Below are 72,089 nucleotides of genomic sequence, written 5' to 3'. Positions count from 1 at the left end.
CAGTGCGGAAAGGGAGGGGGGGGGGGGGGTGAATTAGATGGCTTCCTCTCTGAAAGAGACCTGACCGTGGCCAGCAGCGTTTTCCTGCCACTGTACGCAATTAAAGCCAGACACTGCCTGGACAAAGTGGGGGCTGAGGGGGACCGGCAATTTTGAAGAGAGGAAAAAGAAATCTTTCTTTCCGTCTGTGGTGATAGTCCTCTCACGAGCCTCCATTCTGGTAGATTGGCCTGTGAAAACAGTCACCATGTGAGGTTTCACTTCAAAAAGATCTGTATTTTTGCAGATAGAGAAATAATTACACGTCCATTTAAAAAGGCACAGTTTTTCCCAGTGTGTGCTTAAAATAAACACCAATGACAGTATCATTGTGTTTATATTTCTCTGAATTCGTGGTTGATTCTTCAAATTCATAAAATGGCTCTATATTCTGATTAGATGAGACACTGTAAATAGCCAAAATTATGTTGTGTTCATGTCACTGTTGGAATTACCGTAATTACTGGAAAATTAGAACTTAGAGGGCAAATTCCAAATGGCTTTTTTGAACACTTCAAGGCACTTCGGCCTTCCAGAAGTCTGTTAGTGATGGGATGGGGTTGATTTTGACTTCACATACAAATGTTTGTAGAATATGCTTATTAAATTTGTCTTTATTTTGATGTGATAAAATATTTTTGGTCAGTGATACAAACAAGATTTAAGATGATAAGAAGTTTAAGCATGTTTAGTTTGAAAAAGTTTAATATTAAATAAGACACAGTGAGACAATATTTAAATAAAATAACAATAATTAGAAGAAATATTTATTTATAACAACTGATGGAGTAAAGAATTCTGCACACATGCACATTATTGTCAAGTTAATGTTTGGTCAGTCATTCCCTTCGCCAAGTGAGTTTTGCAATGTCCTACACCCTTCAAAGAACACACTTCAAGGGGTGCTCACTTCCATTTGGAATTCGCCCAGAGATTTTTCTGGGTGCTGTTTATGTCCTTAGACTCTAAATTATTTGTTACCACAGCAACTAACACCAGCATGCTAAAATAGGTTCCTTTAGGGAAACCTAGTTGGAAATAATAATCATTCCAAGGTTGGTGCAACTAGTTCTTCTGAAAGTTTATTTCTAAATAAAACAGGATATTTGACAAGAAAGAACAAAGCCAGACCAAATGCATGTTTGAAAAAACAATGCATTAAAAAACTTATACTCACATAGTTATTTTAATTTAATTGTTCACAATAAGATCAGTTAAATAAAAAATTTTTCTTATTCTCATGTTAACTAAAACTATATTACTTTGCAGAATAATTGTTTATTGTATGCTGTAAGACCTAACAAATGTCTTAACACTTTTAATTTTGTCTTAAAGTGTTAGCTGGCCCAAAAATGAAATTTAGGCTGCATTTTACCCACCCCTGAGGCATCCTATGTGTATTTGACTTTTAGACGAAGTTTTTTTTTTATATATATATCAAAAATGGTTCTTAATGTCCAAATATGTTTTTTTTTCTTTTGAACTGAATTCCATTAATATCCAGATGCATAACAGTTAAAAAAAATAATAATAAATTGAAGAATTCTATACATAGCCTTTACTGCACTTAAATTAGAGTACCCCCCCCCCCAAAAAAAAAGGTTTAGTGTAAATACCTATGTAAGTACATTAAATGTTTCAAATGGAATGAACATTTCAAATAAAAATAAAAATATTACTTATAAACATTATAATAATAATAATAATACTATTTTAAAAATGTTCCACTAAAATAAAGAGGACAGGGCAATATAGTGGAGTAGGAGGAGGAGGATAGAGGAGATGAGAACCGGACACGTTGTGCTTTTCCGCCGTCTCCCAGCGGGAGTGTAATATCGTGGCTCCTGCGCGCTGACACGCACCTGGAAGTGCCGCTATGCTGCTCGCAGCACTGCACCAATTATAGCGCAACATCTCGCCCCGCCGTTACCATAGTAGCGCCGTGCTCCTGTTCCCCTGGAACGAATGAACCGTGGGGGAGCGAATATCTTATCAACCATCGCCCTGGTTACCGCGCTCTCTCTCTCTCTACGCGCGCCCCATCGCTTGAGTGAGAGGCCAGAGCAGGCGCCCTAGCTGCAAATGTGTGTGTATGTGTGTGTGTGTGTTTTGGACAGAGCTGCAGACGTGAGCACAGAAGGGTCTGGGTGATGTTGATAAGACTGAAGGAGCCTTTGCAGCGTCCCTCAGCCACTCTGTGATCATGGGCCATCATTTAATACATGCACACGCACCCTAAATTGCATGCTAACGAATCTGATTTGCTCGGATATACAGATTCGATGTCGCATGTGGGGCAGGGCGGCGTTCAAATCGTTTCTGATGGCCGTGCACCTGGATGAGAACAAAACACGCTCGGCCCCCTCTCTACGCATCCCCCACACACTGCGTTTGCTCTCTCTCCACGCGGCCCTCCGGCTCGCTCTCTCTCTCTCTCTCTCTCTCTCTCTCTCTCTCTCTCTCTCTCTCATCGGATTGATGGCCACGAGGAGTGAGACAGACTGACGCGGCCTGCAGAGAGAAAAAAAAAGCTTTCACACTCTCATTCACTCCTACACTCCGGACAAAAATATCACGCTCAGTTCACTGGTTTAACCCACCCACAACACACGCACACACACACACACACACAATCAACACGCATTCATTCTCACACTCGCGCACGGTTCAGTCAGAGGAAAATTATGAGTGCTCATTGATTTCACCTCACATGACTTATTCTGTCCATGACTTCTTTGTGAACACAACACAAAAATGAAAACAAAATGTCAAATAAGCATGTTTTAAAGAGCTTAACAAATGTTTGGTTTGCACCTTGGTTTATTAAATTGAGGACTGCCAAGACCTCAGAATGGTTGGCTTTGGACACAAATACATGCATTCATTTACGCAGAATGATAAATTTGGCCCCATACGGCACGAGAATGGTGTGCTGTTGGATTTTGACTTGAAATCATTTTGGTACTGTGCATTTGACTTAAACTAGATCAGTATTTAAACTGGGGTGAACCTGTTCAGTAGGATTTCAGCATAAAAAGAAAAAAAAAGAAAAGACAATTACAGCCAAAAAAAGTCACTTATCCAACATGGTGTCTGTGTTATGTGGATGGCCTTAAGCCCCTTTCACATGATTAGCATCAAGGATTCGATCCAAGTCTCAACAAAAGCATCTTATGTTTTGACGCTTACATGAAAAGATACCATTACAGAAGGGTGATTTTATACCGTTGCTGGGAAGAAAGAAACCAGAGAACCATACACAATGAAAATGAAAGAGCTCATGTTTGTAAGCTCAAAACAGAAAGAAAATCGCTTGTCGAATAAGAGTTCTTGAAACTTTTCTCATAATAAAGTTGTGTCATACAACTCAATGTGTCGCAATAGTGAATTGTCTGGTAATCCTTGTCTATAACGATCGCTTGCCACAACTAGAGATCAATGGAGTTAACCATGTGAAAAGGACTTAAAGGAGTACTGAAATTCAGGTCTTGGTGTAAATCAGCAATAAAACATCCTAATTATAGAAATATTATCATAAAACATCAATAATGTCCTGAATTTTGGAGGCCAAGATCTGCTAAGGACCATGTCTTCCATCTGACCAATCCCATAAGTCTATAAGAAAAAGGAGGTGAGTCCTACACATAGCTGGTACACAAATACACCATCATCTGGTCTACATTGTGTAGTTCCATCAGCTTCACCCTCCAATCCCAGCAGACCTACAGTATTTAAAAACAAACAACCAGAACGACAAACCCAAAAGGACCTTTCAAGCATGTTTGAAGTAAAGGATGCTACATTGGAGCGTTTTTCAGGGTATCTTCGTATCAAATATTGAGCAACTTGAAAACTGAATAACAAATAAAAAACAAAAACAAATAAACAAACAAAACTTGACATAAAAAGGCAATCGTAACATTGAGGCAGTCAGTAAGAACCACTGTGCTAAATTACAATAGTGCTCCTTAATTATCACAAGCTTTAAAACAGAGCCTTGGGATTACATTCTCTAAACAAAATTACGGCATTTCTCCACACATGGACAAACAAAACCACTAAACACACAAATAAAAATGATTGTCCGTTTACCATTTGGCGGCAAATAGTTCCAAAGCATCCAATAAAGGGCAAGATTCCGAAGTAGAACTCAGATGGTTCCAAAATGGAACACGGGAAAAAAGAAAAACAGAATGACATTCCGCCATTCACTGTTTATTTTTGGTTCAGGACATGTTCATTCTCAAATAGTGCTTTAATTCTGCTCTTCGGTTGTTTTATTTGTTTGTTTGCACCTAGTGTTTACAAGCCCCACAGCTTTCCGAGGGGGAGGGCGTCACCGTCCATCGGGAGTCCTTCATTATGGGATGGAAGTCATGGGGGGAGGGTCAAGCTGCCCTACGGAAACCATCGGAAAGGAGCTCCGGTTGGCAGCATCACCTTCTTGGAAAGACAGAGGAATGAAACAAGGAAAGAAAACAATGTGAGTCATTGATAATTTGACATAAACACCAACAGTAGAGCAACAAGGAAATGGGAACAGTCTCATTAAACTGGCCTCTCGACCCTCATCTCCAGACCTTTTCCCTTTTCTGTTTCAAATCCCTCTCTTTCTGTGGAGCCAGACTTGCTAAGACCGTAAAGGGCTGAAATACCGCAGTGGTGCAAATGGCAGATTTTTTCCCAGCCTGCTTTGGGACTGGGCAGGGGTAGTCTTTGGCGTGGGACTTTGGGAGAGTGGAGACAACGGCAGCATTTCCTGGGAAGACGTCCAGAACGAAAGAACGAAGGACCGAGGGAGAAAAAGAGGGAGGGGAGCATTCCCTTCATCATGAAGTAACATGCACAGGCAATGATTTCACCTTACATGACCTAGTCCCTCTCTCTGTTTCCCAAACACACTCTCCCACAGTCCCGCACTCTCATTACTCTCTGACAGGGTTTGGCGTTTGTATGCACGCACACATGCATCCAGACCCCCTTTTCCCTCACCGACCCCATAGACAAGCCAACACAGATGGGCTGTCGGCCCATGCACATGGCCAATCAGACAGAGCGTGAGTGCACGGACAGACACACACACACACACAACCGATTAATTTCGAAGGTTATTTTTTAACCCATCATCTCCTCTGTCTCTAAATCACACACAAACACATACAAATACACAAGAATGAAAGTAAGAATAGAGTATCAAGGGCACCACAAACATTGCACAGACAAATATGGTTGTTTTTTATGGTAGAGACTGAGACAGTTGATTCTATAAAGCATTTCCTCTATTTGACACACTATCTAAATGATCATTATACTAAATGAATAAAATATTAATAACTATTCTGATATTTTATTATTATTGATAATAATAATAATAGTTAATAATGAGAAATAATTGTGTTTTGTTGCTGTTTTTGCAGTTATATTTATTGTTTCAGATTTTTGACGATAATAATTGAATGATCATTATAACACAAAATAAATACATAATAATAATAATTATTATTATTAACCATTACTATTTTAATGCAATTCTTTTTATTTCTATTTTTGACAAAACTTAATGATTGTGCAACAAAATACAAACATGTATTTTGAATATGCTAATAATGCACAATTATTATTATTATTAAAATACAAATTATATTCTAATTATGCTTTTATTACTAATGGTGATTGTTATTTTTATTAATACTACTTTTTGTTATTTATGTAATTATATTGTTATTGTAATCATTGTTTATTTTATTGCCATTTATTGTGTGTATATATGTATATATAAATATATACAAATTATTTGTGTTTGGGACGCTGTGAGCACGGAGACTGTAGTGTATACCGTAAGTTTGAAAGCATTTATCTTAAATTATTAATATGAATAAACAGTGCTCATAAACGGCTGCTGAGGTCGTATTCTCAAGTGAAGCGAGTTGAGGCTTGGACCCGGAAACAGCGCTTCTTATGTCATCACTTAAAAAACCGAATAGTAACAGTGGTATTTGCTTTAGCAAACACCACAAAATAAATGTCCAACGAGTATATGTAGTAAAGGTAAGCAGGTACAGATATATGTTGATATATTGTGTGTCGACCTGTCTTTGGCTCTTTCACACAGACACTGACACACACGCTGTACCTAAAATACTTCAGTCGCCTGGCTGTGAGACTGAGATTCCTCTACAAGAGGAAGGGGGTGGCATCTAGAGGGCAATGTCTGAGGCCCCACCCACTTAATCTCTTTCTGCTTCCAGCTACATCAGGGACTTTCCGAGATACCACCCGCCACACGGACGCAGTGAGATGTGTCATCATGCAGTACACGCACATCAACAAAAGTTGCAAGCAATGACATGCAAGGTAAGATCAATGGCCAGAAATCGAATGGGATTTGCACAAAACACACACACCTAACCTGGCTCAAAACACATGAAAGGTCCTACAAATGAAAACACATCTATCTATCCCAAACACACACACACACACACACACACACACACACACACACACATCAAAAAGTCAATAGACCCCTACACCACTGACTGTGACCTGTCAATAATGGCTCTTTAAACTTCATAAGTCCTCTATGCCTTATTCAACAACTAGATCAACCATTCTGTCAATAAAGGCAAACAATACACACACACACAGATATATGCAAACTCACCATAAATATATGCCTAAAACATTTTTAAAACAATGATGGACTGGTTCAGCCTGGATTGGTGCAACAAAATATTAATTTTTAGAACATAAAAAAGATTCAATGTCATTGTTCACTGTCATCCTAGCAGTAGTGATGTTCATATGTGTTATTAGGGCTAAAACTAAATTTACATTTATGATTTACTTATGATTAAGTGATTTACATTGCATTTAAGGCACGCATGATATCAGTTCATGCTTTCCCTGGAAATCAAACCCATGGCCTTGTCATTTCTATTGATATGCTTTATTGTTAGATCTACAAGAACTAAACACCAGCTATTGACCAACCAGTACAGGACCCAGCAACACACAGGGAAAGTCACTGAGTGTGTGAACAGGATTTTAAGCAATACTTTACACAAGTAGGCAAATGCACCACAAGTACACTGTCCCAAAGTGCTTGCATCTTTTGAAGCATCTTGGCGATGACACATCATTCTAAAAATGTGGCACTGAAATTAAAGCTACACTGTGTAACTTTTGACCCTTGACCATTTGAAGCATAAAACGACTAACCAGAAGAACTTTGTGTTGGTCATTATGTTAGTGCTGCTTTGGTTCTGCTATTCTGCTTAAATGAATGTGATGGCTTTAGGCAGACCACTGTGCTCATGGTTACAAATGATTTTAGATGTCTTTTCTGTATGAAATTATAGGCCTATATTTTTATTTACAGGTTAAAAATATAGAAATATAGGCACACAGACCAAAGTGTAACTGGTTAAGAGACTTGCATTGTTACCAACAAACACTGGTTTGTGAACCAAGTGCACAGTAAATGCTATAAATATATGTTGATTCATGTTTTATTACGGATACTGTCGCTTTCCTTTTCAGCTTACAAACTTATTTCAGTCTGTGATTCAAGTTGTTGTGGCTTCAAACTACTTCCACTGTATACAGTAGTAGCCTGAACTTCTTTTCTTTATTTACAGATATGATGTATAAAAAAATAAAAAAAACACAGAAGAATGAAAAATGTATGGGGAATCTGTCCCGATGGGTCTAAAATACAAATTAATATAGGTATCAAAGTGATTTAAGGCAAGGCAAAACTGATGTATTCAGTAATTAATTAAATTATATAATTTTTTTGTAAATTCTATTAATTTATTAATGAACAGCAACAAAAAATTACAGTGTAGCTTTAAAAATGATTTTTTTTAATTCCACTGCCCTGATTCTCAAAAATTCTGTGTGAATCACCTCTTAAGAATTACCTATCGATAAATACATTTCCAGTTTAACTTACTTTAAATTTCTAAGTGAGGTTATCTTGAAACTTTGACTTCCATGACAGTAGTTGACCTAAAAGCTGAAACTCTCTACAGTTTTATGCTAATGCTCTATAGCGCCCCTTGCGGCAACATATTTGTTTTACATTATAGATTATGAATGCTACAAAATGTGAGCATGTAGCTCCAAGCATTGGAATTCACAAAATTGCATGAGTTTTGAGCCTTAGACTTTATAGAGACACAAAACACAAACTGAGCCATCTAAGCTCTGGCACATACTGTACCAACACCTCAATCTTTACCTCACAGCTGTGATTCTCAAAGAAATCAAGCCGGTCAGTGGTCAATACACACACATAAACACAACCCCTCACACACACACACAGAGAGAGAAAGAGAGAGAGTTCATAATGACTTTCACTGGGTCTGCCTTTTCCTGCAATGCTATACACATAAACAGACACACAAATGCAGTATGCAGTTCAGGGCCTCTGGAGGACGAGAAAGAGAGGGGTTCTGGGACACATTGACACCTGGCTCTCCAGATGACAGACGCAAAGGCCAGATGGACCATATGAGGCTGCCACACGCACACAGAGACTCACACATGCGTGTATGTGAACATACATGAAAACAAACTCAAATGCTGTTGAAAAAAAAAGGTCGCACATCATGTATGAAAGGCCCCATCTGCAGATTTACAAATTATTTTTATTACCTGTCAAACATTTATAATAAGTTTGCAGCATCAAGTAAAAACATGGACTCATTTACCGTTATTAATTTTTTTTAGAGACTTCTTATTTTTGCAGCAAAATCCAGTAATTTCGATGGGAATACTTGAAGATTTTGCAGTGTTGGCCAACAGAAAGCTGCTTGGTTTGAAAGTGACTATTGACATTAGACAACAAATCTTTTTGCCTGCAAAAATACCTAACATTATTGCACTCTTACGCAACAGAATCAGAACCCATTTGATATTTAGCATTCAGATATACTGAGCAGGATTTTTGGAGCCAATGAGATTTCAGTAACACTTTAGAATAAGGTTCCATTAGTTAATGTTAGTTAACTACTTTCGTTAACATGAACTAAGCAAGAACAATCCTTCTACAGCATTTATAAGTCTTAGTTCATGTTAATTTCAACATTTACTAATGCATTATTTAAATCAAAAGTTGTGCTTGTTAACATTAGTTAATGCACTGTGAATTACCATGAACTAACAATGAATAACTGTATTTTCATTAACTAACATTAACGAAGATGAATAAATACAGTAATAAATGTATTATTCATTGTTTGTTCATGTTAATTAATACATGAACTAACATTAACTAATGGAACCTTATTCTAAAGTGTTACCGAGATTTCTCTTGTTGAAGTAAATGGTATGTATACTATAAATTAAATCTAAATGTACTTACAGTACTACATTTACCAAACCTATTACAGTAAGGAGGAGTACTGTATCCCACAGTGCAATTTAATTGACCTTCCATTTCAAGTATGATGGATGATTTTTATATCTTTTTTTTTTTTTACATATATTTAATTAAAAAGGCAAAATTACCATTTTATTTAGAGTCATTTGCAATGTGATGAGGTCATGTGACAACTTACTACTGTTTGAATCATTCATTGTAGAATAATATCTACAGTTTTACTTACTATTTTTTAAAGACAAGTAGGCAGTTTGCTTTCTACAGTGTACGTTTACAAAATGAAGAATGCGCACTGGGATTTTTCAGCAAACTGAACCTTAATTGTAAAATAATGTAGGATTTTGAATAGGCAACCTATAACAAATAATAATTTAATTAATTGTAACAAATTTACCATTAATAAAGATGCTGCATCCATTGTGTCACACATGTTTTCTTGCCTACATTCCCCAGCTTAAAAACTCTGGGTTTCCCACTTGTAGTTACGACTTTGTGGTGACGTTCGTTCATGTTCACTGAGCTTGTAAATACGATCTTTCTCACATCACTTGAAAGCACCATATGCTATTGTATTAGTGTGTTGGGTAGCCCCTCCCACAGTGAAATCTCATTGGTCCAAAGTCCCACATTCAGTACTTTTAGTAAAGACAGTAAACTTGATGCTGGAAACTTGTGCGTTGTGGCTGGTTGGAAACTGGTGTTATTTCAACATTTTATATTCATCCCATTCATTCAAATTCATTAAACGTGATAGCTGAAACTCTGAATCATCTCATCATAGCAGACAGTGAAGGGGAATGTTACCTGTGGAACATCATGATGCCTTAACATTTTCCTTGCAAGAAAAAAATATGCAACCAACTAGACCAATCTTACCATGACACCAGTCTCGCAAAGTTAGATCCTAACTAGCTTACATCAGCACAGACCCAGAGCTAATTTTCCCCACACCTGAACCTGCCTGTAAACAAGGCAGAAACGCCTCAAATTACGGGGATGGGAAACCACATTCAGCTTGCCATTTGTCAGGATGAGTAATGCCCATATACTGATTTATGAAACACAAGCAGCATTAATTTATATGTAAACTGATGTAATAACTAGGGCTTTTCAAATGATCAAACATTATAGTTGAATTAATAATAATAATTTTAAAAAATCTGATTAACTGATTTAATCACAATAAAGGCATTATAATCACTGTTCCAAACAATACAAATTAGGAGTAATGTACAGAGTTATGTGATATTATGTAAATGTTTTCTATATGCATAAGCGTGAGATGGGCTAATTTGGTTGCCAGTTGGGGTCACAATGCTTTTTTAAAAAGTGTCTTATTCTCAACAAATCTGCATTTGTTTGAATAAAAACTCAGTAAAATAGCAATATTGCAAAATAGTATTACAAATGAAAATAACTGTTTCTACCATGTAATTGATTTCTGTGATGAAAGAACTGAATTTTCGGCATCATTACTCCAGTCTTCGGTGTCACATGATCCTTCAGAAACCATTCTAATATGTTGATTTGCTGCTCAAGAAGCATTTCTTATTATTACTGTATTATTATCAATGTTGAAAACATTTGTGCTGCTAAATGTTTTTGTGGAAATAACTGAATTGATTCGAAAGGGAAAATTATAAAAGCCTTTACTGTGACATTTGAACAATTTAATGCATTTGTGCAAAATAAAACTATTATTATTTTTTTTTTAAAGAGCCCAAAATTTTGAACAGTAGTGTAAATTGCTGAGATGGTAGAAAATACTTCATGATTTTACTACATTAATAGTTTCATTTTTGACGTCTTAACTTTTTAAGTGCACTAAAATAACACATTAAACTAACAAATCTACTGAAATCCATTTTTAAACAAAATCCATAGTAAAGTCCATAAATCATTTGCAATGAACTGAAATCGGTCATACAAAACTGATTCCACAAATTATTTACACAGAAATTTGTTCTGCTTGTGTCAAAAACTTTTATTTTTGACTTTTAGCTGCTTTTATCCACAGGGATAGTAGATCGAACAGGAAACAATAAGGAGATGAGGGGAGAGAATCAAGACAATACACAAACTTGCAGCACCTGCATGAGCATCACAGCTCAATGTGTCAGAAGTGTGGCCTATTATGCCATGGTTCCCATGCAGATGTTGCTAGCTTGCAATCAGGCAGAATTCAGTGAGAATGTTTATGAATTTACTGTGCATTGCTCACCATCTTACCTCCAGCCCGCCAGCAGGTTTCTTTTTGAGCTCTTCGCACTTGCGGAACTTGCAGATCTGATGGCCGGTTTTGCGGTTGCGGCAGCTGCTGCACTGTTCGCAGTTAATCCTGCGCCGGCAAGGTGGACAGAGGCCGCATCGCTTCCGCTTTTTCTTCCCATTAGCGCTGATGGCTGAAGAAATCTCGCTCTGCGTTTGCTGGTGTTCCGACGTGCCTGTCACGTGCGAGAGCGCCCCATCAGCGAGGAACACTCCCGCTGGCGTCATTATGAACAGCCCCGGGTGATAAGGAAAACTCCCGCCCACTCCGCCATTGCCAAGCAACGGGAAGTCCATCACACTGCCCAGCGAATCAGAAGCAGAGACGGTCTCCATGTCCCCGCCCACACTGACACTGGACGGGTCGCTGACAGGAAGCAGCATCCCCGCCCGTCGCAGGAGCTCGGCGGCCTGGGCGAGATGCAGGCCACTCGGAGAGTCCAGAAGACCAGACATCAATGCAGCCCGGTCCAGTTTGGCGTACCCGACTTGTGACCTGTGCTGGCTAGCGGCAGAGTGAGCTTTGACACCTGCCGCCACCATTGAGCTCTGGGCGAGTCTGTTAGCGTTGGCGACACTGGCCACAGCGGCGGCCGAGCAGGTTGCGATGTACTGCGAGAGAGCTCTTGAACGCTTCAGGCTTTTGCTGAGTGGAGCGCTGATGATGCCACTGCGGTTCCTCCGTTCCACCACTGGGGATGAGTCTTCATCCCCGCAGCAGCTGTCCTGCGCCTCCTCATCCTCTACGGCTCGACTTCCCTCCATGGACCCTCCACTGGCAGACATGGGCCACGACGTGAGGGGGAGGGAGAGGGAGATGTGGGAGCTTAGGATGAACAGGGAATAGAGTTGCAATGTTCCTACCAGGACTGAAGCCAAGACGAGATTGACGAGTTCACAGCTGGAGAATCAGACCACTGGTCCACACTAGTCGAGCCTCAAGAACATCTCAGGGGTCCGTTCACTAAGGCCTGAGAATCCTAGAAAGGGAAAATAGTACACATAAAGGTTAAAGCCAGCATGGTTTGATTAAATGTATGGTAGATGTACAGATAAATAATAATGATTTTTTTCTTAAGTTCCCCTAGGCTGCATTTATTTGATCGAAATAGAGCAGTGAAAACATGAAAATATTATTACAATTTAAAATAACTGTTTTCTTTTTTAATATATTTTAACATTTGATTTATTTCTGATGCAAAGCTGATATTTCAGCTCTCAGGATCACATGATCCTTCAGAAATTATTCTGAATTGGTGCTAAATTATTATTATTATTAATGGGTCTGAATTACATTATCAATGTCAAATTCTTCCTGCTTATTTTCTGAATCCTTTGATTAATAAAATGTTTCAAAATAACAACATTTACTTGAAATAGAAATCTTTTGTATTTTTTTTTTATCTACTGCAAACTTTTGAATGGTAGTGCATTACAATTTCCACAAAAATATTAAGATTTAATATTTAGCACTATTTTCAACATTGATAATAATAATAAATATTTCTTGAGCAGCTAATCAGTATATCCAAATGAAATCTGAAGGATCATGTGACACTGAAGACTAGAGAAATGCTGCTTTTTTTTTTTCATCACAGGAATAAATTACCTTTTAAAATATACTAAAATAGAAAACAGTTTTTTAAATTGTAATAATATCTCTCAATATTACTGTTTTTACTGTATTTTTGGATCAAATAAATTCAGCTTTGGTAAGAATAGGAAACTTCTTTCAAAAGAATGCAAAATTTATTCCAAACTTTTGATCAGTAGCATATATCCAAATCTAAAGAGCATGAGGAACACATCACGTCTGCCTCACCCGTCAACCGCAAATTAAATTATGTGATTCGTCTCGGCACAATATCACACTTCATCCTTAACTGCTAAAAACATTTTAATGAATCTAATTCTTCCAAAATAATCATGCCTATAAACATATGCCATTTTATTTGTTTATTGTTTGGCCCTGCTGAAATATGTGCAATTTCATGCTAATAAATAATGTACGGTTTGCTGTGGCCTCATCTGACCCATTTAGATTCCTTAGCCAACATTTATGTTTTACACATAATATCTGTCCTACGTATCTGTTTTAGTAACAATTACACTTTGTTCGGTGTCCTTCCAAGGAACTGAAACTAACTGTGAAGCTCATGAGAAAAAAAAAGAAAATTTTGTGTGGATATTGAATTGGGCGGTTTGAGTCTGTTAAATTGTTATATTTTCCTTTACGTCCGAAAGCCCGTTCCTTGTGACAGCAATTCCCCTTTAGTGAGAGACGTCTATCAGGGTCCACAGGCGGTCTGTTCTATCATGAAACCAGAATAGTGAGCTCAAGCGCAAAGCCCCTGGGGTGATCCGACAGTGAAATCAGGATGTCTAGGTGCAAGCTCAGCCTCACTGACGCACATACACGCGCTCGTCAATGACTTAACATTTCAATTAACTGCCGAGCCTCAGTAAATCATGCTATTGGTGATAATCAGAGAAAAAACATCTTAGGTTGTGAGTGACTGCCTATAAAGATGGGGTAATTGGGTATTCATTTATACAAACATGCATGAATGAAAGAATGTGTACATAAATAAATAAATATGCATGTTAGTGAGAGTGGGGCTTGTTGTCACACAGGGAAGATGTCTCGGTAACTATACGTTTTTAAATGTTGGTTTCAAATATCTACTTCAAATGAGTATTTTTCATAAAAATCTGATTTGTTGTTTTAAATGGTATAACTTACGGTAATGTTGGCTAAAACAATGCATTAATATTATTAAATGATTTAATATTACTAATTACTATAATAGTACTAATATTACTATTGTGCATTTCCATTTTGATGTTTCATTTATAATTTTTTATATTGCATAACTGTTTTACTGTGTGACTTTTATTATTTAATGACAAATTCCATTGTGACAACTTACCCCATAGTGTGACAACTTACCCCATAGTGTGAAAACATGCCCCACTATAAGAGCATGCTGTCACAATAGGTTAACATGTGATAAATGAACGTTACCCCTTTTTTTTTTTTTAGGTAATAAACACTATAATGTTTGTGTCTATTTAAAAATAAACCTACTGTATGCTCCATAATGAAAACTGTGACAACTAGCCCCGGTCATCACAATAAATGTAGAGCAGGCTATTTCTTAATAATCTAAAAAAAAATCCACTTACTGGTGAATACTATGTATTAAGGTGATTCAGTCATACAAATCATATATCTGACCTGATTAAAAACATATAAAACACACTTTTACTGCAAGTTACCAGGCAAAACATTTTTACAGACAGCAAAACATATGACCGTATCAATTATGATAACATCACATCCACATCAAAGACCCATGCTTACTACTGGAGACCGGTAGCTCTCATCTGCAGGTAAACCAAGACAAAACCTGCATCAACTGAGGACTTCAGTAAATTATTGACCTGGCTTACAGATAAATAAGTTCCTAGCAACAGTCCGAATGCCCATTCAGCAATTGCCTCATGTCAAATGCATGTCAAACATATAGCCTACGAGGCTCACATGCACTTGGAAATTGCTGTGTCCAGTATTGCGGCGAGCCAGAGGGACAATAGCGTGACTTAGAGAGATCTGGACATCACCAGGGAACAATAGCCAAACCTGCACAAATAGCCCAACTGTGCCTAAACAAGATGACCTGCTTATCAAGATCTACATGTTTTGTCAATAACCTCAATTAAACCCTTCCCAGATCAGTCCCCCAAACAGACCAGGATTAACTGCATCTATTCACGTTAGATTATTTAAATAATTAAAATGCAAATACGCACCACAGGCAAAAAGTTTGCATGTGACTCATAACAGATTAATAATAAACAGCACATATAACTTGCATTCATACTTAATAATCTCCAAGTGGACTTCTGAATAATTCAGACATTGTCACTCGGTAAAGCCCACATGTTTTAATCCAGACAACCAATAAAAACTGAAAATGTCACAATCGTATGTTTACAGTGACCACAGTACAGCCAAACAACAAACAAATTCCCGTAAATGCAACTATTTCGTGCGCCTATTTGGTTACGCGTGGCAAAGTTGCACCAATGCAGCTAATGCATATGGGCAAATTATCAAGCAGATGTAACGCCGATCATTTAGAAAGTAAAACAAAATCCCTTTTGTCTCATCTCGAGCGACGTGTCTATGGTGACAGCGCGCGGTATGCGCCAACACGTCGCGGTGGTTAAAGACATTCCCTTGTAATTTCACTGCCAACTTATTCGTCTTGGCGGATGTCATTGTAACTTTGAACAGTCCTCAACAAAGTCTCATTCCCCTCCCTTTGATAAATATAGGGCATCTGCATATTTGCAAACACAGGCGTCTTTTCATTCGCACCGCTCGTGAGCCGAGGGGAGCGTTCCGACTGTCCGAGCGGTCCGGTGCTCTCACGCGCTGCGGAGATTTATATATAAAAGAGAGAGAGAATAAAAGGTAAAAGAGCCAAACGAAAGCAAATGCTCACCCAGACTGAATTATTCTCGCTGCTTCCTTCAGCAAAGCCCAAACACCGGCAGATACACGCAGAACGCACTTTGTCCGAGAGCGAGCGCGTGCGCTCCTCCAGCCTCTCGCGTCTCTCTATCCCACCTCCACATCCTCGCGCCCGGAGAAGAACATGCAAACACATTTCATAGATTTTTGGAGCTTCACACAAAAACCGAAGTGGACTTTCCGTCACGGAAAAAAAAAGAAAAGAAATAAACCTTAAGTAGGTGTGGATGCGCGCGAGGGCTGTCTGTTTCTCTGTGCATATGAGAGTAAAATATTGAATGAAGTATAGTTTTGAGAGGGCTGGACACTCAACCCATTGTTGACTCCATTCTTAATGGCTGTTGGCTGCGCTAATGATTGATTTATTATATCAGAACGTTTACACATTCATGCTTTCCAGGAACCTGGGGCTGATTGCTATTTTAATATGCAAAACACGCTTCCTAAATAACCATTCACTCATCTGAAATATAACCCTATTGGGTGCTCTGTAAATGAAAAAAAAAAAAAATGCAAATTGTAACTAATAATTGCACGTTCATGGAAATTTAATAATAACAACAATAAAACAATTATTTGTATTACTTGTATATTTATGCAATTTGCTATTGTTTAAGCACATTTGATATCAAATTGATTTTAATTCGTATTATTAATAATAATTTATGCATTATTATTAAATCAACATTTAAACATACTTAAAGTTTTTATTGCTTATAGTATATTTTAATTAAATATCGCATGTATTTAATTAATGCGTTTAATAACAATGTACTGTATTTATTTTTTATATTAGGCATATATTAATATTCATTTTATATTAACTGTTCTATAATGAATATATATATATATATATGTATGTATGTATGTATGTATGTATGTATGTGTATATATATATATATATATATATATATATATATATATATATATATATATATATATATATATATATTAATATGAGTACCCATTAACTATACCCCTGTATAAAATACATTCATTTCAGTTTCTCTAACAACATATAAAGTGTTATTAATCTTTGTGAAGAAATCAAAAGGACTGGACTTGTTACCATAATCGTCGTGTTTTCTCTGTGTTGATGACTTCATCTGTGACCGAAGAGCCATTTTGCTGTGGGTCCATCATTTGTCCGTCCGTCCAGTCGCTCCTCCTCGTCGCTTCGAGTCCACTCCACCTCTTGTGAGCGTCCTGTGTGTCTGGCAGGCGGCCAGCTGAAGTGTGGGGAAGTGACACCGCCAGGGCGGCAGAAATTTTCCTCCGTTTCGGGCTCCTTCCCAATCGCAGACGGGCGAGCGTGCATTGGCTGGAAAGTGGAACAGCTCGTCAGGGACGATCAATGCGGATCGATGAGTGCGGCGCTGCTGGCCGCGGGTTTAAGGGGGGTTGCGTGTTACAGTCCTTCACGGCTGCTTTAAGGGGAAAGTTTAGGCTTGAGTAAGTGACACTACTTAACGGCTCCACTTCCCATCATAGTTTTTTTCTTTTCTTCTCCATTTATCTGTATACACAAAATGCTAAATTATATTCTAAGAACATGGGATTAAGTTTTCGCTTACAATAGGCCTACGTCCTGGGTTAATACTATATGGTATATAGCCCACTTCAAAAATACTATAGTATATATTTATATATATATATATATATATATATATATATTTTTTTTTTACGTCATGGTCATGAACGTCATGCACGTCATGGTTGAGCTCAAATGTATGGTAGCATCCATGTACCATTTATATATTGCTATTTTAAAGAATACCATGGTAGTTTTCCAAAAAATGCAATATAATAGTACTCTGACACATAAACCCTGGTAGGCCTACTATGCGATTACTATATTAAAATACAATAATATTTAAAGCACTTACAGTAAAATGGCGCTACCATGTTTTTGGATATTCTCCACACCATTGCATTCTTGGAAGTTTACAACTCTTTGGACTGTACCAAAACTGTACCAAGGCACACAGCCACAGCACTTTTTGAAAGGGATGGCACTCTAGTATTTCGATCAATAGTGTGGTATTAGATCATAGTTGTGTGTCCAAAAACATTTTAGCACTTTGGTAATTTGATACTTGTTTTATGTTTTATATTATTTAAATCAAACAACAATTATAATATAATTTATTAACATTTATAAATATAATTATATAATTTATTTATTTTTATATATTAAGATATATTCGAAAAATTAAATAGATTTACACAATATTTATAAAAAAATATAGAATATATAAAGAAAAAAGACGATATTAACTATGTTTAATATAATTTATTTTTATAAATTGAGATAAGAAAAAATAAATATATATTTACAATGTATATTTATAAATAAAAATAAATATTGATAAATATCAACCATATCTAAATCAATCAATCTATATATATATATATATATATATATATATATATATATATAGCAATAATATAATAATAGTTTTTTTCAATCAGTGTAAAGTGGACTACTCAGAGCACTATTCCAGGATGCTTGACTTGAGCCAGGTTTGTTTGTGAGCTCATTGATCAGACCTTTGAGTCCTGAGTTGCATCACACCCCGAGTTCACTCTGGAGGTCCTTGCTATGTGACAGAACACAGATAGTCTCCAAATGAAGCCATATGACAGATCATTAAAATAAGTAAATAAATAAACAAACACTTGCCTATCCTTGAGGCCACATTATTCCCAGATAAGTTTTAAGACCTCAGGCCCCCTCCTCTCTGGGGATCTGGGGGGGATTGTGTGGTGGTGATTGGTGGGGGGGGGGCGTTGGATTAACGTCACATGGTTCTCTCTGGCAGCCAGACACATGACCCGCTCCACAGGAGGGGATAAAACCCACTTGAAAGACTACTGCATAGAGATTGAGGGAGAGGGTGGGGTGGGGAGGCAAACGTCCAGTTTTCTTAGACACTGAGGAATGCTGTCGGCCTGCTTCTCGAATGCAGAAATGCAGTAGACTCATTCCCCCATGAGATCCTTCCCCTATTTCTTCTGCTCTCTCTGTTTCTCACTCCTGTGAGTTACCTGTGGTTTTGGGCACCATGCTGTGACTGAGATCTCCACGGCCCCCATCCACATACTGTTTCAAAAAAGATATATTAGACAAGGAATTACCTGCATACGGTTAATGGACTTGATATTGGTCTCTATTTCACTAGCAATTTCTTTTTTAGATATTTGTTTGGAGACTTTATTTAGCCTATCCCATGCCAATTCTGCTACGGAGATGAATCATAGCTAAAATTGTGTGCCTGTTTCAGGAGAGGTATACAAGTATTTTCCAAGCAATTAGCAAATTCGATAATTTTTTCCTAGCAGATGATACAATCATTATATTTTTGTATTTTTACATTGAAATAGGTTTTCATGTACCTTTAACCTCACTGATTACCATACTCAAGGTTTCTGTAATACGGACCTTGATATGCCGAGAATTCACTTCCAAACTAATCACCTTTAATACATTTATATCGGTAAATATGGTGAATATGCATGGTAAAACTTCAACAACCTTGAATCCGGTGCAAAATCCGCATGGAGATAACTTTTTGCCTCACATTTCCCTCGCACAGCATTTTAGATCATGAGGTCATGTTTACCGTTGCTCTGTGAAATTCTGTCAAGAAATCCAGTCATTCCAATAGAAATCCAAATTTTCGCGTGAGGGCGAAAAAAATTCCCAACGCTGTTATCACAGTGTGCTGTGCTGTTTATGCACAGAAAGATGCTTGGTTTGAAACAGTCTTCTGAGAAATGTGCTTTATACATCATTACATGGACAACAGACAATGGACCTTTTTTATGCCAGAGAAATAATACAAATTTGATAATGTGACCGTACTTTTACAATGAAAAACCTACATAAAACTGATAAACATCATAATACAACATAATAAAGAAGTCTTTAAAATAAACTCAAGAGCACTGAACTGATACTGCGGCTCCCTCTGGTGGCTGTACGCGGAACTGCAGCAGGGCGGCCTCCATTATTTCCTGTGTTTTGCAACATTACAGGAAGTAGATCACATTATCTCCCACATCCTGTTTTAAAACTCTAGCTGTTATAACCCTGCCAAACGACACAAGGGTGTACATTTCAAATTATGTTTATTCAAAATGTACATCTTTATCGTACAGCAAAATACACATGGCCTCGAATCACACATCATGATAGAAAATATATTTTTATGCAGTTTTTACATGGAACCTGGTTTAATTTTACAGCCAATATGGTAAAAACCGCACAAATGTTCAAGTCATAATCACTGAAATGTTAATGAAACTGTGCGTAGTAGTTCTGACATCCTCTCATTCACATTCATCTGCTCTGTAGTGCCGAGATATTTTACAGTATATTTAAAGCACATTTAAATGATACGGTTTGTGTTAGAGGCGGAGAGAAAGACCAAGTGCAAAACCACACGGTAACAGGAAATACAGTATGTTTGCTGATGCATGTCTGCAGTGCTACAGGAAGTCCTCAAGTAGATGAGAAATATTAGCATTGAGAATTACAGTAATTGTGATATTCAACACTAAACCAGGTGTTCCTGTGGCTCAGTGGTAGAACATTGCGTTATCAGCACAAAAGGTTGTGGGTTCAAGTCCCAGGGAACACATACACTGGTAAAAAAATAAAATGTGTAGCTTTGGATAAAAATGTCAGCCTAATGCATAAATGTAAAATTCCTCAAGGGTGGAAAACACGGATGCAAGCTGAAAATTTAGGGGGTTTTCTTCTTAATGATCAGAGGTCCAACATTATCGCCGGTTTCCTCATTGTGTTTGGTGTGCGCGCCGTCACAGTAGGGAAACTGTCCAGGGAACAAACAAATACAATTCACAACCACACATGATGATCTTTCAGACAGTATGATGTCGACATTTTTAACAATATGAAAGCTATTCTTATGATTACTCTACAAAAAAAAAATCATTAAATATTTTACAATCAAAAGAAACGCGTTCCACATCCTGAAGGGGGCGTTTTTACGATTATACTAAAAAGATCTTACTTGCTAAATAAGTATCAACTATATCAGATGACACAAGACATGAAGAAGGTTGAGTATAGCAGAATTTCTTTTAGCAGTGTTTTCATCTTGTTACTAATTTAGAGGCCTTTGAATTCACGTATCAAATTTACTGCTGATACATGATTCTTTATATGGATAAAAACGATTCATACAGATGAGCTACAATCAGACTAGCGGGATCATCCAGCACAGGTATAAAGAATCAACACGCCATCCTATTAACATGAACTCAATCACATGATCCATGAGGAGGCTTCACTCACTTTCTTGGACCTCCAGCAGCGGCAGTAGACAGCCTTGTTGCCGATGTCCTCCATGTCGAAGCTGTGGACTACTTTGGGGCTGTCTTTGTTGATTGTCATGTTGACCCTGCTCTTGGGGCTGCTCTGTGAACTGAAGTAGCGCGTCAGCAGGTAGGTGCTCAGAGCCACGGCCGCTGCAATGGGAACGATGGTGGTCAGCTGATCTGCAAATGTACACATGAGGAGGCGCTCGTTTCTGAGAGGGCCGAATAACTGCATTTAGCTTATACAGCTTTTAGTGCACTATAAAACACATGCAGTACAGAATAAAGGTGTTTATTGATATTATAGAGCAGGGATGAGCACCTTTAATAATGACGAAGGCCAGTACTTTTTCTCCTTTATATCAAGGGGCTAGATTACAAATTCACATCCACACACCTTTTACACCGTCGTACTCATTTTCCCTCTTAATGAAGGAAATCAGAGTATAATTTAGTTTGTTTTAAAAGATTTTATTAATTATGAAACTTGTGCAGTTATGCAAATTAAAACTGGAAATTTAGTTGTCAGTTGACACCAATATTACCCCAACAAGCCAATGTAAACATCTCAATTGCATGGTCTTTAAATTTGCAACAAACGTATAGAAAAAAATTGAAATAAAGACCTTTAAAGAACTTTTAAGACCTGCACAAAATAAAATAAATACCATATGAGTGAGGTAGGGAAATGTCCAAGGTAACATATTAAACTCTTAAAATGATTGTAAAAAGCATGATTTACAGTTCAGATACACGTTTTCACAAAAACAAAATGTTTTAAAAATGATAAACTTCACATTTCAGTCTTTAAACAAGTTTTAAAATAAGAGATGAGCCAAGAGATTTTTCGTATTAATTTTAAACAATTATTTTGAATCAATTATATTAATTAAAGAAACTATAAATATCTTAGTGTCTTAATTGTTTAGACTTTTATAATTATTAGCATTAGCTTCTTGTCGATCCATCGGTTCACATTTAAAAACATGGGTCTATTTTCACATTGGTCTGAACAAAAACAGCAGACGGCTGATTGAAAATGTACACTCGTTCTCTTCATTGCCTTAAAATGCGATGCATTTAAATGGAAGACTTTTTAAGGACCCAAGGCTTAGTATAAGCAATCACGCATCATGTTCTGGAAATAAATCGTGAGACTTTTTGCAGATATCTCATGAGAGGCCACGGAAACCTTTCCAATATAATTTAAATATGAATAATATTTATATAATATGGTAGTAAAACAAAAATTAGCAGTGATATTTGTTATTTTGTTATTTGAGTTTGTACAGCACTTACCATTTATTTTTTTATCCCTTAGTTAGAAGCACCACAAAATTAAATTCTGTTTTAAATCTTTTATAGGGACTACTGAACAGACATTCAGAAGTTGATTTTAAAATGCAAAGTATTGAAAATAAAAGCTCTGTAAACCAGTTCTACAGGCAGTTGTGGTCTTCATGCTCACTTGAACACTTGGAACAAACAGAAAATACATCATACAAGTAGTCAAGTGGTCAAGTGAGGGGTTAAGGCTAGAAAGAATACAGCTGTGGCTACTGTGCATGCGCAAATAGCATAATTTGATAACGCACTGAACAACAAGAAAAACTGAATTTGCGTTATTGTAAGATTTAGGTTTAGGGTTGGGGTAGGAGTAGACGTTAATAAAACACAATCTCATAGGTATCTATTGTTAACTATTGGTAAATCCAAGGAATACATCATGTCAGACTGTAAATCCTGGTCAGATGAGAAGGATTCACTCTTAACTAATCATAGTATGATAACAAATCTTTGACAAAATCACTTGATCACTGACATCTCGACATGACATATTATAAAGCTAGATTAAACGGTTTTATAGTTCAGCTGCAAACGTATTTAACATGTTTTTTAGTTGTGAATGTGGACGAATCGTACATACCGATTCGGTTCAAATGATTCGTTTAAAAGATCCTACTCAAAATAACTATTCGTTCATTCATTGCTGTTTCTCGTTATGAAAACAATCGAGTTTATCAAGCTCATGATATATCGCATAACAAATGAGACAGAGCGACATTGCAACAATATGCAGCTTTATTACCTACTAATACACCGCATTCATTCATATAATCTAAAAGGAATACAGTAACGTTACTCAGAAATACAACACAGAATCAAACATGCTGACAAATATGTGTTGATCCTTTCTGAAATTCCTAGACAGCCATCGTTCAAGGTTGCCATCGGATTTATATTAAAATAAAACACCACTCTTACCTTTAGAAACCTTAAAACCCGGTATAATCCCCGGTTTAGTCAGAGCTGAAAACCCTGGCACTTGAGATGCCATGACAGAAGGGTAGTTTGGACTTCAAATTAAAAGGGCACCACAAGGTCTGAGACGTTGCTGAACCCGAGTGGCGCCGTGACTGCGGAAACTCTGCGTGATTGTGTCACTAGATATCTGACCAATGGCTGGACAGCGCTGTTCACGCGCACTGCTAGTTCAGATTCCTGTAAAAATGGGGCCCAGATCCCTCCTTAGTGTGCAGCTGGCAGTTTGGTAGTGAGGGATTTTGTTATAGACCAGTGATCCTCAAATCTGGCTCGCGAGATCCAGTTTCCTGCAGAGTTTAGCTCCAACTCTAATTAAACACACCTGCCTGTGATTTTCTAATGATCCTGAAGACATCGATTAGCAAACTCATGCGTGTTTGATTAGGGTTAGAGCTAAACTTCGCAGGAAAGTATATCTCGCGAGCCAGATTTGAGGATCACCCTTATAGACTTTTCATCCCTGATATTTAAATGTTATGTAATATTAAAGGTTACATCTATGCTCTTAAAAGAACTTTCACTTTAACCCGACTCAAAACATTTTAGTTAAAATAAAAATAGTAAAAATGGTCTCCAATCTATGGACAACCGAAGTATGAAAAAAACTTGGTAAATGATAGAAATAAATTCATATATTTTGAAATAGCCCATATAACACTTCATGACTTTATGAAATATTAACAAACTGCACATGGGGCATTAAATTAATCCAGTCATTTTAAGTGCTTTGGTCCTCCACACCAAACTGGGGAAAAAGCTCCTATAAAAGGTTTGTCTAGCTACAACTTGCTGCTCAAAAATCCATCGCAACTTGCTTGCTAAAGTACAGTAATTGTGACAGTGGCTATCGCGAGGCACACATTAAGCAGTCATTGCACATTTAATACACTTTTTCTATTAAAAAAAAAAAAAAAGTCAGTTGGCCAAGCAGAAGAGATCTGTGCAATTTTTCATTTTCAAAAGCGCTTTCAAAAAGACTTGAAATTAAATGGTTTGCAACAATACATGCATCACCTTTTTAAACACTAGGAAAAACCATGCAGACACAAAGCATTTCAGACTTTAGTAATCATTTTATTACACAGTTTTAATCAACACACAAAGCTCAACGAGCCTGTCAGGAAATTAAATATACAGAAGTTTGTCTGAGGAGCTTGTGTCCTCTCACCCAGGGACCCAATCGATTCTGGCTGAACCATGTTAGCATCTAATTCAACAAGAGCAGGAAAAAGAAGAAGAAAAAAGCAACCTAAGAGTTACAATGGTGATTTGGGGGAGAAAGAGAGAGAGAAATGAAACAAAAACAAAAAACAGTAGGACACATGTTATAGAGACGGTTTTAAATAACTGGTCCGAAATCCTCCATGTGGTGAACGTTTGAGAAGTTGGTCATGGCTAAGGAAAGGGGTAGAGACTGTCTTCGCAATGACAAATGGAAACAAAATATATATATATTCATAGTTTTCAAGTCCATTAGAATACTTCGGAGGAGAGGACAGGAGGTCCATTTTCCTTTAACTACTATGATTTTAAAAGAATTTGTTATAGATTTTATACAAAAAGATAGCCAGCATACCCCTCCCTTCTCTGCAATAAAGAAAAAGAGAGAGAGAGAAAGAAAAAAAAAAAACTTCCTGATCCAATGTACAGTTGGAAGCCCAGGAAATGGAAATGAAAAAGTAAACTGTAAAAAACATATCCCTCTATGTCCAGGCTATCACAAATTGCAGGGAGAAAACAAAATATAGCCCTCCCTTCCCAGTTCTTAAAAACAACAAGGAATGCTTTTAGAGCCATAAACATCTTCTACAGCAAAACTGATACGGACTGATCCTAAGCAGCGGGTACGTCGCTATAGCAACGGAGAAGATAAAGCAGGAACTGTGGAGTGGAAGTTTGAGTTGGGGAAGGAAAAGGGGCTACAGTTGTGGTTGGAGTATGTACACCATGGCAGCAGAAGGCTAAAAGTGGGGGGAGGTGCTCTGGTGAGGGGAGGCGTGGCTTAAAGAAAGCACTCCAATGGAAACCAACAAGATCGTTTTTTTTTCTTAAGCTTTTTTTTCTTCTTTTTTTTTTTAATCTTTTGAACGTTCGAAATCTCCCCTAATCTTAAGATGGAGAGGTGTAATTTTTCTCCCATCATGATTCTAACTCCAAAACTACATTGCATACTTTTGTGTCCATTCCCGAGCTATTCTGTTGTACCTGTGAAGGAAAAGAAATAAAAACATTACCATCACATCAATAAAGAACCATTTTGGTTCCCCAATGAACCGGTCTTAAGATATATTTTTTTTCTTGTGTGAAGATTTAAAAAAATATAAAAAAACTTTCCACTATATAAAGAATCTTTTATGCAACATAAAGGTTCCACAGATGCTAAAGTTTCTTCATGGAACCACAGATGCCAAGAACTCTTATTTAAGTTTAATAGGTAATGCAAACTTTGCAAAGAGTAAGGAAAAAAAATTGGAAGATGGGGGGGTTAAAATTATATTGGAATTAAATATCAGTGTGGGAAAGTAAATCGTGCCTTCTGACACGGTCAATAGCCCTCTTCATGTATTAAGGGAAACTTGGAAAAAGTTGGGCATCGACCAGCAATTTACAATTTATTATAAAGGAACTCTTCAGTATTCCCTTGAGTTCTTACAAGGTCCGGCCCTCGGCCTCAATTGCGTTTTCCACCCACATTTGCTAATAACAGTAGTTTAAAACAATAAGAATCTAACAGGAGTTGGCATTAAATTACCTTATCATAATCATAATCAATTTCAAGTTCAATTTATTACACCCAGCTCAGTCTGGTTTAGATAAAATAAAACACTGTTGCACGCTGAGCTATTGAAGCCTAGTTTTTGGAATTGCAGCTGATAACATTTTCACATTGTCTCCATGCAAGTCAGCTTCAAAGCTCAGCAACAATAAAAGTAAATTATTCACTAAACAGGTCTTCAGGGTGTCAAATACAGTTTTGCCAGGGAAAAAGAAAGTTGACAAATCTCAAAACGGGAAACTGCATAGACAATAACTTCGCTAATAATGCTAAATTAGCTGATGAATGACTGCATGACAGCACCTGTGGAAAAGCATTGGGGCAAACACAGTGTGCAGTACTGATCTAGTGCATAAGAGGACACTTACTTTTCCCTGTCAGTCTTGTAAATGCGGGCGATCTCAGGTACTAAGGGGTCGTCCGGATTGGGGTCACACAGCAGAGAGCAGATAGACAGGAGAACTGAAAGACAAGATAAGAATATTAAATCTAGAAAATTCAACTTAAAATAAAACAAACAAAAACAAAAGCAACAACATTCTTATTTTAACAGACACTCATTTCTTAATCAAAATATTTGAACACACCAGTAATTTGTTATAAGCAGCTCAAATACACATGAATAAAAAAAGTAATCGATGTAGTCAGAAATAACACTCAAACACTAAAATGCCTTTAACAATCACTAAACGTGAATAACTGCCATTTAATCAGATTCAGATCAAGAATCTGGTGTAAAACATAAAATATTTCGGTTTGAATTTATTGCCATAAATCTTTCTATTTCATGGCACATACATAAGGCCCTATGATTTCCGTGATGCAGAAAATGCAGAATCCAGTCATAAATGCAGAATGTCATGGAATTTGTCAAATTTATGAATTAAAGTATGTCATTACACTTAAGTAAAATCCCAATATCACCTAGTATCTGTAAATATTAAGCCGCAAATGTCGATTTAATATGCATGTTCTGCTTGTCTCTGTTAATGAATGTCAAAGACGCGCGGTTTCGTTTACTACACACATACTGAAGCACGCGTGATACTTGCGGTGATTTCAGCGACTGTCGTCTAACTAAATGATGACATAAACATCTCCAGAACTGCTCGGAGATTCACTTCATGTGCATTTGACCGTTTGATTGGAGTAAAACTAGCGTCATATCACATACACCGAACCGTAAAGGTATTCACGGCAACCCATCAAAGTAAATGCGGTTTGATTGTGCCCATTATGGTTTTTCAGTAGAATGTACATAGCCTACTACTACTAAAATTAAAAACATTTACTTCATGTTTTAATTTTGTTACTAAATCCTCTTAGTTTGCCAAACAAAGTTTGATTAATTTTCAATAATTAAAAGATAAAAATAATTAGACACACAGTGTGTCTATGCGTAGGCTACAGTGTAGGTCAAGACTTTGTTAAAGAGCATAATAGGACCCCTTTAAGGTCAGACAATTCTGCACATGACAACTTTACAAGATTTTTTTGTTGAATTTTTTACAAATTTCAATACAAAGCAGGATTCTGGGTACTACATTAAAGTAGTTTTTACCGCACTTGAGCATTCAAACATAAGTGAGCTTTTTTTTTGTTTCTACACTAAATTTTGTGGGTAACTGGGGATGCACGATTATGCCAAAAAAAAAAAAATCATGATTATTTTGGGTCAATATTGTAATTACGATTATTTAACACTTATGAGGTGCCCATATAACCATTATATGAGTGATTTATTTAAAGAAGGTGATGGTATCAAATGTATTTTCTGTAAATAAGGTTGCTATGACATCTACACTGTAGAGACCAGTGGAATTTCAAATAAACAAAAAGTCCTTAAAATTAATTCACCTGTCAGTAATAAAAAAAAAAGCAAAGTACAAATGCAATAGAATAAAGAAAATACAAATGAAACAAACTGCTTTATGCTAGTCTCAAGCAGTTTATAGCCTACTACAGAAATGAATAATTAAAATAAAATAAAACCGCAGTTTTCACTAAGAATTAAACTTGTGTGTTTCTTAAAGCTACAGAAGTCCTTCACTCAAGAGCAGTGTGATTATGAATTTGTCTTATGTTGTTTGATTAATAAGCAGTCGCAGCATGGATCCAAATGACTTTTACACGTGTATTTTCATTCTGAACTCTGTGTTCATTACATGGCAGATGAAGGCATATATGAATAAATCACCAAATGCAGCATTTTTGCGTGTATTTGACCATTTAGGCATCCACCTTGAGCTAAAAGATTACTTTAAATGTTCATGTTCAGTCCAGTCTCTGAGAGAGGAGCACGTCAAGTTCTCTTTCATGCTTTTAAAAACATGAATAATTATACTTCGATAAATCAAGCACATCCCATTTTGCAAATGTCATGTTCCATGATATTACTGATTTGCATGGGAAATTGGGCTTTTATGGAGAAATGAGCAGCGCTGCAAAAGGGGGCGGAATGGGGCACAATAATCATTTAATCTCAATTAATGCATTTACATAACCGTTGTGAGGCCAAAATCGAACCGTTTTTTCTCGATAAATTGCACAACCCTAGGGGTACGTAATAAATATTATCCGATAATTACTGCGCATCTCATCAGTAAAGCCGGTTATGTAGTCAGCGGCAAATTCCATCAGGTGTGATTTCACATAGAGCAGCTGTTACTACACAGAGCCGTTGTTAACTGACTAGCTGCGCAAATAAACGCTGATGAACGTGGATTTGCACACCTAGACAGTTAACAACGGCTCAGTGAAGTAACAGCTGCTCTATGTGAAATCACACACCTGATGGAATTTACAGCTGATTAGGGAACCGGCTTCACTGACAAGACGGCTTTAATTATCGGACGATATTTATCGCGCACCCCTACATTACATGACAACCCTATGGGTAACCCAATAAAATCCTGAATAAAAACCCATACATGCTACACCATGGGATCATACAGACTGAGGCTAAGAAACTGGAATGAATTGCTGTAAAACAATGTTTGAGAACAGAATTGTACCTTTGGAGATGGTGAGTGCTGGTGACCACTGTGACCTCAGAATATCAAGACAAATGCTGCCATTGCTGTTGATATTTGGGTGATAGATTCTTGTGGTAAATGCAACCTGAGAAAGGAGCGACACAAAAATAAGCATGCAAATCACAACCTTTACAGGCTTAACAAAATTACAGCCAACTCTAGAACAGTTTCTAATTACTGAATATTGTGATCCAAACACTGGCTTCCTTCAAACGCTTTCCTTAATTCAACAATAGGATTCTCTGCATTCTACAACTGCATATGACGTACAGTCATAAGATGAATTATTTGACTATATGGTGGGAGGAAAAACATTTCCTTATGTCATGACAGAAAGTACAGGTTGGTAAAAGGAGGATTCAAAGCAACAAATAATTAAGCAGCACCTGAGAATAACCAAAACACCTGAGAAGCTGTGCCCGAGTCAAACAGGTGTAGATATTACTGACCTTTGGCGGTTTGAAGGGGTAATCTGTGGGAAAGTGTATGGTCAAGAAGAACACTCCGCCCTGGTAAGGACTATCATTCTGTAGGGTAAACAAGTTTAATTACTATGAATTACATATAAAAATATATACATCACAATTCAATAACTCAAAATGATCTACATTTACTAAATATTTCAAGACACCAACGTGCTTTAAGTTCCAGAGATTCCTGTAATGTTACAGGCCAATATAGAAGAAACAAAAAGTAAATACTTACTGGTCCCATTATTGTGGCCTGCCAATGAAACACTGAAACAAGACAAATGTCAGAGAAAGGCTTTATCAGTCTCACCATGTTCATTGTATTCTTAAAAGTCTTTTTAAACCTCAAAGAGGTATATTTCTCGATTGCAAGCTTAGAAATAACTCTTGTCAGAATTAAAAGAGCCCATTGAGGAATACAGTATTAAATATGATGAAGCAAATTTGGGTACAATTATGTTGTCATATTTCAGTCATGTCTCTGAGGCACTAAGTGGGTCAGGTGGTTGCACGAGTCAGTTTAATAGTGGTGACTCTTTTGAGGGAAGCTATATATGCTGTTTGTCGGTTTAGACAATCCATCGTCTTGAGATAGAGCTTCATACTTAATATTGATGAGCACCATCGATCACAGGACACAAACACCGCAAGACAGGAAAAAGCACCTCTGACAGCATGTCTGAAGCCATTATGACATTCAGTTCCTATAAGTTCTGTATACACAAGACACCAAGAAAAACTGATTCTATTGATTTAACTTAACATGCTAGTAATAATAAAATCATATCTATGCTTTATAGACTCCACTGTTTAAAAAGTCAACACAAAGGTGGTGACTAGTTCTTAAACCACAGATATTTCTCCTCAAACTTAACATACATACATGAGAGGCTTCTACTATAATGTAACTATTTGTATGTGTGCGGTCTTTGTGAAACATACACATATAAACAAAGACTCATTTTTAACGCAAAGCAAGTAAAAACATGGCAGGCTTTGAATGAATTGGCTCATGAAAAGTGGTCTGCACATTAAAATGTGGTCGATAAGGAAGATCTGAGAAAGAAGGGATCTGGCTTCACCCTAAGTTTTTTTTTCTTCTGTGGAGAATACGCTGCACTGATTAACTGTTCACAACAAGAACAGTAATATGGATTTTGGACAGTTAATGCTATCAAAGGCTTACATCCCACCCTCCCAAAAAATAATTAATAATTGTTGCACTTTTCCCCCCAGATATAAAATTGCTTATAACTTTGTTATGCTATATTATGACCTAGATACAATCTTTTCATAAACTTGTTATTTTAAAACAGCACAGTTTTATTTGAAGTTATTGATAATAGGCCTCATCGATTAGAGCTGAAAAAAAAAACCCACCTTATTTGGGGATAATTGGCATACACCCAAAAACGGATGCATTTAAGATCAGTTCAATGAGGCCTACGACCAATCAGTTTCAAAAAGAAATTAAAAACCTGAGCTAATTGAAAGAAAACAATTTGACAAAAGGAATCCTAAATTTGATGATAATATAGCATAAGAGATTTACAAGCATTTTTTAAAAGGCCGTCATATTTTAACAAACATCAAACTAGGTAAAGGTTTTTCAGCACAGCACAAGTGTTAAAAGTAAGTTTAAGTTTGGTAACACAATCAAAGCTGAGACTAACGATGATTATCTGTAAAATACGTGTAACTCAAATTTGAAGTTACACTGGTGGGCAAAGCGAGTTACTTACTATCATCCCCTACTGGGCCCGCTGAACACTGAGCAGGTGGGTCACGGCCCAAATCATGCAGCTCCTGCAACACACCACAAACAAAATTGCAGTTTAAAAACAGTTCATCTATCATGACTTGAAGACCAGCAGGTAATGCTCTGCATCCCCGGTCCAGACCCCTTCCTGAAACACCTGCAGTGTCTGCTGCTTCCAATGAAGCGCACCAAAATAAAACAGAGAAACTGATACAGAAACTTAATACTCCAAATATCTGTGCATTTGATAAAGTTACAGAGAAATAGACAGAACAAAAGCAATGGATGGATAATTTAAAGAATAAAGAGTTCAATATCAAATCAGACACATAGCAGTCTGTGTAATGGACTTATTGCTGCTGTAATGACAGAGAGGTGACCACTGCTTATATAACTCAGATTTTTCCGGGTTAGTCCGTTCTGCTAAACCCCAAGATTATTAAATCGTTAAAATTGTAAGAAAAGCACAAAGAAGGGTCTGAAATGTGAATATGAATGCTTTGGACCACGTCCATAAAGCCATTTGCTTGCGCCACGAGCTAACTTCAAATCTCCAAGTACAAAACGTAAGAGTTTGGCTATAAAAATTAAACAAATCTACTAAAAGGACTAAACATTTAGATCGTGGCGAGCACAAAAAGACATACAATATGAACACCACCAATATATTATGAAAATGATGTAAAACATCAATGCGATTATAAACTGAGTCCAGGTGCCTCTACCGGAGCGGTAGCCAGTTAACAACACAAAACAGCACGAAATAAAGACATGTAATATAATAATAATACACACTAATATTTAAGTAGTAAAAAGAGTCAAGTCAAGAAGCTATGGTGGATACAAATGTGTGTTCAAGGTTTCCAAATGGGCCTTAGCATTGGTGGCAACGAGGGGTTAGCATGCTAACACGTTATCGTGATCTTACATTAATCCTCAAGTAAAACCATTTCAACCCGACTTCAATATCAAACGACTTTATGTTTCAGTTTGAGATAATAAAAAAACAGAGGGGAAATACAAAATCAGTGACCGAATACACATTTATTTATCAAATCACGCACAGTTCGACGGAGGATCGCTAGCCGTCGTGCTAACCGTTAGCCCGAGCCGAACCGTCGAACCGGGGTGTTTTACTACACTTGTCACCCCACGAAATGCCACACTTAACAGGCGTAACTTCTCAATAACATCTCTTAAATCGCCTTTCCGGCGTAAATGAGGAAGGATGGTGCGTTTTCGGTGCGGAACAGGGTTAATGGCGCCCGTGACTTCCTTCTCTTACCTTGTGGATTCTTTTCAGAGCCATTGTTGTGCTGTTACTGCTGTCAAAAACACACAAAACCAGCCTTTTAATCGACTAAAACAGCGTTTCTTCAACTTCGACGCGACCGACCCCTCCGGTGTCTTAATAAGGTACGCCTTGGGGTAATAATTCAGTCGGTGTTCAGTGTGTGACGGAGCCGGTTGGTGTAATTTGAAGGCGAAACTGAAAGGTGGTGCTGGTAGCGGTTCGATCCTTCCTCCTGCAGCAGCGGGCAGCGAACAGCTACCGCATCACGCACACTGCGCAGCTCTAATCAGATCCTTCCGCCAATGGACGCAGTCGACGGAGACAGATTGCGCGCCGACCCCAGTTACTAGATAGTGCTGTAGTGAAACACGAAACTGATGCAATAGCATCGCCAGAATGGCGGATCGCGCTCAGTAGTTACTTCAACGCTTTTTGAGCCCAAATGAAAGCCTGTTAAACGCTTCTCTTTGGAGCCGACAAACGAGTAGATGATAAGCTCAGAGTGGAAAGAACTAGGAGGATATAATAATGATATGTGGAGATGTTTATTGTACGTGGTGTTCATGCGACTCATTTTCATATGCATATGAACAAAACGGTTAATATAATTTTTACCATGAATGGCAATAACATATTTAAACCCTCGTTCAGAGGAAGTTTCACCAATGCGGAGGGATATTTGACAAATTGATGGTTTATCGCGGCAAGAAACGAGATTATCGTCCATAGATAAAAGAATGTGTCTACTTAAAATATATTTAAACCTAATTATTTTACCATGCCACATTAATCTGTATGCACTTTACAAGTATGTTTTTTGTTTTGTTTAATCATATATATATATATATATAAAACCTGCTTTTGTTCTCATTTCTAATATTTGATTGTCCTAACAATTAATAACACATTTTTTAGGCTGCTTCTGTATGATCCTCACATAATCGTGATTATACAAATCAAAAAAGATCAAACTATCAGCCTTTATTCCTAAAATACCTTGTTTCATTGTGATATCTTTATCCCATTGCACAGGTACATGCCCTCTACTACACCATTCACACAATCACATTCACTGAAAAGAGCTTCCTTTAGGCCTATATGGTGGAATAGAACAGGACAGTGGGTTCAAAGGAAATTGTTAATGGTACAACACTAAATATTGCTGATTATTAACGCATGACCACAAAATAGTGCAAACTAGAGAGTGATTAAAGCATAAAATATCAAAATGGACCAGGTGGTATATTTAAAACGCACTGTGTTGTTGTGGTAGCATGGAAACGTGATTCTTTGATAGCTTGCTATTGAATGCTTATGTACGCGGTACTCTGTTATTTAAAAAATAATAATACTAATAACATTGTATTGCCATGGTACATGTTCAGAAGTCAATGGTATTACCATGGGTGGGATGTAGTGCCCAAAAACAATGGAAAACATGAATTATTTTGTACTTACGTTAATGAAACAGCATTACAAAATAGTATTTGTACAATTTTTGGTTGGACACATAGATAGATAGATAGATAGATAGATAGATAGATAGATAGATAGATAGATAGATAGATAGATAGATAGATAGATAGATAGATAGATAGATAGATAGATAGATAGATAGATGATTGTTTTGCAACATTCACGCCGCATTCTGTACGTCTTGAAGCATTGAAAAGACTGACATCAATAAAGCAGCAACAAGGCCTGGGTAAGCGCGAGCTCTCTCTTATCTCGTGCACAGGGAAACCCCGAATCAGCCTCCGCGTGATGGCAGTATGAGGCAGTCCCTGCAAACCAGTGCGTGGGAGTTCCTCTCTTCGCCATGTCGGGGTGGTGCTGCAACGAGCTGAGGATACCCTGAACCGAGCAGAAGTGTCCCAGCCCCCCTCCTGCTACTCAATCCATCCATCTAACTGTCTACCCATCCGCCCCCACACGGCACCAGGCAGAGTCCAACATCTCCAGCAACCGTTTTGCCGGATCGACTGCGACATATCTTCCCCCTGACCGTCGGTGGACGGAGGAGAGACGCACCAAGTGATGCGGCTTCTGCAGCCCGCGCATCCCGCAGCACCGAAGACCGCACGCTCGCCTGTTAGGAGTCGGCGCACTTTTCCCATTATCTACAACAACCCATGAGAATGTCCAGCACAGACATCATGGGTTTAAACGCTACCGACCGCGTAATCAAATGTAAGTGCATTGTGTTGTTGTGTACCTTTTTAATCATACTCAGCATGTTTGAGCATGCATCGTTAAGTGCGATTGTGCATGATTCGCGATGATTCTATTTGATGCGCTGTAAGGAAGATATTTTTTTTATCAAATATGTTTTGAAAACCTCATACGCCACGCATTAATGATTTATCAGAGATCAAAGGATGCTTCGGGTGGTGTGTTTTGCATCGAAAAAAAGTATTTCCATTATATGAGATTGCCAACCCATTAAGGTTCCCTAAATGCCCAGCAATGCTGATGCAGACGAGGTACGGCAAGTCATTTTAGCATTTATTTTTTAAAACTAACATTTACGTTAGTAAATTAGTAACGATTATTGGAGTACGTTTTTCAAGAAAATACATATTCAGGTTTCAATTTCAAAATGTCAAATTTAATTCAAGTGTTAACATTTCTATGTATCTGTGAAATTTACTATCACTTTTGGAGTGAAAATGGTTTCTTCTGTATTTATTTTTTGTAACGAGTCACTTGAAAGTATATACTAGTCATCTCAAAAGTAAAGGGAAAACACAGTTGTTAACTGATGAAATAATAATGCTAATCACAACTGGGGTGATGTCTAAATGGACACTAGTATCTAATAAGTGCAGTTAACTGAAATAGCATACATAGTTTTTCTTTTTCGAAGATGTAAATAGATTACTGAAGGACGTTTTTTAGTGCTATTTTCATGTTTAATTCAATGTAACTTGCCTTTTCTTTGTAATTCTTTGTGAATTTACTAGTAGTGTAGATGTAGTCACTAATAGGTACCAAATATATGTTACATATAAAATTGAGTAATTAAAACAAAATTACAGTCACATAAATCTAAGAAACAGTTTTTGAAGAATAAATGCCAAACGGCTTGCCACATCCGTGGAGCGCATCGACGGCTGCGCGCGCCTGCTGGCGGATGGATGAACTGTTATACAGTGCCAGGTTACCCGAGAGAGAGAGCCATAGAGGGGGAGGAGAGCAAGAGAGAGATTAACATCTCGATCCAATGAAATATTTTTGGCAGTTTGAGGATGACAGCGAAAGGACGACTTAAAGGTAGCGTGGTTTTTGCATTGCATTCCTGCATTGTTTCATGCATCTCCTTCATGCATCTCCTTGCGCTCGCCCATACGCATCTTTTACTCCAATGTCAGTGAGCGCGCTTGTTGGGTAGCTACCAGCGCTCGGATAACGAGGTGATCTCGTGAGTTACCGTGTCGATTGTACGTGCAATGATGTTAAATGCCTCGAGACCTTGCAAGTGTGCACTCTTCTCAAGCGGGGAAAATGCGCTGAGATGTTCGCAATGTCAGCTCGTGCACTGACATGCACATCCTTGCATAGATGGCCTATGAGGGTATTTTAGTGTATCATTCCGAGGCAGTTTATCGATTCGTTGGTACAGCGTTACACACTGCTAACAAGGCTGCACATAGAAAATGCACTGCATCCAGAAATCCCAGTGGCATTAAAGCTAAATTATAGCAGAAAAACAAGTTGCACTGCAGTACAATAAATGTTATGTGATGATGATGATGAATCGATACGTTAAAAAACTATACAAACACTACAAGCTTAGTTTATTCAAAGCTATTTTATATTTCCAGTTTTTGCAATAGATAATAAATATAAAATAACCATTAGAATGCCAAATAGTTAAGATGTGGGCATTACAGCATTACTGGATGATGGGATATGTGTGGATGTATAGTGTGGGCGGTTAGCGGAGAGAGGGGTTAATTAGACTTCAGCAATGCCTGTGCATACTGAAAAGCTACCAAAAAAGCATCTGTTCCCTGTGTATATGTGATCGATTTGTTTGGATTATGGAAGACAATAAGAGCAACATGGGAGGCACGTTTTGGACCACACCATAGTGTTTGAACAAGTTGGTTTGGGCAGATAGAGATGTGTTGTACTGTAAGGTCTATCCCTTCAACCCTGGAGTGTGGCCGCCTGTAATTATTTAGCAACATATGCCATTCTGCATTAAATAATCATAGTGCAGCATGTGTGTCACATTTATGTAATATTAACCATTAGGTATCTTGGGTAATAAGCTTTAGGGAAGATCTGTGTGAGAGCGTGTCCAGATATAGCTGGTGTACGAGGAAAGCAAAGCAGCCAGTGTGAAGGTGAGAAAGGTATGAGGAGGACACAGCACCAGTTAAAAACTGCATGATGGTTCATGGAAACCTTTAGGAAAAAGTACATTGGGTTATCCTTGATATGGTATAATGGTAATCAGTGTTGGGGGTAACGCATTACAAGTAACGCGAGTTACTTAATCAGATAACTTATCTAATCTTTTTAAACTTTTTAATTTACAAGAAAACATCAGAGTTAATTTTTCAACAAAAAAAAATAAAAATAATAATAATAATGTCAGTTACTTTGTTTTCCCATTAATTGACTGAAAAGTCTCCTGTCTCCATATTGGGAGGAATCTGAATACAGAGGCATTGTGTGCGCTGTGTGAACATGATGTAGTTCTAGACTAAATGTAGTGCATTAATTCATCCCACTCGAGGAAAAAATATATATATTGAAAGTAGTCAACAAAATGAATTAAACCAGTGAAATGCAACCTCAGAATAGGACGCAAACCTGCGATAATTAAATATGTTAAACACAAATGTATCTAATCCCATTTTCTTGCTGTTGACCTTTGATGATCCAGTTCAACCATACTAATAAGCAAAATGACTTTAGATAAACTAACAATTGTGCTTCATTGTTTTATTATTGCTTAAGAGTGTTGAACCTTCTTCTGCTGTGTTCTAATGTACATACGTGAATTTACTTTTCTTTCAGCCTGAGGTTTTATTCATTACAATTTTTGGTGTGAAAGGGCTTTTACATTTGCTATAAATAGAAAAAAAAAACTCCAAAACTTTTACTATAGTACAGTATCCATAAAAAAGCATGGTTTTGCATTGGAAGATGGCACGATTGAGACAAACACAAAGTAAGCGAGTAGATTGCTTGTTATGAATTTGCTCATTTCCACAAGTTATGTGCTGCATTCTCTGTGAGACAGAATGTGCCTCTCTGCCATCTGTCTCCTCAAGGAATGTAGTAATGCGACAGTAATAACTAGATTGTTCTAATTGCTTCATAGTGTATTTTTTTAATGATTTGTACTAATAGGTGTTCGTGGCCTCTAGGAATGGAGAGGTTTTGAAACAGGACAGTATTATTTGCTTGCAGTCATAAACACACACTTTCACTGCATTATCTAAACAGCTTCAAAGATCGACATTATCTCCAGATTTTGTGTCTGTTCTAATTCATGCATGCCTCCTGCCGAGCGCCGACACGCAACGGGATGTTAAAGCCAGACACTAAAACTAAGAGTGTTGACATGAGCCTGGCGATAAATGAAACAAGAGCAGGTGAAAGAAAAGAGAGGGGGAATGTGTGAAAAGTGCAGAGGATGAGAAGTGGCAGAGACAGGGATTTAGGCACTTGACAGCAGATAGATGGATGGATGTGCATGTGCTTGTGTCCCAGCAATCTCTTTCTCCCAGACACAGGGGCAAACTCTTAGGAAGTGTTTGGAATAGTATTTTTAGAGTACTGTGTACTTCACTGTGTATAATGAAAATTAAAAAAAAAAATAGTAATAGTATGCAGACAATATGCAAATCTAATATTGTAGAGAACAAAAATTATTTTTGCAAGCAGAATGGTGTAGCTAACTAAACCATGCTAACTAGCCAAACCCATGTTGCACAAAGTAGGATCAAAGTACCTTTTAAGGAAAATAATATTTACTTGGTTGCCACATTTACAACGCCTCCAGACAGCAGTTGATATCTTTAGTTGAATCTTTAGGGTCTTAATGAAAAGTCTGTAACATAGTTTGGTTAAAATTTCTCAATCGTAGTGTAAAACAACACCCTTTTACTGTCAAAAACAGCTCTTTTCAGATCAAGCAGTTTTGTAGCATTTTCCTTTAAATGTTAATGATCTCTGCTGACCCCGCCCCTCTCTTCCAGGCCGCTCTCTGAAGCTACGTCTACATTAATCTGGATACATTTGAAAACGGCGTTCTCATTTTAAAACTCTCTCCGTCCACACTAGCGTTTTCAAGTGTCTCATCCACACTGAAACATCAGAAAACATTACATTTGCTTTCTGTGCATGCGTAAAGCTCAAAAAAGCTCACTGCAGATGATACACACGGAACAGACACAAGACGTTTTCATGCAGTTTTTCTGACAGGAAACTTTATTTATTTTATTTAAGAAAAGAACTCACCATTCACTGACATGTCCAGATTGTATGTCTGAATTATAACGCAACTGCCCTCATGTTTTGCCGCAAATAGCGATCGCCAGTAAATTAGCTTTCATCTTTAAAAACTGTGATATGAAGAGTGTACAAAATAACACCTGTAGTAATAGTGTGAATGTGCATAGCACATAACATGCACAATACCAGTAAACACGGATATCTTTTGGTATAATATGCGTCACATGACAACGTATTAGTGTGTACATGGCCTGAGGACTGTTTACTTTAGTTGGATTCATAGTGAAACTTGCTAATTAGCACATTAGTAGGTCGGCTTGATTTAAGAAAGAGGAAATTATTTAACGAGATAAAAAAAAAAAAAAAAACACTTAGTGGATTTTTATCATTATAGGGTGTTTGTGTACACACACTGCCAACACACATTTCAGTTCAAAAAGCTTGTAAAAGTGCACGTAGCATCCGCTGACCCCTTTAATCCTAGATGAGAAGCTAAACATAACCATGAGCTATGAGCTTGACTAGACAAAAACAATGGCATGGAACAGCTAAAGTGCTTCAGTACATGGAAAAATGGCAGATCAGGGTTTAATTGCAAGACTATGTGTTAATCACATGACACAACACAACTGCTAAACAAGATAACAAGACAAACGAACATGAACCAGTGAGTGAACAGAACTAATAATGAGAAAAGACGATGAACCAATGAAAACATGACATGAGAAACAAGCTGGAAAAGGAGGTCACATGACACAAACATGACTGAAGTAAAAGGAAAGGAGATGACATAAAAGACTTGACTAGCTAGACCTGGACTGAAAACATGAACAAAACCCTGACAAACGTGACATATATAGTGTTTTCAGATCAGTCCTGCCACTGCACATGTGCAGTCCTAAAGTGCGAGTCTCAGGTTTCTATGGGAACCAGAGCTTAATGGCAGCTGCAGTGGTGAAGTGACAAGAGCCATCATATTGCGCATTGCAGTTTCTCCCATTCATTAACTTTGTCACATGACCTCATTAAATGCATGTAGAATCCTCTTGGGATGTTCCTGTTTATGAGTTTGGGAGTCATAATTATGATGTGACTACATTTAAGATTTTTATTTGGGGGGGGGGGGGGGGGATGTATGTGTTGGCCAAAATCAAAATTCTTTTATTTTCAGTATTGACAAAAAAACATTTAAAGAAAAAATTGCACATATGGTGTGGAATTGATGCTTTGTCAGAGCTAGCATTCTCGTTCTGCCACAGAGAACAAAATGAATGCTTTAATGCTAATTTAAAATACACAAAATGTGTACAAATTACAATTGTATACAATTACACAATTGTCACAATTACTTGATCATAACCAATACCAATTCGTTTCCGCCATTATTTTTCAATTTACTTGCCTCCAGCTTAGAAAGTCAGACTTTCTTGCTGGTAATTGCAACATTTTGTGGGTTTCATAAACATTAACTTTGCAAATATGATAATTCTTTTGACTCAAATGCAGCATATTACAGTAAGTGCAGTCCAGTTTCAGTTTTTGGAAATTTGTATCCAATTTTCTATAGTCATCTTAATGCCTGGCAGAATGTTCAAGTAATGAGGCCAGAAAAAGTTGTGAAACATTGCAGCTGATAATGCTCTCTTCATTTATCACACTGGAAATTGAAGTACACTGCATTGTGGGATATAGTGCTCAGAGCACTGCATACTGCAGTACACTATTGTATTCTGCACATTTTGGCAAATGGCATAGGTCATCCAGGAAGTTCATGCATATATGAAATGAGTATGCTGTAAGCAGTGTGCATCCTTCATACTGCATAAATAGTAAGACTAGTACTGTAGCATGAAATATGTAGTATGCTGTTCTGAATGTAGCCACACTTCAGTTCTGCTTTCATGCATGTGAGATGCTTTTATCAAGGACTAAAGTGCTGGCCAGCTAACCAGATACTGAGCTAATCAACTTCATCGCCCACCTGAATGATGCAATGGAGAGAGAGAGCGAGAGAGAGAGAGACAATCTTGCATCAAATGCGGTGTACAGGACTGCAGGAAAAATGATGAAAACTGTTTCCTCCCACACAGATGCACAAACACACACAGACACACACATATGTTACGGGTCACTAGAGATGTTAACTTGAGCACACACTCACACACACGATGCAAACAGATGTGTGTAATGGAGAACGCTCACACGCTTGACAACTTTCACTAACCACAATCTATTTTACACACACACATTGTAGGATGGAAAACAAAATGCAGTCGTCTGTGCCCTGGGCAGGACCTCTGGCTAAAATCACACTCACCCCGTAGTCTATCATTCATACATTTTATATGTCATGACTTCCTTCAAATGAATAGTGCAACTCTGACATTGTTTAATTGCTTACAACATATGCTATGGCTGTACAATTCATTGAAATAAAACAAAATCATGGTATGGCCCAGAGCACAGGCTGTTGTCAACAAAAGAAAAACATGAAGGACTTCCACCAAAATAAAGGTTAGATGGTATAAGATTTGAAAATGAAGAAATTGAGACTTCCTTAAATATTAGTTCTTTACAGTTTATAAATAAAATCATAATAGTATTTTTCTTGAATGGTCATATTTTTTCTTAAATGGTCATTTATTGATTTATTTATCAACTCTAATCTTTATATATATATATATATATATATATAAACAATTACAATTAGGTTTTCTTCCCTTAATCATGCAATCCTATAATATTTTATTTTATTCCATAAAGCTATGCATTATTGTTATTTTATTATATTATTATTATTATTATTATAACATGGGGCCAAATTGTGCTGCCCAACAAGCAAGAACAACTTGAAGCTTTATTAGGATTGTTGTTGTTTTTTGTATTTTTATTGTTTATTTAATCATATTCATAATCACAGTTTTTTTTATCAGAAAAATCATAATTAGATTTCCCCAAAATTGTAATCCCTACCATATGCTGAATTGTATTTATTTATTTTTTCTTTGTGTTTGACGAACAAAACATAACATACAAGGTTTTTCTCAACATGAGGGTGAGTAAATAATGCTAGATTATTCATTTTCCATGACTTCCAGGAAATTGTAGGATATTTAGAATCATTAGTGCACAATATAGGATTTGGACTGGGGTAACAGTATCATGCCTCCACATACAGATACCCATACGAAGAACCAAAACAAAAGGTGAAACGGAGAGGAAGAGAGAAAGAATGAGAGAGACTAAATTTAACCATAAATACTTTGGGTGTGAGTTTGGAGCACAGAGGACAGTAGATAGCGCAGAGCTGAGACCTAACGAGGCCACGCAAAAGCAGGAACGCTTTTGTGATCCAGGAATCCAATAGAACGGTTCTCTCTGCCATTTATCCTGTATTTACTGCTGCCTGAGTGGATGACCTCATCATTTCTGGCCTGTCAGTCAACCCAGCTCAGTCTGCTGATTGGTTCATCAGTCTGTTTGTCATCTCAAAGGCCTGTCTCCCACTTTTGTGCATGCGCAGTCTGCGCAGATGGCCCCATCATGTGTGAAGTGTGCATTAATTGTGCAACATGAAATCATAAAACAGCACTTGTAAAAATCCCTCCGTCAGAGGCATGTGATGCTGTACCCTCTCTCAATCTGGGTCAGGCGCAAGTCTCCCTCTTATCCATCTCTTTAGTCAAGTTCCCATTCCTTCAGTCCCTTTTCTTTCTCTTTGTCTCATCTCTGCAGAATTCGGGGATTGACAGAGGACGTGGCTGGTGTATCTTTGAAGCTTGACTGTAGTAACAATATAACACTTCTGTCTGACACGCAGCAAAATGTGTCTACCATCGTTTTTAGGTCTCAGGGGCTGAAATCGAGCTGTCCCGTGGTTGTGTGATCACAGGATGATGTATTTCAGATTGTCAGCGGTTTAATTACAGGATCTTGCAGCTTGCACAGTGGAAGTGCTTCTGGAACGGCACCGTGGGTGTCTTATGGTCTTCGGCTGCTACAGTTATATGCCGCTTTAGATCACACAAGTTTGTTTTCCGACATTGCACCCCCCCCCCCAAAGAGATACATGAGCTTTTCCACTGACAACATCTGCAGCAGCAGTGTTGTATTGTACAGTGAGTTCACTAATAATCCAGCACGGCTCCAGTATGACCTAATTAGGAACAGGAAATCTCTGCCTCTGCAGACGTTACTGTGCCTGAATCATACCTGATGTACCTGTGAATCACTAGTCCAAAGTCCGACATGTAAAGACTGAATGAATTTTTTCGGTTCGAAAGTTTCCTCATATTTTAAAACCCCCTAAATGAACATTCGTCATCATTTACTTAAACCCTTGCATCATACCAAACTAATGAAAGGTTTAGATATTTTTAGTTGTCGGTAAATACACTGCCATTCAAAAGTTTGGTATCAGTAAGATGTTACAAATGTTCACATTTGTCTGCATTTGTTTGATAAAAATTACAGTAAATCTGTAATATTATTACAATTCAAAATAACTTTTTTCAGTTTTAATACATTTTAAAATGTAACTTATTGTGATGCAATGCTGAATTTTCGGTATCATTACTCCAGTTTTCAGTTATCAGTTGTTATCAGTGTTTCTGGGTCATATTTTTGTGAAAACCATAGAACATTTTTTCAGGATACTTAGAAAGTCCAAAATGAACATTTATTCATCATTTATTTGAAATGGCATCTATTGAACAGTAGAGTATATTGATAAGAGTAGTTATTTATTTGCAAAAGTAACTTATTTTATTCAACGCAGCCAAACATTTCTGAAAACATAACCCCAACAGTATACATGAGTGTTTTATAAAACAGCATTTCACACAGCTGCGTAATGGTACAGGAGGTTTGAAGTGGTTCTAATGCAGGTGTGTGCATTATAATCACCGCAAAGCACTGTATTTTGACCAACTCAACACATATTGCTCATGCCCCTACTGGAGAATCATCAACAGGGAACTGCATGAATGTCTGAAATTGTGGATGATGAGGCTACACCCATAAATAGTTTTAGCTTACTGATTTTAAGACCAGAAGAAAAGGAAAAGACCTCTGTAGGGATAATAACACATGTGGAGATGTTAATCAGAGTCTCAGTTAGTTGTAGTAGGTCCCTCAGGTCTCTTAGGCCAAGGTAGTTTTTTTTTTGATCCAGCGTTCCTCTATTATAGCCACAAGGGGGGCTGTATCCTATATATTAGGATTTAATTTGTATTTAATTAATAAAGTTGGATTTAATTTGGTATTTTTCAGACTAATATTTACAAAGCCCTGAGGGGTTTAAAAAAAAATTGATATATTTTGACATAATGCTGTCCAAAATTTCTAACACAATGGCAATCAAACAAACAACAACAATAAAGCTATTTTAGCCATCCAAAAATTCAGCATAAAAAAAAAAAAAAAATCTGCAGGGCACAAGAACAACAGCAGTAACAGCAGTTTTGAATGCATAAGATCTCACCCTCCCTGCAAATCACTCTCCAAAGCCACGCTTCCTCCAAAATAGATGAACGCACACAGGCAGACCAGAGGTTAACCAGCGACACAATGAGAGATGACGTTGGTGGAGGGTTGAATGCAGCGCTGTCAGATTACCTCATGTCTCATTCAATGGTGAAAAAAACATTACAATACAAAGTGCATAATATTACAATAATAAAGCCTTCCATTCTCGGTCTGCAATAGCGCAATGAACACGCTGAAGATATATCATGTCTGTGCAATTATTTTATGCTCCTATGCCTTCCACAGACAATACAAATACATATAATTAAATATAGATCACTTAACTTGATTGCTGTTGGGATGCGAAGAGACTTTCAACAAGCATAGAAAATTATTTTTTTGAACCAAATCACCTACCGTGCCTACAGAGAAATCCGATTGTAAAAGAAGACAGCTTACACAAATGTCAACTATAGCACTCCTAGTGGCAACACTGAGAACGCAGCATGTACCTGAGTTTTCAATTACACACTGACACATGTAAAATCAAGTTTAGCATTGCTAGAGGCGTCTACATTCATGTACTTCAGAGTACTTCAGAGTATAGCATCCAGCCAGCAGTATTACAGTATAATCAGTTTGAACTTGATTCCCACATTGTTGTTAAAAGCAATAATCTTTGTCAACTTTTGCTGTGCTTTGACAGTCGTTGAATTAAAAGAGAAAAGTCTTTGTAGAAGAAGACAGCTTATGTGAATGTCCACTATAGCACTCCTACTGGCAACACTGAGAATGCAGTATGTAGTTGAGTTGTGTATTGTGTGCTGACAAAATTGACACGTGAAATACATTTTAGCATAGCTAGAAGCATCTAGATTCCTGTACCTCAGAGTATGTTTAGACCTTAAATACTTTAAAAAATAATCATGTTTGGCTAATATGAATCTTTATGATAAAACGGTAGTCTTTGAAGTCGGTTTGTTTTGAGAGGGCGTGCTCGATGGCGTTTCTCCATGTGGAGAGGTGAAACCCTGCACTAGTGTACTGATGATTTCTCCTCCACAGCAGGGCTTCACACTCGAAGGCAACCCTTTGTGAGTGTTTTCCTGTAAGTTGGGGTCAGGGCAGAAGGAGGGCAGGAGTGAAAGGCCATGGAGGAGGTGAAGGAAAGAGTGAGCGAGAGAGAGAGAGAGAGAGAAAGAAAGAGTGAGAGAGGCTCTAGCACAGCTGTGACCTGAATGAGTCCCTCCCCTCGTACCTCTGGGGTCCGGGAACAAGCACGAGCCTGTCAGCGGCCTACTTTCCCAAAGTATGATTCTAGGCCATTATGTGTGTTACCACTGGTGGGGCTCCAGCAGGCTCAGCGGATCCGCAGAACAATCCTTTTCATTGCCTGTAAACGTGTGAGGGAGGGCTGGCCGTTTGCAAGTGTTACTCTGAGAGGTGTACCTTACAGGAGGAAGTCAAGGTGAGGTTGACTACTGGGAGCACGAGGACACTGAAAGAAAAAAAGCAAGGAGATTTGGGAGGGAGATTATCAACCAAACTACTGCACATTGTGACTGGACATTACTTTTTTAGTAATGCATAGATGCATAGATTTAGCATAGATGGTTACATTAAGAAAATCCATTTAACATCCTTTAACTCCCATGGAACCTTTCCATTCAACGAAAGGTTCTTTATAGTGGATAAATGTTATTTTGTTCTAAAAAAGGTTCTTTTAAGTACTGTTCACTGAAAGTTTCTATGGGGAACCAAAGTAGTTCTTCTATGGCATCATGATAAAAAAAAAAAAAACCCTGTTTGGAAGAGTAAATTAGTAAAGAGTATTTTGAAGAAAAAAGTTACAAAAGCTGTTCGTGCATAGATAAGAGTCCTAAAGTTGCAAGGACTAAAGTCTCAAACCCAAAGAGATATTCTTTATAAAATTTACAACTCGTCCACGCCCTCCTAAAGTGCCACGTTTAAGCACGCCCCCACATATCTACCTCACTTTGTGGGAAGATTTGCATAACATTGCCCAAATGGGAAGTCGTAACTTTTATTCTCGCTGTTGCTGCCGCCGCCAGGTCGTGGAGACGCTGTGTGTTTCTTTGTGAAAGAGAAACTACTTAGTTTGGTCTTCCAAAAGAGGACACAACTAGAAATCAGTGGTTAAGTATTATTTACAACACTGTTCCAGAACAGTACAACCCAAATATTCAGATAGGTGCAGTGCATTTTATGAAGGACTGTTTCCTGAACCTGGGAAGGCTGCGTACAAAGGTTGTTTCTAAAAAGTTCCTTCTTTGCAAGGACAGTCTGGCGCTTCTGACTCATAGCCTGTAAGTACATTTTAAGGTTCAAAGAATTTGCTACTGATGATTCAAACTTGTTGTTGGCCGTTTCTCCGATCGCAAATGCAGACATGTTTTATGTTTATATTGCGCGATATGCAATGCAATGCGTAAAAAGACATTATAAGTCATTAGTAATTATATCCCCACTCGATGCAACAAATGCCTTGTTTGTAATGGTTTTATTGTTTTTGTCTCATTCCACAAGGTCACGGCATCACAGTATGGTAAGGTGCATAACATTTCTGTCACACGCTTGAGGTATTCAGCCAATCACAATGCACTGGATAACTGGCCAATCAGCGTACACCTCGCTTTTCCAGAACAATGAGCTTTGTAAAAATCAACACATTTCAGAATGGCGGAGCTAAGAGGAGCAACAATTATGTACAGTATGTGGAAAATAATGTGTTTGCTGAACCTTAAACCAAATACACAAAATAATGTTCTTTTTACCAACGTCATATGACCCCTTTTAAACATCACACACGATAGCGTTTATTGTAAGCATTCTACCATTATGTAATCTGCTGCTTTAAATGCTTTGCTGCTTTGGCTGGCTGTCAATGTTTTTATCGTTCATCAGCTGGGAAAAAATGTTTTATAAAATATAATTGTTATAGCTATGGTGTGGCCTTCACTATTGTTAAATAATTAGAATGATTATAAAAAATTATAGTTACAGTTATCATACTTAGGGCCCTATCTTGCACCCAGCGCAATTGACTTTGTACACCGACGCATGTGTCATTCCTATTTTGCACCTGCGCAAAGCGCGTTTTTCCCTCCACAGAAGCACGTTGCTAAACTAGCGAATGAACTTGCGCTCCCTGGTCGGTTCAGCGCAAAAAAGGAGGCGTGTTCCGGCGCAAACAATCCCTGGTGCTATTTTCCTGTTCCATTAAACAATTGCGCCACTGACCAGAAAAAACCTAGTCTAAAGTCAGTGGCGCGTTGCGCGTTGTTCATTATGCTATTTTAAGGGCGCATGCTTGACCATAATGTATAGCGTGCACAACGCGCATACACTTTGCTCATGTAATCTACACAGATGCAACAGTTATTTTTGCAAATCATAAATTGTTACACTAAAAAAATATTAACACATGAGATGACGGAAATCATTGTGGTGTGCCACGAAGATGTGAACAAAATAGGCATAAATCTAGCTTACAAATTATTCAGGCTAATTGTAGTAATTAAGGATCAGACATGTTTGAGGTCATATATGTATATAAGGACATCTGACAAATTGGTTTGTCCGTCAGGAACCAGGAAAAAAAATCGATGAAACAATTGTGGCTATTTCCTCCCACGCTTGTTTAACCGACGCAATATTGGGTGGGTTTCTCCCATCCCCATACAACACAAGTTCTCTGTCTTTCACTGCTCTTACAAGAACATCAGTCTCCTCGGCTGTGAACCACTCCTGGCGTGCGCCTGGTAAATACTCCATAATAATAGCAATCCATAATGGAACTTGCGCACCTGCTTTTAAAGGGAATGTTGGATGACCCTCTGATTGGTTTATTTCACGTTACGCCCAAACCACACCTATGAATAATGAAGCTACTTCAGACCAACCCATTTTAGATTTGCGCCGGGCGCAAGAGCCATTTATCCCGCCGGGAAAATAGCAACAGCCCCGAGACCCGCCCACAAACTTACTTGCGCTTCGCGCTTTGACACTTGCGTTTCAGATCGTTAAAATAGGGCCCCTAGTGTGAATGGGTTTATTACGGTTGCTCACATTTAAAGGGACAGTTCAGTCAAAAAGGAAAATTCAGTCTTTTTCTCACCCTCAGCCAAAAAGCACTTCAGCCTCACAAACATGTATAAATGACATTACATTGGATGCAGCAACAATGGACCCCCATCAACAAACAAATATATGTATATTTTTTAAAGTATCTTTATTTGTGTTCCACAGATGAAATAAAGTAATTTGGAATGACATGAGGGTGAGTAAAGGATAACAGAATTTTCATTTTTGAGTTTGAACTGTGCCTTTAAGGTTAGTATTCAACCTTGATGAGTTTTTAGACAATCCCTAAGCTCTCTGATTAATCAGTTCACAGGCTCAATGCGAGCCACCGTCGTCTCTGTCGATATACTATCACATTCCTCAGAGTCAACAACCGACTTGTAATTTCAGCACAATTATAGCTGAAATAACAAGTTAAGTAACAAGTTTAACTGCCATACAGTGGCCTCGTATGTCTCCTGTCTCTTTACTCACCAATGCTGCTCGATTGAAAATGACAATAAAAACAGTATTGTGAAATTTTACATTTTAAAATAATTATTTAGTGTCATAATATTGTTAATGATGTTGTAAAATGTCATTTTATTTCTGTGCTGATTTTCAGCAGCCATTATTATTTCAGTCTTCAGTGTCACATGAATCTGAGTTCAGATTGAGTTGGGCAGGTCGTTCCACCTGGAGGGAACATTTAATTTAAAAGTGTGTGAAAGTGATTAAGTGAGTTTAAAAGGTAAAACAAAAAAAATCTAACCAGTTAATCATATTCACAGACAAGATTTTCAACTCCATTTCTTACAGCCACTAGTCACTGAATGTTTTTATTGGATGGAACAGAGCAATGGAAAACTTCTATTTTTCTGATCAATAGAAGAAAGTAATGTGAGAATATGAGCAGTCAGAGATGTTTTTTGTTTGCTTGTGAATGAATTTGAAGCTTTTGTGAGTGTATTTGTATGTGCATTTGAGTGAGAGAGACGGATCAGAGTTTGTGTGTGTGTGTGCGTGTTTGGTCTGGTGCTTGTTTTTTCAGTCTCTAGTAGATGCAGAAGGAGTCTCAGCATCTGTCTCATCAGCTGGAGGTTGTCACACACACACACACACACACACACACACATGCTCTCACACACGGGTCAGTTATCCTGACCTCACACTGCTGCTGCTGCTTGTCCTGCCTTGACCTGTTCCATCACACGCACACACACATGCGGAGTGTACAGGCTGTGAAAGTGCTAGAAGGAAGTTTGACACAGAGAAGAAAATAAAAGCGCAGCAAGTATTCATGAAATGCTGATATGAACGTTCCATGCCAGAGGTCAAAGGTCAACACCAATGCTGACAAAGAGCAGATGGCAACTCCGTATTGGCATTGCTGATCACAATATGCAAAATAAATGTGGGTAGTTGACATGAAATACATGTCCTTTTTTCAGCCAGCATTTTGCTTAGTTTTATAATTATTTGTATAGTTTTTTTTTTTACCCATTTATTAATTAGACACACTACAAAATTTTTGTAAACTACTAAACCCAAAAAATATATAATAATTATATATATATATATATATATATATATATATATATATATATATATATATATATATATATATATATATATATATATATATATATATATTTAACCTTTTAAATTCTTAAAATGAATATGCATTTTATAATCTGCATATTATAATGTAGTGATTCTTGATTTCACTAAATTCAGCATTTAATATATTTTAATCAATTGAGGGTTTACATGGAATATTTGTACTTCATATTTTCATAGTTTCACTTTAGAAACATTTAAAAATGATATACCAAAGCCAAAAAAGTGTTTATAAATAGTGACAATTTTATAACCTTAAAGTTGATCCCTAAAATCTTTATTTTTTCTTTTAATCCCAGAATTAATATTCATTTTCATTCTTTACATTATAATGCATAATTTCAAAAATTCACTAAATTCAGCTTTTAAAAAGGTTGATGTAATTCTTGTCTGTTTTGATTTTAGACATAATGGCATAGAATTTTCTTAAATGTAATAATCTGTTTAATAATTCGTATTCATACAGGTTCAAACTCAAAGGTTCATGGACGCATTATATGTCAACTATACTCGTGTGTTTATTGTTTAGGCTCGTGCTGCTTCTCTGCAACAGTCGTGTTTATATTTAGCTCACATTGTTTTGTACGGGTTCGTTCCACTCTTCGATCAATGATTCATGGCGTTTCATTGCATTGTTGTGGTTCATAACCCAACATGTTTATTTACATAGAAACGCCTGTGAAAAGATGCACCACATGTGTGTTTATTGACATGAGAGGGCATGTGAGGCCCGTCACTGTATGACTGTGTCCATGACAACAGTAATTATGCTCATGTTCAGACAGAGGACAGCGTACAGTATGTGCTTATTCTAAAGTAATGTATGCAAATATCCGTACTGTAAAGGTGCGCGTTTGTGTTGCTGCAAGTGTTTTCAGGTACCCAAAGGGAAATGTTGTTGCTCAGAGTTTGCTTGTTCTCAGTTGTTATGACCCTTTCATTTACGTTTTTTTCTATAATTTCTTAGGTGAAATCAAAATTGATACAAATGAGACCGTTGTTGACATGGGGTAAAATTACAGAGCTTAAATTAGTGAGGACAGCAGCTCAATTTATTCAGAAGAATGTGATGAGGAATATGTGAGTTGCAATTGAATCTCCTTTGATTCATTCACTCTCTCTGTTTTCATTAATCAGTTGAGACATTAAAGAGATGTCCTTTCCTATGAGTAATTTCAAGTATTTTTGACAAATATTTGCAATTGCATGCACATGTCTGCCTTTGCACGAGTCGTGCTTATTTCTTTTCTCTTATCATGAGCGTGTGTGCGTTTATCACGTGCATGTGAATGCTTGTGGAGTCGGCTATGTGTGTGTGTGTGTGAGAGAGAGAGAGAGAGAGAGAGAGAGAGAGTGCATTTGCCTGAGGAGACAGTGTTATGCAAGAGATCTCTGCTGCATACTGCACTTCAATAATGCACCCATAAAGGCACACACACACTCATACTGTACACACACATACAATAACAAATCATATACAAAGCAGATTAGATTCTTAGTAAAACTCATTGTAGATCTTGTCCTGACAAACTGTGCCAAAAAAAGTCATCATGTTCTTATCAGCAGAAAAAATAATAATAAATGAAATCTCTCTGATATCTCAAACGTTTTTCTTAGACTAGATTGCGATTTAAATGCAGGCTCCCATGCTTCTCAGTTTCTCCTGAGTAAAAAGTCCCTAAATATCTCTTTTAGGGTTGTAGAAGTGATCTTCAGCTCTTTTCAGAATATGCTCATGTTTGACCATAATCATACTCAGATGCCAACACAGAGAAAGTTGATCCTTATAGGTTGCTCTTTCATATCTCATGAGACTTAATGTGTCTTTGAGGATTTTAAGAGAAAAGAGTTCATAATGAAGTCATCTTGATTTAGGTTTCTTCTGACGCTCTAGAGTCTCATGTCTAAAGTCTCATGAGAGATGACTAGGGTTTCAGTAGAACATTAGAGACATCAAAGAGATTTACCTTCCTATAAGTATTGTTTGTGAGTATTATGAGTATTTATCTTTTTGAAAACTATTTGAAAATGGAAGCACAAAATAATTTTCTTCAGATTCTCGTGACACTCTTTCTGAAGCGTGTAAGTCATCATCAGCAGGGAAAGAAAATCATAGTGATGTTCTCTTTGACATTAGATATAGAGGAGATCTCAACAGTGTCTCTATTTGACCAGAACTATTCTCAGATGCCAACTCGGAGAAACATTTAATTGCCCACATGTTGCTCTTCCATCGCTCATGTGACTTCATCAGTCTTGGAGGAATTTTGTGCAAACTGTTTGAGTTTGTATTGAAATCTTGACTCATGGAGACACATAATGAGAAATATCTGAGAAGCAGCAGACAAAACACTCCATTTGCTCTCTGTTTATTTAATCAAGAAACAACTGAGACATTAAAGAGATTTTTTTTTTTGGATGTGGAGAAGGGTTAGCATGTGGGCTGCTATGACTCAGTGTGTGTGTGTGTGATGCGCTTCTCTGGTGGCATGCCAACCTCTGGCTGCTGTTGCCCGGTAACACTTTGCCACACTTTTGTTCTCATTTCACCTTTTTACAGACTTTTTGTCTTTTTCTCTATATCTGTTTTTCCCCTTTCATCATAATTTCCAGCTAGTTATCTAATGATAATGATGGAAATTGTAATAAACCAGTATCACTGTTGTTTTATTGGGATTACTTGCCTGTCCTATCCTTTTCCCTCTTTGTAATCGATAAACTCTTGTATAAATATTGGAGTATGCTTTAAAAGAACATACTATTTCAGTCTTTCTATCTCAATTTCTTTCTCATTCACCATTTTCTGATTGAAAATAGTAAATTCTACACCATTTTTGTCAGTCTATAAGTAATCTGTTTAGACATTTTGGTCAGTGTGTGTTTTACTGTGTAATCGGTACTTTAACATTAACCGCTATGCATGACTAATAAATATGTTGGCCCACCCTCAAGTCTTTATAATATTTTGGTCTTTAGATATGATTCGATCCTTCCTTCAAGTGTAATTGAATGGGATTTTTTACCTGTTGTGTTCTGTTTGTGTATTACAACCATTAGTAGAATATTATTTATCAATATTACTTTTGTAGATTGTGTTGGTGGATATCCCTGAGTTGTCTATCATCTAAATAGTGCAGTCAGTCTGGTTTCTCATCCTCATGTTCCTCACAAAGTCATCTGGAGGTGTTTCATTGAGTATGTCTAATGCATTGTGGCCTGAACGCTAGCTGTATTCAGGAACAGAGTTCGCTCAGCATTCTGGATGTGTAACTACAATGGAAGTTTTTTTTGTAATCTTGTTCCCTTTTGGTTTTCTACACCATGTTTCTCAGTTCTTTTCTGTGTCCTTCTCTCTGCAGCGGTGCCGTTTCCGCTGAGCCACAGGTTAACCATGCGAGAGGTGTTCGACTGTGAGGGGAAACCGCGTGTGGACCTGCTGAAGGCTCACCTCACTAAAGAGGGTCGCGTGGAGGAGCCTGTCGCCCTGCGGATCATCAACGAGGGGGCCGCCATCCTCCGCCAGGAGAAGACCATGCTGGACATAGAGGCCCCTGTCACAGGTTACTGATACAGATATATGTGACAAGAAAACAGGGCATGATATGTAGACAAAACAGAAACAGTTATTAATACGTTCATTGTTATACGATATGTTCATTGAAGGTTGTTTTCTTCTCTAGAGGAACCAATTTTGGTCAAAAGTTTGTTCTTTTATGCTCATCAAGTCTGCATTTATTTAATTAAAAACAAGGTAAAAACAGTAATATTATTACAATAAGTATTTCAGCAGCAATACTACAGTTGTCAGCGTCGCATGATCCTTCAGAAAACTATTATCTGAGCCTAATATGCTGATTTGCTGCTCAATTATTATTGGGGCTTAATTATGAAACAAATAATGGCTGGATGGTCAAGATGGTCATTAGCTGGTCTACCAGCTGCCATGCAAAACACAACAGATGGTCTACCAGCTTGTACCAGCTATTAACCAGGTTAGCTATCTTCCACAGCACATCTTAATCGGGGTTAGAGTATCCTAACTGAGATGTAAGTGACATAATTGGAACACTACATAGGCAGCATCTCAATGCATCACACAAGTAGCTCTCCACACATGGGACTCAACTCATAATTGATTCCAGTATGCTTTGAGTTTGATGTTAGCATGTTGCTAAGTTTGCAACTTGATACTCTAATTGCAATAAAAAAATACAGCATACATAAATACAGGGTGTAATAGTACATTTTATTTATTCTTCTTAAAGTTTATGTAAATTGCCAGTTCATGCCATCTTTTATTTATTGTTTACTCTGAGATTAATACAATGTATTACAATCTACTGATTTGATAATCCCAAAATGCATTGTGAAAATTTGGCAGAGATGTGTAAAATGTAATGTTGTAAAATATACAACATAATATACACATATTTATTCAAAACGAAAAATATTAATATCTAATAGAATTGCAGTATTTAATGTAATGGGTTGGTACTAATTTAAGATATAAATACTCTTATTCAAAAATGACAGAGTATACATTTATAATGTTACAAAATATTTTTTTAATGTTCTTTTGGACATCCTATTCATTAAAGAATCTGTTTTCAACATTGATAATAAGAAGTGTTTCTTGAGCAGAAAATTAGGATATAACAGTGATTTCTGAAGGATCATGTGACACTGAAGACTGGAGTAATGATGCTGAAAATTCAGCTTTGCATCAAAGAAATATAAATTACATTTTAAACTACATCAAAATATAATACATATACTTTTAAGTTATAATAATAATTAACAATACCATAATACTCTTTATATTTTATTATTGATTAAATAAATGCAGCCCTGGGAAACATAAGAGAAAATAAACATCTCAACCCCAAACTTTCGAACAGTATGATAACCAAAATGTAATACCGGTGAATATTTACCTTTACATACATACATCATTTTGAACAAAATGAATTATTATAGTCACGTTCATTTGTGATTTAATTTCATCATGTATCAGATGATAAAAAGATACATACGGTACACAAATATATAAGCAGACTACAATATGAACATGTATCTCTAAGTTTAAGATATGCATGCTCATGTACTAACACAATTACACTACATACTGATTGATTTTATAACAGAAAGAGGTTATCACTCTTGCACTAATAATGTAGAAGCTTTTGAAACTACAGGTTGAAAAGACGTTGGGGAATACATGGCATTGTTAGGAGAGGTCAGATAATGAATTGCACCTTGTGACCTTAATTTCCCATGAGTCAAAGTGAGGTTCAGCACAGGCAGCAGGTCTGACACAGGACGAAGATGTTGCTCATCAGCTATGAAAATGCTGTCATTTAAGAAGCAGAGAAGCTGAACACGAGGACCTTTTCCAGTTCTCGCTGGCCTCACATCTGAGACTGAACCTCTATCTCTCTCCCAGCATGCATTTCTGAACCCTCGTCATTTGCTGGCCTGGTGAATTTCACACACAGGAGTCATTAAACATTAATGGCTCGCTGGGTAACTGGTTTAATTCCCTGGAACCCATTACAGAGAGAGATGGTTAGCTTTGTGTGCTTTCAATCATCCAGACCTCGTGGCCTTTAACCCTTTGACCTCCCACTGGGAACACACACTCACATGTGAACAGCTCCAATTAGAAATCTGCATTAGATATAAAACAACACTCACCTTCTCTTCAGTCTCTTTCTCAATCTTTTTTTCAGATACACACACACGTTTCAGTCAAAATAACAGAACTTTGTATATCAGATAATAAATGCAAGAGCCATTCTGATTTTCTAATCTTGCTAGCTACTAATAGGATCTACTAAAAATTATGTAAATTATAAAAATTTAAAAAACACACTTTGTTTATATATGTTTGTGACGGACAATAAATGCAAGTTCTTATTTTGTGACTTTTAACTCATAGAAAGATGACTTAAAAAAACTTTAAGTTGAAACATAAGATGAAAGTTTTAATATACGCCTTTGATTTTCACTGATAATTAACTAGTATGCCAGTGACATCACTGATATATTTGCATACTGAATATTTCTTTTACATCAGGTTTATTAAATTTAAAACTGAACTATAGTTAGGAGGTCTCAATTAACCCTTTTATCTTTCTGTGTTTGCTTACAACTCCTCAAAATGTCATTCTGCTAAAAACTTCCCACCATTCTAACTCTGTTGGTTTACTGTTTCGCAAGCTCTACTGTTTCCTTCAGCTAGTCCCAGTTTTTATTATTTTTTGTACTGTTGCAGTGTGCGGGGATATTCACGGGCAGTTCTTCGACCTGATGAAGCTATTTGAGGTTGGCGGGTCTCCTGCGACAACGAGGTACCTGTTTCTAGGGGACTATGTGGACCGAGGGTACTTCAGTATTGAGGTGAGTATGTCCTAAGGTTTTTTTCCACCCTCCTTAGGGACACGAGTTTGTAGTACACACCACCTTTGCCTAAATATCTTGATGTGGTCTGTGAAAGTATCTCTCATTCTGTCTATTTTCTGTCCTTCAGTGTGTCCTTTACCTCTGGTCGCTGAAAAGCCTCTACCCAAAGACGCTGTTTCTGCTGCGGGGAAACCATGAATGTAGACATTTGACTGAATATTTCACTTTCAAACAAGAATGTGAGTACCGACACGAGGAAAACTCTTTGTCTTTTCAGTAATGGTGTCTCTACACTTACACTGAAGGTGTGAAACTATCCATTTCTTATAAAAACAACCGTTCACCTCACCTCTCCTCCGATGGAGGTCTTTTTCTGGAGCAGTCTCTTGTCAGACAGAAAGAGAGATGCAGCGAGAGAAAGAGGGAGTATGATTAGCAGAAAATTAATTTGCCTGTTAATGTTAGGCCCAGGGAGCCTGTGAGTGTGATTTCCCTGATGAGGGGAGTGAGGAGGAGTGGGTGCCCTCCTTTACCATCTGCAGACTGACAGAGCACACACACACACACACACACACACACACACACACACACACACTAATACACTTAAACTTATATACTAAATGTTTACAGTGCTATCTAAATTGGAACTCACCATACACCTAAATTGAGTTTAAAAATAAAGGTAAATAATAATAATAATAAAGTAAATCATTTTAAATAATTACTCAAAAAGAAAAAAAATCTCTTTATTCTCTCTCTCTCTCTCTCTCTCTCTCTCTCTCTCTCTCTCTCTCTCTCTATATATATATATATATATATATATATTTACATGAATGCATATATACATAAGCTCCAATGTTAAATATATTAAATAAATATAATAATTAAAAAAATTCTAATTAATTAAACATTGTAATGAGCTCTAATGTAATTTAAGTAATTTAATTTTTAATAAAACTATAGTACTAATAGTCTAAATATGTATATACTTAAGATAAGCATTTAAAAAAATTGGTCAATTATAACTAATACTGAACTACTTTTTTGCATTTCGAATAAAACGAAGCAGCATTGTTTACATTTTCACATTTACATGTACACAGTGCACATTTGTATTCTTACACTGCTACACTACAGCATAGTGGGATTTGTACATATTGATTGATCTAATGTCATTAGAGACAGTATTTGTGTGTGAATAGAGGGAAGACGGAGGGAGAGATGGAGAGATAATGAAGAGGGATGCAGTGATGTGGCTGAACAGATTGGTAGATTTGGAGCAGTGAGATTGACACAGCAGACTGTCTCACACACACACATCTCTCATTTAGTGTCCTCTGAAAGTGTAATTGAATGAAGCGGCTTAATGTACAAATTAGATTCACACAGAGAAAATAAACCCTTCAGAAGAAGCTCACTTAATTTCTGAGCTCTGGAGTGACGTTACTTCATACTCTTCTTCTCATTTGTATCTCTCCTGCGCTCTCTTTGTTTGTCTGTCACTCTCTGTCCCTCGGGTGAAATCAGATGCAGGTGTGTGATCTCCGTCTCTCTTTCTTTCAGGTAAAATCAAGTACTCGGAGCAGGTGTACGACGCGTGCATGGATGCATTCGACTGTCTGCCTCTGGCTGCTCTGATGAATCAGCAGTTTTTGTGTGTTCATGGTGGCCTGTCTCCAGAGATACACACGTTAGACGACATTAAGAGGGTGAGGAGTGTATATGAACATGTCATGGTTTCCAGAAAAATGTTAAGCAGCACAACTTTTCAGTGTTGATAATAAAAACAAATGTTTGTTGAGCAGCAAATCAGCATACTAAAATGATTTCTGAAAGATCATGTGACACTGAAGACTGGAGTAATGATGCTTAAATGATGCTTGCATCACAGGAATAAATGACATTTCAAATAAAACCATAATGTATTGTAAATGTAATAATATTTCACAGTATTATTGTCTTTACTGTATTCTTGATAAATGCAGCCGTGGTGAGCATAAGAGACAATCGTACCCACCCCAAACTTCTGAACAGTAAATCCAGTTCTTGTTCCCCAGACAGACCTTATCAAGCAATCCTGGACAATTTGTAATGTTTAATGACTTAAGACTCAGCTCTAACAACAGATGTTTGACAGATCTTCTCTAATCTCCCATTATGCTTTTGGTGCATTTTTGCATTTTCTTTAGCGATGCACAAACACAGCACAACAAACCACACCGTTTTTTTATTTTTTTATTTTTATTATTAAGTCTTTTTCTGGCAGTTTCAATTTATTGTGCTTTATTTAAATTACAAAATAAAAAAATGCAAAAAAATAAATAAAGGCAAAATAATTATGCAAATGGTATAAAAACAATTATTAACATATTAACATTTACATAAATATAAAATAATAATTATATAAAGAAATTGTTAAATATGAATAATGTCATTCATTTATTAATATAATATCATATTTAGTAATATTTATTTATATTGATGTTGACTAGGCAGACGACTCACTCTCTCTCTCTATGACTCTCAGCTGGACAGGTTCAAGGAACCGCCAGCGTTTGGCCCCATGTGTGATCTGCTGTGGTCCGACCCGCTGGAGGACTTCGGCAATGAAAAGAGTCAAGATTACTTCAGCCACAACAGTGTCCGCGGATGCTCCTACTTCTACAGGTGAACCACACAACCTCCTTTAGTATGTCCTAGACATCAAATCGAGACTCTCCTGCTTCCCACATGTTTCCCCACAGAGACCTCGACAATGACCTTTGATTTCATACTTAAATCAGAGCACAGTCGATATGTCCACAATCATTTCTTCCAACACTGAATGATCTGAACTGCTAGTATCCACATTTATTTTACAAGCGCTGTACTCTTTATTGTATGTCAACATTTTAGTCATTTATGTATTTTTCAATTTCCCATAGTGTGTTTTTTTAGAGAGACATCTTAATTTAATAAAGTCTTCTGTGCTGTGAACGAGCAACCACTGAGCAAGTCGATGTTCCTCAGGGACGTTGGTGCACTGAAATAAAGGTGTAGATGAAAGTCCAGCGCCTGAAGTGCTGCAGGAGTTTAAGTGGAATTGTAAAGCAGTCCGAACAGTGACCAGCCTCAGCTCAACACAGAATCCCCACAATCCCACGGGAATCTGCGCTCTGCCGTTACCATGGCAACTGGCTACTACTGCCAGATCCGCTGAGATATGAAGATACAGAGATATAGTGAGAGCCTGAGAGAAAGACTGAAATGATGGAGCAGAAAACGAAGAGAAGATAGAAAACAGGACTGAGCGATTAATCACAGTGAAACTGAAATCGTGATATGGCTTAGTGTGATTATCAAATCACGAAGGCTCAGACTGAATTAAATAAATAGTGAAGCATTTTGTAATGAGAAGCATTTTTAAACCTGTAGCCAACAAAGGAGAAGCAGTTTTCCACCAAAATGAGCACACAATGGATTTAACGTTTTAAACTATAGAAATGAATACGAAAATAATAGTATATTATATGTATATATTATAACATATAATATAATTTTTCTGTTGCACTGTAAAGTTAAATAATAAGAATTTAGAAATTCTTATGTATTATTTTATTTCTATTGAATAATAATTAATAATAATCTAAAAAATTATAAATAAAATACTGTTAAATATAAAATAAGAAAAAAAAAAAGAAATACATAAGAATTTATAGATTATTATTATTTACATGTATTATTACATTGTTATTTATTAAATATAAATTTATAGAAAATTGATTTTCGATAAATTCATATTTAATAAATAACAATGTAATAATAATAAATTATTATGACTATTATTATTATTATTTTGTAGTCATTGATACATTAATATTTTGGCAAAATTGTGCAGGCCCACAATGAATCCAAGCAAACCTGCATGCATGCATGAATGAATTAATGAATGAATAGCATTTAAACTGTTTTTGTTTTGAAGAAAATCACTATTAGATTCAAGCCTATGGGGAAATATATAGGAAGAGGAGAAAGAAAGAGAGAGAAAAGGGATAGTTAATTCGAAGCTAATTTATTTACAACACCGCTAACGTTGCGTAGCCTGTGAATGAGAGCCCCGGGTGTGAATGTTATCACCCACAATCCTCACTTCTTATGAAACCTGCTGAAATCATTGAAACACAGTGGATGATCGTCGTGTCTGTGTGATATTTTCAATATTCCAGTATAAAAAATAATAGACAAAGACTGCTAAATTAAAGCAAGGAATAACATGCATGTCTAATCTTCAACATGCATCATACAACACTTAGTATGTGTCCTCATTTCTTTACTAGTATCACATTTAGGCACTATATAAATAAAACATATTATTATTATTATTATTATATTAAGACCCTGATTTTTACTGTAAACTGCACATTTACATCACTGCTACCCCCTGGTGGCTGACAGCAGTAAGACAATAATAAAAACATTAGCGATGTGTTGAACTCCACTATCAGAGATATCTGAACGACTGTATGATCAAATTAAATCTGATGAACTAAGAATGTTTCAATGGTTATTTTAGATATAAATCACAAGTGCTAACTGGATTAATAACAATAACACACGAACATCCTGTAGGGGAAAAAAAACAGTCTATGGTGGTTTACCGATCATCACTTCTGGTGGTTTAGCTGGTTTTAGATGGTCTCTGAGCCTGGTTAAATAGGTATGTAGCTAGTTAGCTTTCAGGAAACCGTTAAAGACAGACCAGGTTAGCTGAGGTGTTTAGTCAAATGACTTGTTACATCAGTGAAGAACTGTAAAGAGTGTTTATCATGCCTCATTAATGTGCTCCGTTTTATCATTTTATACAGCTATCCTGCGGTGTGTGAGTTTTTACAGACCAACAACTTACTGTCTGTCATCAGGGCACATGAGGCGCAGGACGCGGGGTAAGAAAATAACACCAACACCACCTTTCACCTCGCGACTCTTTCTATATGTCTGCTTTTCACTACTTCTTCACCTCCTACAGACATAGAAACCAGATGAAACACCCTTACAAACACACACACACACACACACAAAACAATATTTATACATTGACAGGCCGGTGAAGTTTGTGTTGATGGATGATCAGTGTGCAAATACAGCCATAATCCAAATACATTACAGTACACCTTCACCTATTCACCTCTGCCCAGGCCCACTTATCTGCCAGAGTGGCTTTAAATGTGCAAAGGTACTCTACAGTACTCAACAATAGTAAACTATATCTTACAGCCAGCTAAACAACAGTCAGTAATGCACTACAACAACCTACAATACTCAGTACAACAGCAGACAGCATGTTAGAGTACATTACAATACATTAGTTCATTTTACAGTAACATTATGCATTATAATGTTCTTTAATAATATTTTGCGTTGTGTTGCATGCCTTTGCACATTAAAGGCCTATTTCACTATTTCAAATTAAACAGTGAATAATGGCCTGCAAATAATCATAATTATGATCTGAAACTCGATCTCGCTTTGAGAAACTGTAGTTTTTTTAGGGCTTTAAACAGTGTCCACCACAAGTAAGTACTTATTATTAATGTTTAGCAAAATCTGAGGAAGAAGATTATTATTCCCTCACTTATTCCCAGTGTGATTCTAATTAAGTCTCTGATTGTCATACTGAAATGATCTTTGTTTTCTTGCTCTCTCAGTTACCGTATGTACAGGAAGAGTCAGACTACAGGTTTTCCTTCTCTCATCACCATCTTTTCTGCCCCAAACTACCTGGACGTTTACAACAACAAAGGTCTGAATTCAGGTTTCCTCTCTGCCACATGGTCACCTACAAGCACATGCCAACACACATGGTGTTTATAATTGTATGATCCGGTGAATCTCAGAATAAAAGTAGTTCTATCTTAAGGAAAACAAATTAAATTTTCTATTATTTTAATGTGGCTCTTAAACTCTATTGTAGATCAGCATTTATTATTCATATACAGCATATTAACTTCCTGATTGTCCTGAAAAGGCTTAATTTTCTTTGTACAAAATCTTTGTCTGAAATATGAAATGTGACCCAGGCATGTCGTTAATAGGTCTTTCCTACACAAAACTGTTAGAATTGTAAGATTTACAAACACTCAAGTATGTCAGAGGCCATTGCATGTCATGCAAAGTTACAGGGCTTTGTGTTATTTATGTTTCTATAAATATGATTGTTTTGTGTGAATGCTTTAATGCCATTCTGCAGCGGCCGTGCTTAAATACGAGAACAACGTAATGAACATACGACAGTTCAACTGCTCTCCACATCCGTACTGGCTGCCCAACTTCATGGACGTCTTCACCTGGTCTCTTCCGTTCGTTGGGGAGAAAGGTGGGAAACTAGAGGAACCATGTTGTACAATGTTGCTAAACAGCTTGAGACATCATCGTTCTGACTTGAGATAGCCAGTCTGTGCAATTGCACAAATTGTGTTTTGTTCATTCTGGGTGTCTGTGTGAAGAAAGTGGATGCACTGTTCTGCTGACTTGTTAAAACAAAGATGGAATAGCTCCATCTATTCGGTCTCAACAAGTCAAACTAGAATCAGGCAAATGAGCCATCCAAAAGTGTTTCATCTGATAGATATGTTGTTGTTGTGATTATAATTGTTCAAGATTATCATGGTTTATGCTAAATGTCAAGAGATCAATCGTTTTTACATTTTACTCCTCTACAGTGACAGAAATGTTGGTGAATGTCCTCAGTATCTGCTCTGATGATGAGCTTATGAACGACGAAGATGAGATCTTTGATGGTGAGGACTGCATATTCCTTTTAAGCTTATCATCTAATGTTTTCAGAAACGCACAGGTCTAGACTTTAGATGATTTTTAATGATTACACCTAGTTTTTAAAAGTCAAATATGACCAAATGACAAATAAATAAACCTGTTGCCTAATTTTTGGCATTCTCTAATTAACAACTGTGGATACTTTAATAAATTATTTAGCAACTGAACAGTTAACATTAAAGTACAGTAGCTTTAAAGATAACAATTAGGCATATGTGATATGTAGAGAACCATTGTTTCTTTTTAAAATCTTGTTATGCAGAATATTCAGCTCCTTTGTGTTGTTCATGAAATACACGTTTTTTTTCCTGGTTCCTCTCAGCTAACGCTGCGGCTGCCCGTAAAGAGGTTATCAGAAACAAGATCCGCGCCATCGGCAAAATGGCCAAAATGTTCTCAGTCCTGCGGTGAGTCCGGGAGGGGTTGGGAACGCATGTTTGTGCTTCGGATAAAATATGAATAAATACTAATAGTGTATAAACAATACATTAAAAGTATAAAAGGCTTTATAGATATTTCTATAATTTTATTTTTATCAGTTAAATATAATTTTTGTAAGCTAGGTATTCTGGCATAAACCTTGGTTACCACCGTAAATTAAAATCAAGGGGAAATTATATTACATTATTATATGATTACATGATTAATTTATGGCTTAATGCCACTTTTAACCTCGTTTAACACTGATTCTAATTACACACCTAATCCAGTGCCAAATGTGTCCAATCACAAACTAAAAAATAGTTACATCATTAAATATTCATGTGTTGATTTGTAGAAACATCCATCTGTTGTGTTATTTGTACTACATTTCAGAAGACAAACGAACAAGCAGTTATTAAAACAGGTTGTGTGCTGTGCTTGTCATCAACCTCATAATTAATATTAACCTCATAAAATGAATAATAACCTCAAATAAGAAGGGTTTACAAATGTACAGTATGAAATCTCAAAGCCTGATAAAGTAAAGTAGTGTAAAATAAGATAACCCGGGTTTAAAAAATGACCATGGGTCAACAATTATTTAGTATTATTTTATAACATTACAGTTTTTATTTAATTAATTTTTACATTGGCAATATTCGTTTTAATTGAATTCTTAGTCCTTTTTGTGTGCATTTGTCATTTTTATTAGCTTTTTAGTTTAAATTATTTCTATTTAGCTTTATTTTTGTTTTATCTTTAGTACTTATTGTCAAGATTTTCATCTAGTAAGGATTTCAGCTTCATTTTGATGAACAGAATCGATTTTTAAAAGTTTTCTTTAACATAAACAACACTGAGTGTGACGAGAACACTGTCGAGTTTGTGTGGTGTATATGAGTGTTAGTGGCAGTTGTTGGTTGTATTTTGACAGAGAGGAGAGTGAGAATGTGTTAACCCTGAAAGGTCTGACCCCCACCGGCATGCTGCCGAGCGGCGTACTGTCTGGAGGAAAACAGACCTTGCAGAGCGGTGAGTTACAAAAGCAGACATCGCTCTTTCTCTCTCTCCCATCACAGACTCTTTTCTCTTTCAAGGTCAATGAGACAATGCCTTACAAACTCATGGACATGTTTGCTAACCCCTCTCTTTTTATCTAACACTTTCGCTCATTCTCTTCACTACTTAAACCATCAGAAATGTGCACACACATACAGGGACACTAGCTGGCTAACGCTAACTGCTAACTGCCCGCGGCAGCTACTTGGCAGCTTGTGCTGCATGCATGACTGTCACAATAAACTCCCCCATCCATCCTCCCTCTCTCCCTCTCTCCTTCTCTACGTCTGTCTTTCTGTGCCTCCTCAGCTACCATCGAGGCCATTGAAGCCGTCGAGACGGTTGAGGATGGAGAAGGTAAACTGGCCGGCCTCTATCTCTCTCTGTGCTGCTCAGAGGTTTCATAGAGACCGCCGTAACACGCTAGCTAGCTAGACAGCGCAGCCTAGCTAACTGAGCACGTGGGGTGCTATGACTGCTCAAGGGTTGTGTTTTCTCACTGTCACACACACATGTATCTATACATCTAAATGGGTACATACACTACATTCAAAAGTTTAGGGTCAGTAAGATATTTTTAAAGAATTTAATACACTTATTGAGCAAGGTATTAAAATTGAAGTCAAAAAGAAAATGTTTATAATGTTACAGAGGATTTCTATTTTAGATAAATATTGTTTGTTTATTCATTAAAGAATCCTGAAAAATAAATATAAATGTGAAGCTGCACAACTGTTTTCAACACTGATAATAATATTTCGTAATCATTATTATAATGATTTTTGAAGAATCATGTGATGCTGAGGACTGGAGTAATGATGCTGAAAATTCATCTTTGCATCACAGGAATTAATTACTTTTTAAAAATATATTAAAATAGATAACACTTATTTTAAATTGTGATAATATTTCAAAATTTTACTGTATCTTTTACCTAATAAATTCAGCCTTGGTGAGCAAAAGAGACTTCTTTCACAAACATTAAACATAAGCTTGTATTGATTTTAAGCTATTTTAATGAGAAAAAAAAAAACAAAAAAATTTAAGTATGTTAACTTTATTTAATAATCTTATTTAATTAATTATTTTTTATTTTTTATTTTGAGTATGTTCCTAATGGAGGTTTTGACAGATTTAGTTTTCAGACACAATTTGTTTTCTCTGAGGTAAATTTGCGTTTCACAGACTTACGTTTTCTCCATTTTACTCAGTATAATGTGAGACATTGTATAATTTTATTGTATGATTTTAATGAATTCCTTCCCGTTATAACAGTACACATAATGTCAAAATCATATTCCCACTAAAAGAAACGATGTAAACCAGCCTGGATTGTTTTTCTGGTCTCTCATGCTGGCCATGCCAGTCTGCTTTGCTAGTTTTAGGGGGTTTTGGGCACTTATGAGGCTGGGAGAGCTAGACCTCCTTAAACCAGCCAAAACCAGCATAGTTTAAGCAGTTTTTTGCATTGTATACATCGTAACGCACATCCAGCCAACAGACAATTTCATTATAGTAAAAACTAGTTTAAATCAGTATATGAAATTAAAAAATGTCCTTTGTTGATAATTGCTGTTTAGAAAGCTAATCCGGTCCAAGCCAAGAGTGTTAGAATAGACACACACACACACACACACACACCTGTGTCTTCCTGCTTATGCAAATGCTGGTCTCTGCTCTGCTGTTCTCCACCCTTTTTCCAAAGGCACACATTCTTATGTACCTAATCATCAAGGTTACAGAATGACTCAGCAGACAGCAAGAATCTGGGCCATGGGCAGGTGAGGGCGCGTGCCCCTGCCTCTCACTAATGACCCAGTATTCTTACAGCACCCCACCCCAAATGCTGATCACCCCAGTGCCGCTATTTGCGCACTCACTCTGGGTTTGGTCTATCATGACCATGTGATCTGCAGGGATCATGTGACCTCTCTGTGACAGGGTTTGTTTTTTAGACTCATTCTAAACGGTTTTTGCTTATATCTGGTAAACAATGAATTAAAAGTCAATGACGATTCTGGATGTTAGAGGAACACTCCACTTTTTCGATCTCTGGTCTGCTGGTAGCACTTTTAGCTTAGCTTAGCATAGATAATTAAATCTGAATAGACCAGACTTGACTCTTCTGTAATTAAATTGTTTACTAAGGTCGACAGAAAATGAAAAGTTGCCATTTTCTAGGGCGATATGGCTAGGAACTATACTCTCATTCCGGCGTAATAATCAAGGAACTTTGCTGCCGTACCATGGGTGCAGCAGCGCAGTGATATAACGCAATGCCTGAAAACAGCCCCCAGCAACTCTGCAACTACACAAACTAGCTGGCGACTACTTTCAGGTGTTGCGTAATATCACTGCGCCTGCTGCACCCATGGTACGACAGCAAAGTTCCTTGATTTTGTCATTTTTGAGCGAAATGATAACAGTCTAATCAAATTCAGTGATCTATACTAAGCTCAGCTAAAACTGCTCCCTCCAGACCTGGAGATTGGCTGAATGGATTCGAAAACGATAAAACTCAACTGTTTAATCTAGGGGAGTTGGAAAATTTCAATTTTCAAAAAAGTGGATTTAAATGCCATTTAAAATCTCCGTAGTGAAATATGGCTTTTAATCAATAACATATTAACCTTGTGAGATTGACCTAAAGATCCAAGGTTGTGAAGCAATGAATGCTTCTAGTAAGTAATTCTTAAAGTCATGAAGTCGAGAACATTTATGTAAGAATTGTTTAATAAACATTTTACAGAGAAAGTAGTAAGGTAGTGAAATAAAGATACAAAGATAAAAACAAAGATAAAAATAAAAATTATTCAAATATATACTAAATGTTTCATGCTTTGGCAATACTTGTAATAAATACTTAATTTCTTAGTAGAAGATGTTAAGTACAAAGCATATTATTTTATTTTATTTTTTGAGAATATTCAAATGGTTCTCTGAATTAACTCATGTTTAGCATCATGATTTAGATCAGAGCAGGTTGGTTAGCTTCAAGGTTTATAGCTTCTTATCAAAGAATACCTATGGAGAAAATCAGTGGCAAAAATACTTTCACAACTCTTTTCTCAGCACACAGGATGAGGATCAGTTACATATTGGATCAGTTTCAGTGTATTTGAAAGCCAAAACTATCTCTGTCGTCGGAGAACAAATCCAAGAGAGGGTCTCACATCATCTCTGACTGTGATATGAAGCACTATGTTTCCATCAGAATGGATCAAAGTACATTAAAAACATTAAAATTTACATTACAAAAAGAAACTACTTTGGTGCTGGTGAAATGGGTTTGTTTTCTAATGGAAACATTGACTGTGCTATTGGTCCTTGTGAGGTTTTCCAGTTAAAGTGGGAGTGAAAGTGCTAAGATGTAACGTCCATTATCATCGCCACAGCTGTTCCCTTGTACACTGTATATTTTGTGTTTGACTGGTTGTGAAATATGTCCAGTTGTGAATTTGTGTGTATAATGTGACTATTATATAGCAGAGTGGATCATTGAGTGTTTGAAGAGATATCCGTGTATGAGTGAAATTTAAAATCATTCCAGGTCACATTTCACACTAGTAATCAAAAGAAAAAAAAGTTTGAGTAAAGAAAATATTAATATATAAAAACAAAATATTAAACAAATTGCATTGAGATATTATTCATTAATTTATGTTGTAATATTATGCCCCTGAAATGTCCAATATTGTAAAATAACGTATTTTATTATTTAAAAGTTCCAAAAAATTAATTAAAATGTAGAACAACAAATACCATGATGGTGTATAAATGCTTTAAATTAAATTAGTAAAAAAAGTATATATACTATAGTATATATATATGCACGCATATACTTAAAATAAATATTGTAATTTTTTCACATTACAGTAAACCGTTTGGGAGGCAAAATGTACAAAAAAAAAAAGTGTGTACATAAATACATACATTTATATATATATTTGTATATATTGTATTTTTAAACATTTTTCACATTGTAGTAATAATATTGGGAGGAAAAAAATGAACAAAGAAAAAATGCAAAATATGATTCTGACGTGAAATATGACCCAGACATATATATGTGTGTATCTCTTGATATTGTATATTATCATCATGTCAAGAGAACACTCTGTGTTTGTATCAAATGTGTAGAATAATACACTCATCTAACAGTATGTGATCATTTGTGTTATGTCTGCTTGTCTAGATAAGATTCTGCCCGTACGCAATTGTTGACAGCTCCTCTTTTCTCTCTCCTTTTTTCTCGTAGCCATCCGTGGCTTTTCTCCACAGCACAAGATCGCCAGTTTCGAGGAGGCGAAGGGTCTGGACCGCATAAACGAGCGAATGCCGCCTCGCCGAGACATGGTCAACAGCGTGGGGCTGTCAATTGGCAAGATGAACATGGCCGAATCCAACGGCACGGATGACAACAATATCCAGTGATTCATCTCCTCCTCCTCCTCCTCCTCCTCTTCCAGTCCCTCGCTCGCCCCTGCTTCTCCTCCCATAATGCAATTCTCCCCTCTCCCCTCATTTTCACTGCTACTGTCCATGTAGCAGATGGATTATGTGATATATTTAGACAGAACTCCCTGCTTGACGTTCAAGGGCCTCAACAACAAACATGAGAACGGGCCACGCGACGGAGTCCATGCGTGAAAGTTGCATGATGGGATATGTAGTTTTATGGATATGGGGCTATGTAATGGAAATACGAACACAGCGTGCATTTCCTGATCCTTGGTCCGAAGAGATGTTTATTTATGCGTGTTTGCACTTTGCGTGCGTGTCTGTGGGCGTGTGTGGGCGACATGTGATATATAATTAATATATGATGATGATGATGATAAGTAGGTTTTCACAAACGCTTTTTTTTTCTTGGCCTGCTGTGAAACATAAAACAAGGCTGACGCTCTATTTATTCGAAAGCGTCAGAGTGTACGTTTGCGTTGGTATGTGTGCAAGAAGCTTATAGCCGTTTACGTTCACACTTCTCTTGCAGTTTTATGTTTTGCTACTAGTAATCACTATATCTACTGAATAACTAATATTACACAGAATAATTTCACACAGGTTGTCACGATTAATCCAAAAATAACGGAGAGGCTTGGAGTCGCCGTGATGCCCCTCATGCTGTGTGCTCTCTGTGTTGTGTAAATCCGCCGTTGTCACGTGGTGCTGCGCGGTTGCTATGGCAGTCTGACACTTTCCCTCCTCCCCTGGTGCTCCGGAGCAGAGCGGGGGGGAGAAAGAAAGCGTTCAGTCAGCTGCGTATGTGCACATTTGTGCGAATGTATGCGAGAAACAGGAAGATGATTTGATCTGAGGGATTGCATCGGGGTGCCACGGGTGGTTTCAAACAGGTCCCTGTCCTGTGTTGGTGCACTAGACAGAACGGATTTCCAGCCACGCATAATTCATGGGAGATTATTTTGTACATAAATGGCATATATTTTTAAGGAATGTTTTGTTATTGCTTATTTCCATGTTATTTTATTTAGTATTGGAGCCATTTATTTATTTATCGTTTGTTTGTTCTTGGCTTTTTGTTTGTTCGTTTACATTGCTGTACAGTTAATTAAGCTCAGATGAGGTGTTAAACCTCTTGTGTTTCTTTTTCGATGTACAGAAGTTATCCAGTAGTGTGAAGGAACATATAATTCTGTGAAAAGACATCCAGGCTGCCAAAGCATGACTGCATGGTTATTTCAAATGTAAATCGAATATGGACACACCTTAACGTGTCTCACATTTTTAAGGAAAAGTATATTCTGATCATTATTCTAAACAATATTCTGGTCGCTTATGATTATTATGATTATTATTATTAAGAGTTCTACTGGTTTATTCCACATTGCCTCATCCTTGTTTCGGTTGCTCATTGTGCTTTACTTTATGACTAATGGAAAGGTTCATGAGTTATTTGTGATTCTATATCTTGTATTTTTCTCTGGAGCTTCATTCTGAGCATCATGATTTCCTGACCTACAGTATGGACAGTGTGAGCATGCCCTATGGGACAAATCTCTTTTTTTACTCTTGAATAAAATATGCATGGACCTTTTGGATTTCTCTGATTTATTCAACTTACACGATCAGTGTGTCACAATCATTAAACTCCAAATCAGCATGGACATCATCATCGCCTCCATAAAGCAAAAAATGTTCGACATATGCTGCATTAGTGGGTAAAAATCATGAAGATATGACCAGGACACACACACACACAACACATACACACTTATATATTCATTAGTAGTTAAATTACAAGAAATTTCTCAACTGAAGTGGTTTTCAGAAGTCTATATGTGTTGATCAATGAGGAGCTTGCGATGTTTAATAGGTAATCTTAACTTCTCTATTTTATCTTCCCAAGACGTTCCTGAAAGAAAGAGAGATTAATATTCACATTCTAGCATCACATATGAGACTGTTGTGATCAACAGGTGCCAATTTAGAATGATATTTCATGAATAAACTAGCCCTACATATTGTACAAACAAACTTTGTTTGGTTCTTGA

At 37.0% G+C, this 72,089-nt stretch overlaps 4 protein-coding genes across 12 annotated transcripts; 1 reads left to right on the top strand and 3 right to left on the bottom strand.

Moving 5' to 3' along the window:
* Positions 1 to 2,841: 2,841 nt before the first annotated feature.
* LOC113057692 (CXXC-type zinc finger protein 5-like) lies at positions 2,842 to 17,708 on the bottom strand. Of its 6 annotated transcripts, XM_026225163.1 has the most exons (4): positions 17,302 to 17,708; positions 16,204 to 16,337; positions 11,654 to 12,672; positions 2,842 to 4,482 (listed from the first exon to the last, which is right to left on the bottom strand). In XM_026225163.1, the coding sequence occupies exons 3-4, from the start codon at positions 12,476 to 12,478 to the stop codon at positions 4,438 to 4,440; spliced, it is 870 nt and encodes a 289-aa protein (XP_026080948.1). In that variant the 5' UTR covers positions 12,479 to 12,672; positions 16,204 to 16,337; positions 17,302 to 17,708; the 3' UTR covers positions 2,842 to 4,437. The 6 variants fall into 6 exon arrangements, with proteins under 6 accessions (XP_026080948.1, XP_026080950.1, XP_026080953.1 ...); XM_026225165.1 differs by lacking the exon at positions 16,204 to 16,337; XM_026225168.1 differs by lacking the exon at positions 17,302 to 17,708 and having other exon boundaries at positions 2,842 to 4,479; positions 11,646 to 12,672; positions 16,204 to 16,684.
* Positions 17,709 to 20,346: 2,638 nt separating this feature from the next.
* Positions 20,347 to 24,031, bottom strand: LOC113057690 (CDGSH iron-sulfur domain-containing protein 1-like). Of its 2 annotated transcripts, none has more exons than XM_026225162.1 (3): positions 23,844 to 24,031; positions 21,556 to 21,728; positions 20,347 to 21,070 (listed from the first exon to the last, which is right to left on the bottom strand). In XM_026225162.1, exons 1-3 carry the CDS (start codon positions 23,914 to 23,916, stop codon positions 20,981 to 20,983), a joined length of 336 nt encoding a protein of 111 aa, XP_026080947.1. In that variant the 5' UTR covers positions 23,917 to 24,031; the 3' UTR covers positions 20,347 to 20,980. The 2 variants fall into 2 exon arrangements, with proteins under 2 accessions (XP_026080947.1, XP_026080946.1); XM_026225161.1 differs by having other exon boundaries at positions 21,556 to 21,758; positions 23,844 to 24,026.
* Positions 24,032 to 24,956: 925 nt separating this feature from the next.
* On the bottom strand, positions 24,957 to 33,513 carry LOC113057689 (ubiquitin-conjugating enzyme E2 D2). Its single transcript, XM_026225160.1, has 7 exons — positions 33,229 to 33,513; positions 31,927 to 31,990; positions 30,420 to 30,451; positions 30,164 to 30,241; positions 29,694 to 29,799; positions 27,048 to 27,141; positions 24,957 to 26,108 (listed from the first exon to the last, which is right to left on the bottom strand). Exons 1-7 carry the CDS (start codon positions 33,250 to 33,252, stop codon positions 26,063 to 26,065), a joined length of 444 nt encoding a protein of 147 aa, XP_026080945.1. The 5' UTR covers positions 33,253 to 33,513; the 3' UTR covers positions 24,957 to 26,062.
* A 1,464-nt stretch (positions 33,514 to 34,977) lies between these two features.
* On the top strand, positions 34,978 to 71,632 carry LOC113057688 (serine/threonine-protein phosphatase 2B catalytic subunit alpha isoform). Of its 3 annotated transcripts, none has more exons than XM_026225157.1 (14): positions 34,978 to 35,427; positions 54,240 to 54,440; positions 57,155 to 57,279; positions 57,410 to 57,521; positions 58,846 to 58,991; positions 59,810 to 59,949; positions 62,127 to 62,204; positions 62,967 to 63,061; positions 63,509 to 63,634; positions 63,981 to 64,058; positions 64,418 to 64,502; positions 65,453 to 65,550; positions 65,887 to 65,934; positions 69,836 to 71,632. In XM_026225157.1, exons 1-14 carry the CDS (start codon positions 35,370 to 35,372, stop codon positions 70,009 to 70,011), a joined length of 1,566 nt encoding a protein of 521 aa, XP_026080942.1. In that variant the 5' UTR covers positions 34,978 to 35,369; the 3' UTR covers positions 70,012 to 71,632. The 3 variants fall into 3 exon arrangements, with proteins under 3 accessions (XP_026080942.1, XP_026080944.1, XP_026080943.1); XM_026225158.1 differs by lacking the exon at positions 34,978 to 35,427 and adding an exon at positions 36,385 to 36,510; XM_026225159.1 differs by lacking the exon at positions 65,887 to 65,934 and having other exon boundaries at positions 34,979 to 35,427.
* Positions 71,633 to 72,089: the final 457 nt, after the last annotated feature.

This window comes from Carassius auratus, chromosome 39, assembly GCF_003368295.1.
Source record: "Carassius auratus strain Wakin chromosome 39, ASM336829v1, whole genome shotgun sequence".
In the NCBI taxonomy this organism is placed as follows: Eukaryota; Metazoa; Chordata; class Actinopteri; order Cypriniformes; family Cyprinidae; genus Carassius; species Carassius auratus.
Note: the sequence above shows the minus strand (reverse complement) of the source record. Positions and strands in the feature narration are given on the sequence as shown.

Coding starts and splice junctions, on each gene's coding strand:
- LOC113057688 (XM_026225157.1), top strand. CDS start 35,370: ATGAGAATGTCCAGCACAGACATCATGGGTTTAAACGCTACCGACCGC. Junction 57,280..57,409: donor GAGGGTACTTCAGTATTGAG/GTGAGTATGTCC, acceptor TCTGTCCTTCAG/TGTGTCCTTTACCTCTGGTC. Junction 63,635..63,980: donor TCCGTTCGTTGGGGAGAAAG/GTGGGAAACTAG, acceptor ACTCCTCTACAG/TGACAGAAATGTTGGTGAAT.
- LOC113057689 (XM_026225160.1), bottom strand. CDS start 33,252: ATGGCTCTGAAAAGAATCCACAAG. Junction 29,800..30,163: donor ACCCCTTCAAACCGCCAAAG/GTCAGTAATATC, acceptor CTCCTTTCTCAG/GTTGCATTTACCACAAGAAT. Junction 26,109..27,047: donor TACAAGACTGACAGGGAAAA/GTAAGTGTCCTC, acceptor TTTCCTTCACAG/GTACAACAGAATAGCTCGGG.
- LOC113057690 (XM_026225161.1), bottom strand. CDS start 23,916: ATGGCATCTCAAGTGCCAGGGTTTTCAGCTCTGACTAAACCGGGGATT. Junction 21,759..23,843: donor GGGTTTTAAGGTTTCTAAAG/GTAAGAGTGGTG, acceptor GTACATTTGCAG/ATCAGCTGACCACCATCGTT. Junction 21,071..21,555: donor GCTGCTGGAGGTCCAAGAAA/GTGAGTGAAGCC, acceptor TTCCCTGGACAG/TTTCCCTACTGTGACGGCGC.
- LOC113057692 (XM_026225163.1), bottom strand. CDS start 12,478: ATGTCTGCCAGTGGAGGGTCCATGGAGGGAAGTCGAGCCGTAGAGGAT. Junction 4,483..11,653: donor AACCTGCTGGCGGGCTGGAG/GTAAGATGGTGA, acceptor TGTCTTTCCAAG/AAGGTGATGCTGCCAACCGG.